The sequence below is a fragment of the Halichoeres trimaculatus genome, unplaced genomic scaffold, assembly GCF_033239565.1.
Source record: "Halichoeres trimaculatus isolate MK-OKI-2021-1 unplaced genomic scaffold, fHalTri1.1 fHalTri1_scaffold_13, whole genome shotgun sequence".
NCBI classification, from domain to species: Eukaryota; Metazoa; Chordata; class Actinopteri; order Labriformes; family Labridae; genus Halichoeres; species Halichoeres trimaculatus.
Window position 1 is genome coordinate 9432656 of NW_027437191.1, and position 63651 is coordinate 9496306.

General features: G+C 39.8%; 3 protein-coding genes and 1 long non-coding RNA gene across 5 annotated transcripts; 1 reads left to right on the forward strand and 3 right to left on the reverse strand.

Moving 5' to 3' along the window:
• Positions 1 to 5307: 5307 nt before the first annotated feature.
• LOC141801537 (protein FAM177A1-like) lies at positions 5308 to 10381 on the reverse strand. Of its 2 annotated transcripts, none has more exons than XM_074684586.1 (5): positions 10222 to 10381; positions 9754 to 9951; positions 9542 to 9608; positions 6714 to 6811; positions 5308 to 6625 (listed from the first exon to the last, which is right to left on the reverse strand). In XM_074684586.1, exons 1-5 carry the CDS (start codon positions 10288 to 10290, stop codon positions 6419 to 6421), a joined length of 639 nt encoding a protein of 212 aa, XP_074540687.1. In that variant the 5' UTR covers positions 10291 to 10381; the 3' UTR covers positions 5308 to 6418. The 2 variants fall into 2 exon arrangements, with proteins under 2 accessions (XP_074540687.1, XP_074540688.1); XM_074684587.1 differs by having other exon boundaries at positions 9748 to 9951; positions 10222 to 10305.
• Positions 10382 to 12557: 2176 nt separating this feature from the next.
• On the reverse strand, positions 12558 to 16333 carry LOC141802299 (ubiquitin carboxyl-terminal hydrolase 37-like). The gene is made up of 9 exons (XM_074685836.1): positions 16230 to 16333; positions 15997 to 16120; positions 15752 to 15903; positions 13858 to 13957; positions 13648 to 13724; positions 13397 to 13505; positions 13232 to 13289; positions 12923 to 13080; positions 12558 to 12632 (listed from the first exon to the last, which is right to left on the reverse strand). Exons 1-9 carry the CDS (start codon positions 16331 to 16333, stop codon positions 12558 to 12560), a joined length of 957 nt encoding a protein of 318 aa, XP_074541937.1.
• Positions 16334 to 17317: 984 nt separating this feature from the next.
• Positions 17318 to 18009, reverse strand: LOC141801566 (uncharacterized). Its single transcript, XR_012599408.1, has 3 exons — positions 17947 to 18009; positions 17496 to 17705; positions 17318 to 17378 (listed from the first exon to the last, which is right to left on the reverse strand). It is a non-coding gene; the product is annotated as an uncharacterized LOC141801566 (long non-coding RNA).
• Positions 18010 to 28510: 10501 nt separating this feature from the next.
• LOC141801993 (tyrosine-protein kinase FRK-like) lies at positions 28511 to 42552 on the forward strand. The gene is made up of 8 exons (XM_074685369.1): positions 28511 to 29169; positions 34467 to 34588; positions 35771 to 35934; positions 36047 to 36215; positions 37995 to 38153; positions 38842 to 39023; positions 39130 to 39295; positions 41231 to 42552. The coding sequence occupies exons 1-8, from the start codon at positions 28760 to 28762 to the stop codon at positions 41437 to 41439; spliced, it is 1581 nt and encodes a 526-aa protein (XP_074541470.1). The 5' UTR covers positions 28511 to 28759; the 3' UTR covers positions 41440 to 42552.
• The last annotated feature ends 21099 nt before the right edge of the window (positions 42553 to 63651 follow it).

Consider the following 63651-nt stretch of genomic DNA (forward strand, 5'->3'; position numbering starts at 1 on the left):
CAAATACATGGGCACATTTCGCATACATTTTAGATGCAGTGCCTATTATTCATATTTCAATGTAACTACATGGTTAATGATACTTCCTTTTCTTTTTTTCTGTGTAGTAAAGGATTTTTTTGAAAGCAGTAAAGATGGCTGAAAGTTGCTTGGATCAGTTGTTCGCAAACTTTTTTAGACCAAGGACCCCTTTCAGGTTAGACATTTTCCCAGGGACCCCCTCATTATTGTATTATCGATTAGCATAACATCAATACTATTCACTTTGCAACGATAGAATTAAGCTACATCTGTACTTTCCAAATAATTCATTTTGTAAATTTTGAGAAGATGTTGACTCCAACACATAGAAGGGCGCAGTCACCTGACGTCACCCGTCTGTTTCTGAAATGGAAAATGAAGCACATCGGCTATAGCGGCCATATTGGTAGTGGCAAGGGCTTTGCGTACAGTTATAGGGCGCCTGTTGGTCACGTGACCCTGAGCTGTGCCTCTGATTGGGCGAGCTTGCGATCTTAAAATCCTCTGAATGGCCGAGTTAGAAAAAAAATCACCCCCCGTACAGTGGGTGCTGATAGTGAAATTAACAACTCAGACAGAAGACGTTTTTTAAACCAGGCTGTAAATAGGTTAATTTCTGCTCTGAAAACAGCTTTTTTGACTTGGTGTGTATGTGACTTCCGGTGATTCTGGAGCCAGCCTCAAGTGGACACTCAAGAAACAGCAGATTGTAGCACCTCCGTATTGTCACATGTTCTTAGACCGGAGGTTGCTGCTTGCTCCAACATGGAAACTCCAACTTGAGGCAGTGCTTAAGTGCCCTCTCAGGAGCCAAAACATGTGCCAAAGCACCTCCCTGGTTGGCTAAACACGATTAACTTCCCTTTTGGGTGGTTAAAATATGATAAACTGCTCTCTTGGGCGACTAAAACAAATGCTGTGTGTGCATCTTCTTTTCTTCTTTTCACCCTTGCCCTTCAAAAAGTCTGTGCACGCCACTCGAAAGATAGCAGACTTTATGGGTGCAAGAGATCTCAGTTTGTTGATATACTTTTTCAATGATATAGCACACTTTTACAATTGTTTTGAAATTATTCTGCGGACCCCTAAGCTATGGTTCATGGGGTCCTTGGACCCAACTTTGAGAAACACTGGCTTGGATTACCTTCAATTCATGTTGCCCCAGACTGTTTTTACCTACAGCCTGAAACCTTTTTCCCTTGAATTTTGATCAAAAGAATCACAGCAAATGAAAAGAGAAGTCTTTCAAACCTGTTTTTCTTCTTTTAATTATTATCTTCCAGTGTGCATTTCATGTTTGCGTCTCCATGTAAGAAGTGACATTAAACTTAGACCTATCTGAAAGGTGTGATTTGTTCACAGGGGTCATTTATTGTACAAAATAACCTTCATAGACGGACATGTTTGAGTTAGAATCGAATCGAATAGAATAGAATGTACTTCATTCACCAGCTCTTCATTGTGTTTCTAATAAAAGACAAAGCAGTGATATAAATGATGAGATTTTGTGGTTTATTTTCATTACTATATAGGAATGACTGAGAAGCATAAGGGGAAATGCAGGATATCTTTCTGAGGACGTTTTCAACTCAAACTGAATTTCACATCCACAGGATCAGCACGTCAAGATCCACTACCTTGACTGCCTCTTTTGCACCACCGATGCTTCTCCCTGGTTGAAAGGTGGCGGGCTGACAGAATGGAGTCCCCACCTTGTGGTGCTGAGGGCTCTAAGGATTGTAAAGTTGCTTTGACTGATTCTCCTCCTCATCCAACCTCCAGAAGTAATCTCAAGGCGCATGGAAAAGGGTAAAAAAGGTTCAAGAAAGCTCTGTGCTCTGGCCTCATATTCTCAGCTGAGATAATGATTCTATACCAGCGTGATGAGGTCTCAGCAGGGTTTTCTGGGTCACGACGGTCAGAGTGTGTTGTTGTGTATCAGTCTGGATGTGATGTGAAGGCCAGGTTGTACAGACTGACTCCAGTAGAGATGAGCTGTCCCATCACCATAATGACAGTGCAACATGTCAGGAGCCACTAAATAGTGATCTAACCACTGGCAGGCTTTACCAACACATCATGTTCGTGAGTGTGTGTAGTTAAGCATCACAAAAATTCCCAAGATGTGAATTTCCCTGACCAGAGGGAAAGCAGAGTCTTAGTCATCCTGATAGAGATCCTTCACATTCCTGTCACACTCTGAGGCACATAGCACTTCATTTCTTACTTCATTTTCAAACTAAATTCTTCTATTTCTTCAAAATGAGCTCTATCTGCTGCCAGGTTTGTGAGTGGAGCCTGAATTAAAAACATTTCTATCAGCTAAACCAATCATTTTTTAGTCCTTTATATACCCCCAAATCACAACAAATTGGAACTTAGCATTCTTTCCTCAAACATGAGCAGGTTTATTCAGAGGAACCTGTAAAACAGTGGTGCTCAGAGACTCAGGAAAGACCTATGGTCAGTAACTTTAATGAGACATTAAGATATAAAGTTAGTGACATACAGATAGAGGAGGAAGAGGAGAAACGGGAGCTCACTGTTTAACCATTGCCTAAGTTATGAAAGTAACATTGTGAAAATGTGCTTCTTTCGTCTGAAAGTCAGAAAATTATACTGTTCCCATACTTGTTGGTAAGAGGCCGGTGTGACCCAGCTGTAGACATATTAAAGTGAAAAACAAGCCTTGTTTGGTCACAGTAAACACAATCTGAAAAGTTTGCAATTCTGGGTAGTCTGCCATTAAAAAAAACAGTTCCTTAAATATCAGCTGGTTTCAGCTCAAAGTTGAGTCTTGTGCAAGCATGAAATCCCCTCTGAATGACAAAAACACACAATTTATTAAACATAATCCCAATCAATTGATTTGTATGTGAAAGCAGTTCTGGTAAATGTCAGAAACGTAAATAGAATTATCTGCATATTTAAAACCTTTTTTTCTGTTCTTAAAGGGGCTGTGAGGAGTTTGTAAGTGATCTTGAAAAAGTCTCCCTTCCAGATATATGCCTGATCGTAATCCACACTTTAAAATGAGATTATAAGTGTAAATAGAATTATCTGCATATTTAAAACCTTTTTTTCTGTTCTTAAAGGGGCTGTGAGGAGTTTGTAAGTGATCTTGAAAAAGTCTCCCTTCCAGATATATGCCTGATCGTAATCCACACTTTAAAATGAGATTATAAGTGTTAATACAGGTTATTTCTAAATGCTAATTCTTAGCTTCCTGATTAGGTTGAGCAGGACTAGATCGGTTTATGGCATGTCTGTGTCTCTTTTTCCTATTTTATCTAATTTGGTGAGTCCTTAAACAAGGGTTTGATCTGTTTTGGGAACAATCTGAAATACCCTGTGAACACTGTATGCTCTTAAATTTAACAGTTTTATAAATGAATAAAAATACAGAGTCCAGATGGAGTATTTTTCATATATGTCTCTTATGGAGACATATATAACTCCAACAGAATTCTGAGACCAGATCAGCATAAACTCCGCTCTGAGGGATACCATCTGACTCTTTGTTTTGTACGTTTTTCAGTTTCAACCCTCCTTCCAGACTCTGGCATGTCTGACGGTTGTGTATGTGAGTATCGGTGAGGGCGTTCCTGCTGTGGAGGTCGTTCTGGACCACAGAAACCCACTCTGACCTGACAATGGACACATTGTACAGTGACTGGACTAGGTCTCTGACCTCAGAGCAGTCTGCTCACAGAACTACACAGGCTCTTTGTTACTCACCATAAAGACAAACCCTCACATCACTCGTACTGTAGCAACACTATGACTCAACAAGCAGACATAACAACATCACAGCCAACACTGACTGAGGAAAATAATCCATGTCTTACACGGGACCAGGGATGGACATGTTTACTCATCTGTTAAACTCAGTCACCGTCACATATAGCTAGCAGAAATACTGGACAGTTAAACAAATTCTCATTTCATTGCTGAAGGCCTGAAGATACCAACTGAATGTTGTGTGTCAGCTGCAGTGAAGCCACCTTCCACCAGCTCTGGTTAAAGATGTCCCTACTTTCATCTACAAAATTGAGGTTAAGATGTACGGACAAGACAAACATCCACCTGCAAGACCTGATGTCTAGTGGTGCAAGCTCTGCTAATGTAAGCCACACTGGGAAAACCACTTTTAAATGAATAATTAAATGTGTAATTTTTTCAGCCTCTATACAAGTCGGTCATGTGTTACATAATTCCAACACACTTTTAAAAATAAGATTCAAAACATTTTAAGCCCAAACAGAAGAAATATTATTATTTTTTATTTTTGCACTGCCTATTATATTTTTTTTCAATCATGATAAAAGAGTAAGCTAGCACTAGATAAAAGTAAGCTAGCACTAGCTTGTTAGCTAACATAATGGAACAATAAGGTGTCGTTTTGCAGTTAGTTTGAACGTGATTTATGTTGCCCAGCTCTGTGAGGCAGATAATATCATTTGTTATCCCCTTCTCTGGCGATGTGCGTTTTTTTTATTATTAGTGGTGTGGTGCACTCTGTGGTTGACAGGTGGCAGCAAGTGGGCAAACCTGACTCATAACAAACACTGGCAAATTACTGACAATCATTCTCCTGTACTTCACAGGAGCCGAAAGAAATTAAGTCACTTACAACCATGCCAAAATAATGTACAACAAATGAATGGAGTGTCAGTGTAATCACCCATCTGTTTCTGACACAGAGTTTAAGACCTATTGTCATCATAAGCGATGTAGCACGAGAGGCAGGCTTTGGACCCCTTACCTACAGCTACAAGGTGCCCACCAGTCAGTAAGGTGAGCTCTGGTGAAACCTGTGAACTTAATATCTTCTTAACTGATGAGTTCTTAAAGAATTTGCTCCTCCTACAGTGTGTACCATTAAGGGTGCATATTTCTGCTGTACATTTTGTAGTTTAAGCGTGGTGTGTATGTGGTACTTCCAGATAAAGCCTCAAGTGGACACTAGATGAAGTGCAGTTTCCTCTCTGTCAGAGGAAGCCGCTTGATGTTTGCTACCAAAAATAAAAGCTTTTGTATACACCAAAGTGGAATAAGATGACTGAACATAAAGAGAAAGGAGAGTGGAAGTAAGACTTTTAAAGACATTTGTGGGCCTTTAATTTTGTAAACCTGATCTTTTCAAGGATCTGCAGGAACCCTGTTATGCTAGAAACAGTGTTGAGTTTTTAAAATTTTGATAAAACTGCATCAAACTAACATTTTAAAAAAAGGATAAAGAAACAAAGGTGAGTCAGACATAACTATAATTTTATTAACAGGTCATTACAGTGTTAATTTACAAATCAATATAAAATGCTTAAATTAAGTGCTTTGTCAGTCCAGTTAAATAAATACATAAATATATCAAAACCGGTACTAAAAACCGTTAAAAATGTAAGTTTGCATTTCTTTATACAGACTTAGTGTAACAATGCTCCCTGCAGGTATTAAAGGTGGACACGTTACCTATCCACCATGCATGAGTCCATTGTGGTTAATCAGAGAAATATACAACAAAACCCGTTTTAATAGTTCTTGACAAAACAGTCAGTCTCGCAGTCAACAGATGATTCTATGACCAATGTTAGATCTACTCAGTGGACTTTAAGTGCAGTACAAGCATAACACACATCAAGACAAACATACATGAGACAGAACCTAAAAAGGTGAACAAGTGTTAAAGATGGCACCAGTTTGAGCAGATCTGGACACAACAGCTGTTTGTGTTTGCGTCAAACAACAAATCAAAGGCTATTTAAACTTCAACAAACATCCTTTTTCAAATATGTACATTATGCTCTGTCCAAATGTGTCAGTGGCTTTGCTGTGATGATGATTTAGGCACAGTGTCAGGTCCATCAGAGGCACAGGGAGAAACATTAACCCTTTACTTGATAAAGGTTCCTGTTTGGCAGACTGATGTAGTAACATAATGATGAAACAGCTGCTAGAAATGTTGTGACTAGGGTGGCAACTAACAAGTGTTTTGATTATCAATTAATCCCCCAAGTATTTTTGATCAGAAGGTAAATAATAAGGTAGAGAAAATAATGTTTCCTAAAGCTCATCACCATATCCCAGAGGTTGAAATAATGGAAAAGAAAATGATCAGTAAGTCAAAATATCAATATCATCCACACACTGTTGCTCCTGAAAGTGTGATTTGGCACATTAACGACTCCTTCAGACTTTTTCATTTTAATGTACCCAAAGATCCCATCCAGATCAGTTGCTACTCTGTTGCAAAATAGTCAGAGGACTAATTTTCACTACCCCAACCAAACAATACAGCTGCCCTGCCTGCCTCCAGCTGTGTCCCAAACCAAATGGTGCTCTGTGAAACAAGTACCTGCAACAAACACTGAAGCACATAACGTTGACTTCTCACAGGTGGTTAAGTTGCTGTGACGATTGCAGGGACTGTGATGGTACTTGAAGGTGCCTGATTTTCATTCTCAATCTGATAGGTCACATCAGGGTTGGCTACTTCCGACCGCTCGGTCACTGTGATTGGCTCATCTTCATCCCCCCGAGGCTGAAGATGGTCGAAGGATTGTTCTGCTTCTTCTGACAGACGTGTTTCCTCTTTCTCTTCCTCCCTCTGACACCAGAAAGAATGACATCAGCTGATCACCAAATACAGATTCACAGTATGGATTCATAACTACAGAAACATGAGTGAGACATACCTCTTTCTTCATCCTGTAGTATTCATCAATAGCGTACTGATACTTGGCTGAAGTTATCCCAAACAAGGAGGCCATCCTCTCCCCTAGGTAGTCACAGGCTGCAAAAGAAAAGAGGGCTTACAGCAGTGGATAATGAAGGCAAGAGTTCTGTATTGATGATATCCATGTATTTTACTTCAATTCTTGTGATAGCAACAACCTCCAGTTCTGTACATGTTGCTCTTTAGCAAGCAACTAGCTTTTAAAGGCACAGCGATCATGAGAGAGGGAGAAAGCAGAGCTGGTTGGGTGCTTAATGCAACGAGTGTTGCTCATGAAAAGACAGCAGCAAAACCATGAAACATGATATTTTCAGATTTTTTTTCTAAAGGGTAAAAATTAAAGGGTTATCAGCACACAAGTTGTTTGTATCGCTACTGGGTGTGCTTGTGACAGCCCTATGTCACACCTGCAGCTTTTACAGCCTCACAGAAAAACCATCTCAGGAGACAGCAAACTCTCTTGATTTCTACTTATTTTGCTAGGCTCCGGCCCTTTGTGGCTGCCTGCGACAATAGCTCTCTCTTCCTAGTCCATTTGTTGTGATTTTTTCATCTTTTTTGTCATCTCTGCTTTTGTAGTGTGTAATTACTGTTTATGGTTCATCTGCTGGTCGACGACACCAAACTGGTTGTGTCTTCGGTGATATTTTTATTATTTTTGCTCCTGTGTTTTTCTGGAGATCCTATGTGTAACCATGGCCGCACTGTTTACATGTTAAATCAGCTGTTAGCAGCCTGTAGCATGTCAATGCTAACTGGTGTAAGGCCTGGTGTTTCCCCACAAGGTGAGGAGGAGGAGGTGAGGATGATGTGGTGGTTCTCAGGTGTGAGCTAAGAAGTGAAAACATGGACCTGTCCTTCTATCCATCATGCGATCGTAAGATCTATCTCCAGTAAGATGAACGAGCTAGCTGTGCTAACACAGCAACAGAGGGAATATCAGAAGGCAGAGAAGCACCATGCCATTCACAGACATGGCTAACGGAGCTAACACTGGACACCAACGCTACATTGGAAGAGCTTCACCTGCTGTGAGCAGACAGGATACAGGAAGAAGCTAAGTCCTGGACCCTGTGGAGGTGGAGGCTTACTGGCTTTCTTACTTCTGTTTGTATTGATTGCTGCTCTGAATCCTCCTGAATTTCCCCTTAGAGATAAATAAAGTATTTTCTATTCTATTCTATTCTATTCTAATCTATTTTATTCTATTCTACTGGTCCCTCGATGGTACTAAAATAATCAGGGAGAAGTGCCTTATAGGTTAAGTAAGCTATTCATGCCTGGGGCTGTAGCCAGGATAAGTAACGACCATGGTGCTGTTACACTTCACCATCAGGATGTCAGACACCAGACATCAGATCAGCAAAGTTTAGCGGCTTGTTTTTAATTTCTAGAATCACTGTTTCAATTAATTTTATTAATTAAGCAATGGAGATAAAGGTGTATGTAGGCCATATCTTACTTGAATGAATGGGGGAACAGGTAACTATTTGTGGTGGTAGCTCTGCTTATGTCAGCAACACTTATCAAACCTTCAAACTCTCTGTGTTTCTGTTAAACTATATTACATAAATTTAGCAGAGTATTGGCTGTTTCATGTTTTTTTTCCTGACCTTTTTACAAGTCTAAAAGCACTTCAGCGCAAATTATATTGTGATCAATATAATGTGATGCATGCATGGGATCTGAGAACTGATTTGGATTAATTTGATAAAAAAAAGTATTGAAGCAAAATAGACAGCTAGATCTCAACTAATGTGAGGACTGAGCTGTAAGTTGCTTTCAAAATGAGGCAACAAGTGCAGTAGCTTCAACTGTACAATGTCTGATTGTCCACAGAAGACACAAGAGTGCTTTTGTATGACCTCACACAGGGGAATATAAACCCTGTATGAAGGGACCAGACTACCTTAAGTTGCAGGTTGTATGTATGTGATGATTTGTCAAGATAGTTAGTGTTCTACTGTGGGAATATGAAATAAAATAATAATCCACAGCTTATTCCTCGTATATTTGAGGCTGTTTAGTTTGAATTAGAGAAATGAGTGGCCATTTTGGGTTGGCCTGAAGTTCTGCATTATGAACAAACTAAATATAGTCAATATGTGGCATAAAAATTCAACTATTGTCCCTTTAAATTAGACTTTAAGTGCCTTGAAATGCAGTCTCTGTCAGGTGACCTGCTGCAAAACCATTCTGGACATATGGTTCTCTATTCAATCTCTATGTAGAAGCTACAATATATTCAGCCTGTTTTTTTTTTTTTTTCTTTTTTTACATAGATTTTACTTTATAGCCTTGACAATGTCATTTTCACTATCAGTTTAGTTTTATTACTATAATCAATTACTGAGTTCCATCCTGTATTTTTTTTCCTGTTTTGCCTTAACTGCATGTTGGGTTGTTATGGATTTTGAATTATGGGCAATAAACACTCTGAACAAATCATTGAACCCTGTTGAATATTTTGAACCTGTCACAAAAAGAAGAGCTTTACTTAGCAGCTGAACTTTTGAAAGACAGCTGCCACTCTTTGATATAAGTATCAAAAATCATAGTGTTTTGTAAGTTTCTGTTTAAGCTTCCAGGGGGACTTATTATACATTCTACCATGCAATTACTGTACGTCTTAAAATGAAAGATTATTGGTTACTGTTTAAGCTTTTCCCACATTTCAACTGACAACCTTATGTTTACCTGGTACAGCAAAGGTTAAAATAGTAATCTACCTTAGTTAAAAAAAAACCCCACCCTAAAAAAATCTGAAAACTTCAGATGTGAACAAACCTGAGATGGTGGATGTGGCTGCTCTCCACATATGGAACCAGAAGTATGGACCCCAGGTCAGCTTTGACTGTAACATAAATAAATGCACAGTGAGGTTTTCATATTTGTAGGAGACGAATGTCCCCTTTGCCATTCTTTCATCTTGCCCTCATTTGGCTCTTTGTACCCACACACACATATTTCCCATCCCTCCTCCCTGCTCTCACCCTCACCGCATCAACCGGGGAGGACAGCAGGTCTTTCCTCTCCTGCTCCCGCTCCTCTCCCTCCTCTTCATCCGTGCTGTACTCCTCCATGGTCTCTCCGCTGGAGAAATGGATGATCCTGCGAGGAACCTTCTCCTTCTGCTGCTCTCCCCCTTTCTTGTTCAAGTCCCCCAGCTCCACACTCTCAAAGTCTTTACCAGGGCTCTGAGTGATTGAAGACATAACAAGCACAAAGGCTGTGTGTGTTAGAGGCTGCTAAGTCAAGTCCTAAATGAGACCATCATCTGTCTGCAGCTTCAAGGTAGGATGAGAAATAAATGACAATAAGAATTTGTGTAGTGTCATTTCATGACTGAGTGAACCGAAATGACACTAGTGACAAGTGTCTTTTTATGAGCCGTTAGCATCATGCTCAGTAATACTGTAAAAAAATTAGCATGTCATTAGAGTAACGGTTAAAAAAACACCACTGACCTGCTCCACATCCATGGTCTGTCCTATGGACACATTAACGTTAGTGAGATACAGAGATATATCGGCCATGTCGCCGTCCTCTTTGTATCTGGGGATGCTGCTGCGCCCACGACGCCTCTCCTCCGCACGACAACACCCGGAAGTGCCGTGCGTCTTTACGTAAAGTGACGCACGTAGATACCTCGGAAAAGAGCAAGCTGGCAGTTTTTGAAGCGGGGTTTGATTAACATTTTATTTCCACTCAAGGATCAAGGATTTAGGGGAAAAAAAAGGCAAATCAGAACAAAGCAAACCGGATTCTTCTCTTGTGTTTTATAGACCTTTTTATAGTTTACAATGAATTCCTTTTGCCAAATAAAGAATGCACAAAGAATTGTTTTTTGTTTTTACCTAACGCCAATATTTTTCGATTTAGATATCCAATTCATTTTCCTTTCTTTTTGCCTTTTTGTTTAATTGACACGCAATCTGTTTAATTTCCTTTTTTTTTTTTTGATGGAGAGGCGAAGGGGGGTTGCTGATGTGTCTAAGGGTGAACAGGTCAACCTTTTTTAGGAAAACTTCCTTCAAAAATGAAACTGCTTGAACTGCTACTCTTGAAGTTCACTTATTTATTGTTATATTATATTATATTATATTATATTATATTATAATATAACTTGGTAAGGGCCTGCAAGCCTCCCATTGGAGACCTCTTGTCTATCATCCACTAGTTTTTCTTGACTTGCAAGGAATAAACATCAAATAAAAGTCATCACTTGAGGAAAAATGTTTGCTGTACCGCCTTAACATAAAAGGTACTGTGAGGACCACCTGGAAAAGCTAGAAATTTTCAGAATAAAGCCACCTTTCCCCATTAGCACTTTCACCAACTATCTTGAGGACGTCACCCTGAAACAAAGTGAGATCCTGCTTCTCACTGCTAAACTTTGCCAGCTGTTGTAATGTCATCATAGGAACTTTGGTTTAAATGCCTTAATTTTTTTGGTTGTGTTGTCTGCAGATATTTAGAGTTTGCATTTAAAAAGAACACATTTTAGGGTTTTACTCCCTTAACTTATAGCTGAAATATTACTGGCCAATAATATTAATAAATAAATATTTTTTAATGATTTGGTAGTATAATAAATATATTTCAAGTTTTTTCACTTTTCCATTATTCTCAAATATTGTTTATTAAACCTATGGAAAATAAAAAAGGACAGTGTTTCTATTTTTTTCTGCTTTATACCCCTGAAAGCTCCAAATTCGTGTTAATTCAAATTTCAAAGTTCCATTTAAAACCATGAACTGTTCTGTCCTGCTCTGCCCTCAGCTGGTAGATGACTGCTATAACATCACAATATTAGTTTAGTCACTGTGTGAAGGACGAACATTTTCAGTTTTGTTGACAATAAGGACAAAAGGGAAAGAGTTGTCCCTCCACTTAAGCAAAAAAAAACAACTATGGATGTAAAATTATTTAACACCATCACTTCATCACCATCAGTGTAAAAGTTATACTGCAATAATCTAAAAATAAATAATAAATAATCTGTGTTACATGCCTTCTTGAATAATTATATTTGGGCTCAACTTTAGAGAACCTTTAAAAGGATTATAATCTGTGCTGTCTACTGACAGGAAAATAAGAAATAAGGAAGTTGTTGACCAACACCAGATCTAAAAAGTGTGTTTGTATGCAGAGAATCATCAATTCTCAAAGACCTGCGTGCGTAAACAGTTAAACACGAAAGAGCAGCTCACATTAGGTTTAGCTGGGTAAAATATGAATGATAACTTAGATAGTTTGGAGCAGTTTTTAAGTATTTTAGAGGTGTAATTTATCAATCTAAGGGGAAAGCTCTGTGGTTGGATTGGTTCCAATGTCGGTCCAAGGTCCTCAAGCTTTGGCAAGACACTTTACCCTGAACTGTCTGTGGGGCTGTGCCATCGGTGTGTGACTGAGATGAACCATAACTGATGGGCTTTACATGGCAGCCTCTCTTATCAGAGTATGAATGTGGTGTGAATGAGTGAACGCTACATGCTAAATGGTCAGAAGACTTCATAACACAGTCTGTTTACCATTTACCATTATCATTGGGAAAACGTTTCAGATCTTGAAAGGTGTGGAAAAAGATACACATCTCCTTGTCACTCACTCATCAATTAATCTCGATCAATGGAATCATGAAAAAGGTCTGAACTTTCAAATATCTTTCTCACCTCTTTTCAAGAAAATTAATTCTACACCTGTTTTAAAATTTTTTTTTAGAAAATACATTTTTATACTCTTCATTTTTTTTCATTCTTTTAATATTCAAAAATAAAATTGTATCATGATTTATGTTTTTTCATGTTAGATGGACATCTGCCTCGACTGTTTCGGGGCTGGAGAGAGTGGTCGTCTGGTCGTCCAGCTTCACGACCTGCGGAGAAACAAACACGAGAGTGAGTAGCAGCCTGTTCTGGACATCAAGTTCAAAACAGACCAGTACTTTCATCTTTGTGTTGCTCCTGGTGTCCTCTCATTCTCATTTCCTGTTCCCTGGTCCAAAGTGTCTCTCCAGATGTTCTTGTTTTACATCTTTCTAGTCCCGTCTACTCCTGAGAACACAGACAAAACAGGGACAGTTGATATTTGGTTGTTCAGATTGATGCTGCTCCTCATCTTCTGGAGCTCAGTGCAGGATGTGAAGAGCATTCTGTGTCTACTTACGCGTCTCTTGTAGACCAGGATGTAAGCCGACTCCTGCCTTCTGCCGCACACAGACCTCCCCGTTGTTTCAGTGACTTTTGTGTCGTCAAAGGTGAGCCAGTTGTCGGTCGGCTTATCTGGATCATCATCTGGACTAATGCTGTCACAGATGTAGTGTCCTAACATGAGAAGGATCATTGTTACGGTCAGAGACTCAATGTTTAAGCTTTTATTGAAAAATACATAGCAGTCTGAATCTGGACCTTTAAAACCCTTTTATTGATTCTTAAAAAAGAACAATTTGAAATAAAGAAAGATAAAATGACTTACCTGCTCCTAGCCATCCATAGTGGCTGATCATGCTCACAAGGCTGTAACAGCTGGCCTCCTGTAAACATACACATGATGAGTCAGCTTCATTCATACAGAGTCCTCATGTTTCACATATTAAGCTTTCATCTGAATATTTTACAGATTGGACTGTGTTTTACGTACTTCCTTTGAGGGCAGCACCAGATCCCTGAGCAGCTCCACTGGATTTCGTACCTTCCTCAGCTTATTATTGGCACAACAGGAGAAGCGCTTTAAGTGCAGGATGAGCACTCTGGTGAGGCACAAAGATGAAGAGGGAGACAAGTAGGTTGTTAGCAAATTTGTCACAGAATTATTAACATTCAGTTGGAAAACTTTAGTGTGTAAGGATCTCTTCATAGAGTCTGTGTCAGAGCTGTCAACAAATGTCTTACTTTGGCAGGGTCTTAAACTCTGTCCTCACTTGGGATACGTTTCCTCCACACTCACATTTGAACTCCAACTCTGTTTCCTGAAAATCAGACAAAGGAACTTGTGTTTTATCAAATGTATCACAAAGAGTATTCACAACCTGACACAAAAAAGCCTGTGTCTGTGTGTGTGTGTTCTGATAGTGATGACGGGACTGAGCAGGTGGGTCTTACCCTCTGATAGCTCTCAATGATCTGTTCCACTGATCCTTCAGGAAGCAGGTCTACAGACAGGTTGGTGAACTCTTCTGTTCTTCTGGACTGGACTCCACAGCTGCACAATGAAAGATTCACGTTTAGTTTGTCTGCTTTTAATTATTCAAACAGTATTTATCCTCATTGTTGTTGTAAAATCATGTAATAAGATCACTGTTTTATTCTCTGTTTCAAATGAGGAAAAAAGAAATCTTCATTCCATCAACTTAGAAATATCAATTTGCTGATCTTTTTTCCCCCTATTTTTAAAATTTTTTTTAAAGATTTTTTTGGTGGTGAATTTAGGTGGTTTGGATCTGGGAAAACATTTGAATTAATCATTAATCTCACCCTAACTTTATAAACAGACTTTTAAAACAGCTTTGAATGCAGCGACCAAACTAATAGACTATGAATTTAAAAATGATAAATCAATCATTGCTGAAAAATTAAATCATGTTTAGCACACTTCACTGGCCCTCATTTATCAATCTTGCGTGGGAATTTGCGCAGATCTGGGTGTAAAAATCAGTTAACGGCAACGTTCACGCGTGATTTATGAAACGTGCGTACCAGGGCCATTCACGGCGTACGCCTGATCAGGTGTTGATAAATGTGGCCGTAATTTACATAACACGCCCCTAAATATTCAAGGTTCAGCTGGCCGAACCCACGGAATTTACGACATGGAGGGATACATTACGGGAAAAAGGAAACTTCTACACACTGGTAATCGACAACGCCATAGCAACAGAGTAAGAGAGGAAATAACGCCGCGTTATTTGGCAGCCGTAAAAGTAGAGCAAATCAGAAAAAACTCACCTGCAACGAAATCACTGCAGTGATTCAGCAGCGTGGATGTTACAAACTAAAATACAACAGAGTTTTAAACATTTTAATTTACACATCCTTCGTTTATACCTTGATTAATTAATCCGTGTTGTCTGATGGTTAAAAGCCACAATATTATCAATTGTTTCCGTTCAGGTTCAGAAACGCGGAAAGTTGGCTTTAAAAAAAAGTGTTTGAGCCTTGAAAGAAGCTGCAGACTCCAGCCTGGACCTGTCACAGACTGAGAAGAGAGTGGAGCTGAAGTGTGTCGATCGTGCGCAATTACGCACGGGTAGACCAGAGTTTTAGGATTATTGTACCCTGGGACGAGCACATAGGTTGTGATCTCGTGTAAATGAACGTCCTTAGTTATGAAACAGTCACTTTTTCGCGCACAGTTCACGTTTATATATGATAATACTTTAAGGATCAATATCATCTAATCATCTTCACAGTAAATCCTGTAATCAATACAGCGTCCTTTAAAAAATCCGTTCTGAAAGTTTTATACAGTGTCGTCTTCTCTGCGGAGACTTAGTCATAAACATGGGAGTGCATAAAAAACTGATAACAGCCTCTCTGTTTTAATTTTTTTTTTTTAAGGTAAACTGATCGAGGAAACGTATTATTTTTTGTTTAATGTAGAAATCAGCTGACAGCTCTTGCTGCTCTTTCATAGCGAAGTATTTTGTAGAATGGCGGAATAACAGTGAACAGTTAAAAGCATTCTTGGTGTCATATCTAATTCAAGGATCCAAATATTAATCTAAGAACATCAGTTTTTATTTCTGAAAATGTTTTGTGCTCATATGATCTTATAACTCTCCTCCACAGAGGGATTTCCCTCGCTGCACTCCGCTCTCCACTGACATGAAACTTGCGTACACGAACTCAGACCTGGCGTGAGATTTGAGCGTACCCGACGCACACGCTCAGATTGATAAATGCCGATCTGTGCGTGGAAAGGAGCGTACACCCATTTTTCAGGAGTACGCACGTTTGATAAATGAGGGCCAATGTGATGGGAACTCTGTGGTTTTACCTTCTGCAGGTCCTGATGGTCTCCATCTTGAACAGAAGGTGCTTCTTTACAGGGCATCTGTACTTTCTGCCCAATCCAGCTGCTTGGTTGTGCAGCAGAGGGGCCAGACTCCTGATCTGATCCAGCACAGAGGTCAGAAACTCATGAGCGTCCTAAACACACAAACACACATATTAGAGTTAACACTCAGTGTGGAAGGTACCAAAAGGATGTCAAGCAATAAAACATGACACCAGCCAACTTACTTTTTGTCCGCTGTTGCTGAACTCTGACCCCTGTACCGAGACCACCTTCTTGAAAGAGCGCAGAAGGCCTATCTTCCTTTGAGTGTCTGTGGAGGTGTGAGCATCTCTGATTGCCATGAACAATCTGCAGAGAGACAAAAAAGACTTTAATTTTCCTTTGTAGCTTAGTGAAGACTCATGAGGAGGACATAATTGTGCTAATGTTTTGTGTGAAGATGGGTTTGATAACTTACCTGATCAGCTGTGCTTGAGGGACCGGACTCCAGACCTCCTCCTGGCAGCTGACGTCTCTCACAAAGTCCTCGAGTGTTAAAAGACTCTGCAGGCTGGAGTTCATGTAACAAGTCAGCCCGATGTTTGGGAACCTGATATAGAAACAACAAATCAGAAGAAACATCAGCATCATAAGAGCAATCACAAACAAGAGCTTCTTTAAGGGACTTTGGTGTTCACATAGACTGTATATAGAGTGGACAGCGTGGCTCCGCCATTTATCATTGTACGGTTTTGAAGCCAAAATACCCCCGACACAGGCGCCGCCATTGGCAGCAATTGCAGTCAGAGTCTGAGCAGTAGAGACTGTGAGGGATTCTGGGAGAATCTGAGTGGAGCTGGGTGACCAAAATAACAATTATTTTTTCCCGACATATTTTACAATCCCCCCCAAAAATACATGAGAAAGGCAGCTGTCAATCATCATTAAACATAAGGTAAAGTCTCGTTTTTAACCTCATATAACTAATGAAAACGAAACTTTTCAGAAAAAGAGGACTTGAATACAAGACAAATGATATCTTCAAATCACCACAACAATCGGGCGTGAGAAACATTTCTACAAGGAGTATTAATTCTTTTAAAGTTTGATCACAGCTCATCTGGAATGACTGGAAAGACAGATTTTTTAACCTATACTGCAGCCAGCCACCAGGGGGAGCAGTTTTTGTGGTGACCTCACCTCAGTTTTTTTTTTTACAGTCTATGGGTGTTCATCTCACAAATGGGAAATAATCCTTTAATCTGCCTCCAAACTGGGAAAAGATACAGTGGCAGCAGACACCAATAGTGCAAAAAAACCTCCAACAAGAACATGTAAAGATGGAATAGTAAAACTAGTGTAACTAGAATTTTTTTTTACGGAACAATTTAACTGAAAGAAAAAAGTACAATGAAAATATAAGAATGAAATGTGCGCAGACTGAATACAGAACAATAACATGGTGGAAAGACACTGCACATGTTAAAATTGCACCAATAACATAAAAAAGTTCTAGTTAAACATTTAAAGACTGAGGGTTTTGTGCAGATGTACTTACCCATACTTTGTGCATTCAGTGGGGTGGCTCTCTTGAACACTTTGACTGAACTGAGCAGTTTTATGTCTCCTACAGTGAAAGAAAACAGAAACATGGTCAATACTCATGAAGACAGAAGGCTGAGAGCTCCAAGTACGCTGCATGTGTTGATAATGTTTTAAAACATGGAGGTAGTTTGTCACGTACCTCCTCAGTTCTTCCTGGATGAATGCCTGGATGATGAACTGCTGAATGAGAAGGTTATCATCAGGTACACCAGGCAACACGAACACGTCTGCTGGGTCCGAGCGCTTCTTGGCGTGTTCGCTGGTTTCCTCTCTGGCTGTTTCCAAAGGCAGAACCTTGTTCTGGTGAAACTCCTTCTGTTCGGTCTTCTCAGGAGCTTTGGAAACTTTGCTGGAAAAGGACACAAAGTAGGTTTAAATATTTTTGTAGGATATCATTGGTTCACAAAACAGGTGATAAAACAGAGCCATCAATGACATTAATGGGAGAAATGAAAAAAAAACATCTGTCTATTCTACTTTAAACTTTGCAAAAAACATCAGATGTGATTGAGTGAAGTAAACAGAGACCTGAAGAATGACATCTTGTCTCTGACAGATATTAAAAACAGTATGGAAAACAGTATTCTTACCTGCTCTGAGGTTTCTTCAGTTCCTCAATGGTGCTGGGAGCCAAAGAAATGACGTCTTTACTCTGTTGGGAAAAGAATAAGTCACAGTTCAGTGATGTGATAGATAATAATAATAAACTGTTAAAGTTTTTTTTAGTCCTCCACACAAGCAGCTATCTTATATTATTGCTGTAAATACATCATAGCAGTTATAAATGTTTATTCTTGCTCTTTCTGACAAACATACCGAGCAGCAGCTGCACAGCCATCTACCAATCTTGCTTTTTGATTTCTCTTTGGGTTTTTCTGACGTGGAGTCAGGCTTCTTCCTCTGTGGCGTGATAGAGAAAACAATGTTTAGAGTAAATTTGTTTGGTTTCAGCTTTAATTTCTGATATACAAAAATATGATAATTAAACCACAAACACATGGATTTACAGCTCAGATGCATTCAGCCAAACATACCTGAAAGCATCCAAAGAGTCTCTTCAGAAGTGGTTTTTTACCACGTTCACCAGCCTCAGGTGGCTGGACTGGTGGTTCTTGTTGGACTTTCTGTTTCAAATGTGGAAAAATGTGTTAAATTAAACCAAAAACAAGTCAAACGGCAACTTAAAAGTCTTATAAAGTACCAAAATATGATATGAGTGATGATCTCAAGAGGCAAAGCTCTTCTCATCTTACTATGTCTCAAGACTAAAAAACAGAACAGACAGGAAACAGGTGAAGTTCAGATTAAGATCTTACCGTCTTTCTAAAAAAATTAAGCCTGAACATTGTGATAGATTTCCTCCTCTCCTCTCTCTGAAATCTTCAACAATGCAGTTTGATCTCTAGTGATCAGGCTCCCTGGCTTTAGGATGGAACCCTCACACAGTGAAAACATTCTGAGCACTGTGATGTCATAAAACTGTTTAGAATTCACATGTACATTCTAAATTTGTTCAAAAACAAACACCATGCTACCAATATTGTTATTATACCCTGAAACTAGCTAGCTAATCAATTATTTTACTGAACCCTGTAAATCCTGACTGATAAAAAAACAGCCACTAAACCTTTGTTTTTTGGAATTGGGATGTTTATATCCCTTTTACCAAAATCCACAAAAAATATTGCTTAATTTTGGTTCTGACAAATATCTGTACAGAATCTTAAGAATAACAGCAATCAAACAGATAGCGAAAAACTGGTTAAAACCAAACCCACCACAAATAAGCAAATGGATTGAATCAATAAAAGAAATATATAACATGGAAAGAGTTACACATAGTATAAGAAATCTCTGTGATTTTTTCGAGTTGTGATGGAAGAAGATAAATGAACTAATGCAATTATAATAATACTTGAAAAACATGGTTTGAAATAGAGGGAAAAAAATATCTAGAAATATTAAAAAGGAGATGCATATTGCCAGTACTGCTCTGTTTGTTTTATGTTCTGTTACTTTTTGTTTCAGATTTTTTATTTATTCTTTTTTTATTTTTTATCTTTATTTAGTTTTTTTTTTGTTTGTTTTTGTTTTTTTTTCTCTTTGTCCAGTGTGTTGTGAACAATGTATTGCTGGACAGGTTCCGGAGTTGGTCCGTACGGGGCACTGCTGTGGACACTGCTGAGTGGCCCGTACGGAGAGAAGAAGTCACAGCCAGCTCAGCATTTTCCTTCATCAGTCTGCAGAGGAAAGGGGGGGGTTAGGGTTAGGGTTAGAAGGTGTCTGTTCTTGTTTCACTGCTGACTCCTCTTCACTTCAGGAGTGTGCGTCCATAGAGATGTAAGTTTGAGAACATTTATGATTGGATATTTTATGGTTCCTTTGCAATGAGTGTTGATGGCAATAATTGTGCGGCCTTGTGAGCATCGCTGAATGTCATGTTTTCTGTTGTGCAGGACATTTTGATTTGTATATTTCTTCTTTTTTTAATATATTTATTTTATTAGGGTTATCAACATAGCACATTTCCATTACAATGTACACAATACACCCCCCCCCCCCCCCCCCCCCCCGAACAACCAACATGTTAACCCCACTCCCACCAAGATGTCAAAATAACAAAAATAATACAATATAATAAGAATAAAATAAAAACATTGCAAATACTAAGTAAAAAAACAATGAAAATAACTGATAATTCTCATAATAAATCACACTTGAAAAATAATAATAATAATAATAGTAATAATAATAATAGTAATGAATAATAAATAAATAAATATATAAAAATGAAAACTAAAAAATGTACAAGACAGCGGTGCACAGAAATAAGATTTGCTCACTGTGATCGTTAAATAGTACGTTAGTCATCCAAAGACCTAAGAGAGTCAACAAAGGACAAAAAAGGACCCCATATCTTATTAAAATTGTCAGAGCAACCTCTAATACTGTATTTAATTTTTTCCAAGTAAAGAAAAGACATGAGGTCCCTCAGCCAAGAATAAGGAGATGGTGGTTTTTGGTCCTTCCAATGAAGTAAAATTCGCCTACGGGCCACAAGAGAAGCAAAAGCTATAATAGTCCCCTCTCTGGTGGAGATACTACCAAAATTGTCAGGAACACCAAAAATAGAGATTAAAGGGCTGGGATCCACCAGTCGATCAAGGACCTTTGATAAAACTTCATAGAAGGTGGACCAGAATAAATTTAGCTTAGGACAGAAGAAAAACATGTGGGAGTGATTGGCAGGAGAAATAGAGCATCTATCACATGTAACACTAGTGTTGAATAATTTGCTTCATTTGACTTTGGAAAGATGCGTCCTGTGTAAAACCTTGAACTGTATAAGTGTCAGACTAGCACAAGGGGTAGTAGTGTTGACCCTTTCCAGGGCTTTCAGCCACCACTCGCTGGAAAAGGTAATACCAAGCTTTTCTTCCCAGGTATTCCTGACCATTAAAGACAGTGAGGCTGAAGACATTAATTTCATCACAGTTGAAATAAACCTCTGACCTGAGGGGTAGGACAGAATTGAGTCAATGAGTGTGTCAGGTGGCAGATTGGGAAAATGAGGAAAATTATGTGGAACAAAATTGCGGACTTGAAAATATCTAAATAAGTGGGAATTAGGAAGGTTATATTTAGCTCTCAGACCATCAAAGGGAGCAAAAATATTACCGACATATAACTGTTTAAGATGAACCAGGCCTTTGTTTTTCCAGAAAGAAAAAGTTGAATCAGTTGTTGAAGGAAAGAATAAATTATTATCACAAATGGGCATTAATAGAGAGATAGTAGAAATTTTGAATTGTCTTCTGAACTGTTTCCAGATCTTTAGTGTGGACAAAATAATGGGATTGGACGTGAACTGAGGGGGATTAAAATGTAAAGGGGCACAGATCGAAGCTGATAATGACACTGACTGGCAAGAGCGAGCTTCCATCTGGCACCAAACAGTGTTAGGGGAATTATACCAGGTATATATTTTTTGGATATTGGCAGCCCAATAGTATTCCAAAAAATTAGGGAGTGCAAAACCCCCATCTTCCTTTGGTCTTTGTAGGATAGACTATTTTGCCCTCTGAGATTTTCCAGCCCATATGAATGATGAAATGCTTCGGTCAAGATCCTTAAAGAAAGACTTGGGAAGGAATATTGGTAGACATTGAAAAAGGAATAGAAATCTTGGAACCACATTCATTTTAACTGTGTTAATTCTCCCCAGAAGGGAAATAGGAAGAGCATTCCAACGTTTGAGGTCTAATTTAATCTCTTTCACTAACTTTAATATATTATTTTTATAAAGTGAAGGAAAATTGTGGGAAATATTGATGCCTAGGTAACGAAAACTGGAGGAGTCAAGATGAAAAGGAAACATTATAGCTGAAATCTGTTTTGCTGCATTGTTCAAAGGAAAGCATTCGCTCTTACTAATATTCAATTTGTAGCCTGAAAAGGAACCAAAAGTCTTTAAAATTTCAATTATCTTATTGATGCAAACAGTGGGATTTGAAATAAAGAGCAACAAGTCATCGGCATAAAGCGAGACCCTATGCTCAAACTCATTTCTACATATACCAGTGAAAACAGGTGAGCTTTTAAGAGCAATAGACAGTGGCTCAATGGCTACAGCAAACAACAGAGGCGACAGAGGACAGCCTTGACGGCAGCCCCGTGTCAAAGGGAAAAATTTTGACCAGGTGGAGTTGGTGACTACACTAGCTGAGGGGTTGTTATATAATAATTGAATCCATGAAATGTAATTTTCACCGAGACCAAATCTTTTTAAAACTGAAAATAAATAATCCCACTCCACCCGGTCAAATGCCTTTTCTGCATCCATCGAGACCACCATCTCAGCCTCCTGTGTGTTAGACTCAGACAATATTATATTAAGCAGCCGACGAACGTTAGAAGATAACTGTCTGCCCCTTATGAAACCAGTTTGATCACTGGAAATAATGTTCGGTAGGCATGGCTCCAGACGGCTTGCAAGAATCTTAGACAGCAACTTAACATCAGAGCTCAATAGACTAATGGGTCTCCAGCTACCACAGTCTTCAAAATTTTTGTTAGGTTTTGGTATCAGTGAAATTGTGGCCTGGGTTAAAGATTGAGGAAGTATGCCACGTTCCAAAGAGTCATTAAACATGTCCAACAGCAGGGGTGCAAGTTGGTCAGAAAATGTTTTTAGAAAGTCGGCTGGAAAGCCGTCTGGACCCGGAGCCTTACCATTTTGCATTAACTTGAGGCAGTCTGTCACTTCCTCCAACCGAAGCGGAGCATCCAGTTTGTCTTTGGTCATATTGTCAATTACAGGAAAATTCAAGTTATCCAAGAATGTTGCCATGGTAGTTTTGTTTGGTGGGGCTTCTGATTTATAAAGGTTAACATAATATTAAGTAAAAACATCATTTGTATCTGCTGGATCTATAACTACAGTAAAAGGGTTTTTTTTTTATTTGTGTGATGAATCTGGTTGCAGTTTGGCGCTTAAGTTGCAATGCCAGCAGTTTACTGACCCTATCACCATGTTCATAGTATATGCTCCTTGTGCGCCATAAGAGGTTTTCCACTTCACTGGTGGAGATAATATCAAATTCTGTTTGAAGTTTAAGTCTCTCAGTTTGAAGACTGGAATTAGATGATAACGAGTGTTGTATGTCAATTTGCCGAATGGCTTCCAGTAATTTATGTTGCCTTTGTCTTTTCTGTTGATTTAACCTTGCTCTATATGAAATAATTTCCCCCCGTATTACCACTTTAAGGGTTTCCCATAAAATTGAGGGAAAAACAGCCTCAGATTTGTTAGTTTGAATAAAGAAAGAAATTTTGTCTGATATAAATCTACAAAATTCATTTGAAGACAGCAAATTTGTGTTTGGACACCAGGTGAAGTGTTTTTCATGTTTAGGAATTATTTCTAAGTCTAGCAAAAGAGGAGCATGGTCTGAAATGACTATTGCTGAGTATTCACGGGATTTAACTAAGGGAATTAATGTTTTGTCTAAAAAGTAATAATCAATACGGGAATGTGTCTGGTGAACTTGAGAATAAAATGAGAACTCTTTTATTGTTGGGTGATAGAAGCGCCAAGCATCTGTACAACCAATTTCATTCACAAGTGAAACAAGGGCTCTAGCCATATTAGACTGGGTTATGTTTTTTGGCTTTGATTTATCAAGTAAAGGATTAACTGCTAAATTAAGGTCTCCCCCAAAAATAAGATGGTGTGAGTTCAAACATGGGATTATTGAAAATAAAGTGGTTATAAAACCAGGACAGTCCCAATTCGGGGCGTAAACACAAGTCAAAATCACAGGGGTTTGGAGCAACATGCCAACAACAATAACATAACGGCCATTTGGATCGCATATGATTTTTTCAGGTGAAAACTGAAGTCGTTTATTTATTAAAATCGCTGTGCCTCTTGACCGACTATTAAAGCTTGAATGGAAAGTGTGGCCAATCCAGGATTTTCTAAGTCTGGTCTGGTCACAAACACGCAGGTGAGTTTCCTGAAGAAAGATAATTTCTGATTTTAAATTCTTAAGGTGTGAAAATACTCTAGCTCTCTTGATAGGACCTCCAAGGCCCCTGACGTTCCAACTAACAAACCTAATGGATCCCAGCCCTGTCCTCTGATCTTTAACAGCCATTAGGTATGAACAGACATTTCAGTACTTGGAATGACAATCAAAAAAGATATAAAAAAAATTACAGATGTCACATAGAGCAAAGTCAGAATGCTGTAAATTTTGTAACAGTGGGAGTGAAAAGTCAAACAGACAAAAACCAACCCAGAAAAAAAACAACAACAACCCCAACCATGTTTGAACTAGAACTGATGTTATAATTAACATAATCAAACTAAACGAATATATACACACTAATCCTAAACTCACCTAAACAAGGATGAGCACGCAGGAGATATTACTCACCACCGGTTACCTGGTGTGCTCTTGCATCCCTTTAATAAAGTACTCGTACATCAATGAACAAAAGTCAGTTCAGCTCCTTATAAACGATAAACAAAAGTAACGTGCCCCTGAGCAAACAGTTCTGTTTATAAAGTTCAGTCAGTTATTGTTAGTAATAAAGGGCATCCTCCTACAGTTCACATAGTTCACTTACTGCTGTTCGCTCGGTAGAAACGCTCTGCCTCCTCCGCTGAGTCAAATATGCGCGTCTGTCCGTTCATGGTGACCCTCAGACGAGCTGGATAGATGACACCGAAGCGTATTCCGTCTTTGTAAAGGAGAGATTTCAGCTTGTTGAAACTGGCCCGTTTCTTGGCGACCGTGGCGCTGAAATCTTCGAAGATCCTGATGGTATGCCCGCGGTATGTGATGTCCCGGTTTTTCTTGGCCCACATCAGCACCTGCTCCTTGTGGGTGTACCTGTGGAAACGGATGATGAAAGGACGGGATCCGCTCGGTGGTTTCGGGGCTAAGCTGCGGTGCGCACGATCCAGTTCCAGGTCAAGATCTCTGAGCTCATCCCCCGCCACCTCCCTGAGCAGAGTGGTCATGAAAAGTCGGGCATCTGTCCCCTCCGCTCCTTCTGGGATGCCGATCACCCGAAGATTATTCCGTTTGGAGCGTGAAATAAGATCATCCACTGGAAGTTGTAGTTTCTCGTTGGCCTGTATAGTGTTCTCAAGTTTGGACTTCAGTGTAGCCACATCGTCCTTCAACAAAGTTATCCCATCTGAATGGGCAGTGAGAGCCGTTTCCATCGCGGAGATCGTGACAGCGTGGGAGGCCACTGTCTCGGACATTTTCTGGAGCGAGGTCTGGATTGGAGCTAAAGCCGCGTTCAAGGACGAAGTAAGTTCGCTCGTAACGTTTTTATGCAGCTTCGTGAGCTCTTCAACCAACATGCTAAGTGTTAGCGGCTCCGTGCTCGTGGCTAGTGCTGAGGGGGACGCTTTGCTAGCATCTTTCGGGCTAAAGTGCTGAGTAACTTGCGGTTGATTTTTTCCGCGAATTCCGTGACATTTACTCATTCTGGCTTTAGTGGAGGTTTGTGGAGCTGTAACTGATTTACCGACTGATATCGTCGAGAAAAATACCCGAGTTAAGTGACGAAAAGGGTCAAAGTATTAGGGAGCAAAATACACACGTCTGATCACGAAGCCGCCATAACCGGAACTCGATTTGTACATTTCTAACAACGTATCAGGTTTATTGACTATTTTAAGTTAGTGTTTTTTGTATTGTATTGTACTGACTTACTAGTAGGCTAATGTTTATTTTATAACTGTCTTGCAGAACCACACACACGCCTAATAAAAGCAGTGAACTTCCAAGAGTTTCCAGTTTATTATTGATTAGAAGTCTTGGGGGAAAGGTGTTGCATCCTGACCGATGTACACTCTGCGATTATAATTAAGAGCAGCCAGTTTTTTATCATCCGTACTCCTCAACACAGTGAGTTGTTTGTTTGCTTGTCTGTCAAGTTTTGTTTTTTTGCTGAGGATTTACCTTTATTATGAAGTTGAACTGGTGTATAACTTGTACAAAAATCTTTCTTGTTTGATGAAATCTCGTTAGTGTATGTACCTCTATACTTGTATTTTACAGGAAAGTATAATTGTACTCTTCAGCTGTAATGCCAAGGTTATTTAGATCAACATAATTTAGGTTTATCCTGTGTACACTCTTAAAAATGCAAAATAAAAAGTATTAAAAAAATCATTTGGTTTGATATATATATATATTTTGTATCATATTTGACACATTGGGCTGTTTGGTACGGTGGCCAGTGGGTGTCAGCCACAACATCAATGCAAGAGCAAAACTAGAAACTAGATTGGATTGTGTTTTATGTACTTCCTTAGAGGGTACCACTAGGTCTCTGACGAGTTTCACGGGATCTTGTACCATCATCAGCTCATCTTAGAGAAAGATAAATCATTTCTGAAAAATTCAAATTAAGTTTAGCACACTTCACTAGTTTCAGTGCGACGGGAACTCTGCAGTTTTACCTTTTGCAGGTCCTGATGTTCTACATCTTGAATAGCAGGTGCTTCCTCACAGGGCAGTCCTTGAAGGTGAGCCAGTGGTCAGTCTGCTTATCTGGATCATCATCCGGAGAAACGCTGTCACAGATGTAGTGTCCAAACATGAGAAAGAGCATTGTTTTGGTCAGAAACTCAGTGTTTCAGCTTTCATTAAAAAGCATAGTAGCCTTCAAAAACCTTTCACAGATTCTTAAAAAAGAAAAAGTTAAAACAAGTAACCCAATATAAAATACCTTCTCCCAGGTATCCGTAATGGCGGTTCATGCTTATGAGGCTGTAACAGCTGGCCTCCTGTAAACAAACACATGATGAGTCAGCTTGATTCATACAAAGTCCACATGTTTCATACACTGTTTTCTAGTTTCATACACATTTTGGCTCCCGTGAGGTCGCTTAGCTATGTTTTTCAACAACTGTGCCAAGAGGATGGGTGACAGCTGCCCTCTGTGAACACCACTGCAACAGAGGTAACATTTCCTCAAAGGTAACACAATTAATTACTTGGGAAGTGTAAATATAGCCCAATTCTTTCATTGCGAAATACATTATGCTCATTGCGACGATAACAAGGGGTCCTTGGAAAAATGTCTTACCCGAAGGGGTCCATCGTGTGAAATGTTTGACTGATCACTACATCGGAAAACCGGCTGTGTCTCTGCATCTGTCTCTTTCTCTTAGCCCCAACACAGTCAAGGCAGATGTTTAACATGAGTGATTCTGCCTGAGGTTTCTTCCTATTAAAGCAAAGTCTCTCCTTAATATTACAGCTTGCTAAATGCTGCACAGTGCTGTACTCATGTTGGGTTAAGATGAGACTTTGTGTCTTGTCTTGATGTTGGGTCTCTCTGAATAGAATATGATTTTATTTATAAAAGCAAAAAAGTAACAATTTATTAAAAATTTATGATGATATTTATTTCTTAAAAAAATACAAAATAAAATTTCATCAACATTGATCGTTCAAGACAGGTGTAGAACTGTTAATGTTTTTTTTTTAGACAATGCCGAGTGGGAAATTAATGAAATGATTTGATTCACCAATGGTTTCAGACCAAAGCAGTGCGGCCTTTTCCCTCAAATAATTAATCTTAAAATATAGATTTTATAAAATTCCAATGCCTCCACTCGATTACTATTACAGTGTAAAAAAAAAAATAAATAATAAATTGCAAAATAATGGAACTTTAACCACAAGTTTTAAAATGTCATCAGCTCAGCTAACTGCAGAAATTCAGTGATTAATCAGGGTTTAAAAATGTGAGTTCGACAGCACAATGTTACAATACAGTACAATAAACCTTTACTGGTGATGATAAATTCTGGCCTGATAATAAACATCCAGAGAAATCAGCTGTTGCCTGTTTTCAGCTCTCAGGTGCTGAAGCACGATCGGCTGGGACATGACGTCACATGGAGCAAGCCGCTCCCCATTCCTGAACAGGTGCAGGTGTTTGGCGCTGTGGGACGTGAACTGTGAACCCAGACCAGACCCTGAACCATGGGGTGGGTCCCAAAGGCACAAAGTTTCATCCTCACTTCCTTCACTCCTGTCGTTCACTTGTGTCTTAATCCCTTCAAATTTATTTCAGAAAATGTGCACTGATAACTTTGATAAAAAAGGAATATTAGCAGTACTTTGTTTCACCTTCACATGAGAAACAACCTGCACACTGTTAATTCGTTATCAGTTAACTTTACATTTTTTTACCAAGTCAGGCTGCATCTGGAAATGAACTCCAAATTGTGTTTAACCTAGATTATGATGGCAAGGGAACAATGGATATTGCCTATTAATTTGATTAAACAGTCAATTTCGAAGGAAAATAAAAAACGTGTGTTTGAATGAAACTTTACTCATGTAAAAGGAAACGAAGGCAAAGTGTTTTATTCATTTATTTACTATTCATTATTATCATAAATCCTTCCTGACACTTGTCTTTTGGACTTAAGTTTTCTTTATGAAGGAAAAATAGAATTAACAGGAAAATTAACAGAAGTGACCTTTTTTTTCATCTATCCCTGTTATAAGTTCTTTGGATAGATGAGGGTTGTCTTCCATTGGCTTCTCGCTCCTAGCCCCCCTCCCAATTGAGAGGTTTGGGACGCACAGGTAGGTGAGAACTTCCGGTTCGGTGGTGAAGCGAGGACGTAAGAGACCGCAGGTTAGAGTTGGGATTAATCCCAGGAAACTTCAGACTTTACCTTCAGTCAGAGGAGCTGGGCGTGTGCTGAGGGCAAAGAGCGCGTTTTTCCGAGTCACGTATTATTATTATGATTGTTTCCCTCACAGAGTCTGGATCATGAGCGAGGATTCATCAGACTCTTTCCGTTTTCATTCAAAGAGCAGAATGACATGCTGAGATTGACAACCGCACACCATGGAGATCCAGAAGAGGCTGTCGGCGTGTTGGCAGAGTTTTCTGACATGTTTTAGAAAATCGGACCGAACCGATGGAGTAGGGAAATGGAGCAAGGACAAACCCGACATAGTCATTGCGAATCCCGGAGCTGATACAACCGCAGAGACGAGCTTTCACGCTAACAGAAGTTTACCAAGTCTTCCAGGGGAGAATCTCCAAAAACCCGACGTGCTTTACATCGCTCAGTATGACTACGCAGCTCGTACAGAGGAGGACCTGAGCTTTCACGCGGGGGACACTTTGGAGGCTTTGGATAAAAGCGCAGGAGACTGGTGGTTTGCCAGAGCCCTGACCGGGGTCTCAGCCTCCAAACAGGGATACATCCCAGCTAATTATGTGGCTCCTGTGGAGAGTATTGATGCTGAACCGTAAGTTTGATTCCTAACACCATAACCTGTTCTGTCTCTGTCATTAACACCACAGTGCACTGAAGTGACAAAATCCTGTTGCGAATTATAAGTAGAGAATATTTGTTTTGTAATATCAATGGCCCTTTATTTCGGAGAATTTTCTTTTAAACCATATCTCCGATGGGTTTCTTATTGAAGCCCCTGTAAGGAACTAACTTTCCCATGTGGCTACATGAGAGACTGGGACTGTTGTTCAGAGCCAAATCAATAGGTTAAACTTAATTGTGCTCAATATTAATTTTATCTCTACAAATTCAAAGGGTTTGATTTTCTTTTTCTAAGAACACATATTAAGATAAGGCTATGAAAGTGTGGAGTAGGCCAAATATAGCATTTTAAAAGAATTTATGAAAATTATAATTCAGTCACTGTAATTTATTGTTTACCAAATAAACAGTCACATAATTATACTAAAGGTATGTTTTCAGTATGTTACAGACCAGCAATTAATTAACTCTATACAAAAAAGTAGTAGTGCCGTAGTTTGGGGAAAAGTTGATCATAATCACTAAAATGTTTCCTGTAAAGCCTTTGACTAAAAGGCTCACACTTCACTTCACTTGAATGGTGACAGCTAGCATGAACTTGGTCACTCTTGTAATTATATAAAGACAGCATCATCTGGCTGAAGTCATTGATAAAAAGTGATTCAGATACACAGATATGTTCTTACAGCAAGTACATCTTTCTCTGTCAGCTCACAGACTATGCATACGCGATCCAGGTAGCAATAAAATACTCTGTGAAAATAATGAAGAAGTATTGCATTCAACTCAAACTCAAATCTAATGCGGGTCCATTAATGGGGCTGGATGCGTGGCCTGTGGGCCATAAAACGCCCAAGTCTGATTTAGAAAGAAGTTTGAATTGGTACGATCGTCAAGTCCTAAGGTTGAGATAGATCAAAGGGTTTGTTTACATTCACATTAAATATCAAAAGGTTTACCTGTGATTACCTTGAATATAACTATATTATATATGGGCAGACAGATAAAATGAAAGCAAGTCATGCTCAGTGTTACATGAGTAGGGATAGGTACTGAATTAGGTACTTTCATAGGTACCAACCAAATTCTGTCAAAAGTACTCTGGGTACTGATTCACGTAAAATCAAAAGGTACCATGTTTAGGTACCTAAATGCATCCTTGTGACTGTGGGAGAATGGAAGAGTAGGAGATTTTTAATGCCGAACATAAACACAGCATTGCAAGGTTTTTGCTGAAGAATGAATTGGTCAAATAAAAAAAATGTATATTCTTATTATAAAACAAATCTATTTTTTTTACCTCATAAACACAAAAAAGTACTGAAAATTGGTACAGTTGAGTACCAAAAGCGATTGCCACGTACCCGGCATTGGTACCGTATTGTTTGAAATGTGAAAGGTACCCATCCCTATATATGAGGCTAATTTACCTTAGTGATTGCTTGTGTTGCTGTGTTGAACACAGTCTGTGTGCTGAATAATGTCAACAGACCAGCAGAGCTAGCTCAAAAATCCTTCAGTCCTTGCAGGTTAACGTCCATACACGTCCCTGTGTTGGTCATTATTGTTTGTGTCGAGTGTTAATATGTTTAACCAGACACAGCTTACACATACTTGCACACAACTTTTACTTCATTTACTAGAAAAACACACAAACAAAACACTCCAGGCTACTAAATCATATCTACCATCTGTTACTGTTTACATCCAGGTAGTAGAGCTTTAGAGAATTATGGGAGCAGACATTAACCAGAGCTACAGCTCCTCAGTTCTGGTGCTAATGAGCGAGGTTATCAAAGCAGTTTTGGGAGTGTAAAGTATTTTTATCTACTGAAGGGAGGCCTTGCTGAAAAAGTTTGGTAAACAGTGATTTTCAGGAACTTTTTCCTCCATCACCAGGCCGTGGTGATAGTGTTTACCCTGCTCTTGTCACAAAATGACAGTCTGTGAGTTTCAACAAAGACTTCATACATGATTTCAAAGGTTGTTTAACATTTCCCATCTCTGATTTGTTTCTGAAAGTTATAAATAACTATCAAAATGTAAATTTTATGAGCAGTGTTTTCAGAGTGGGGAATCACAGTAAAACTTGTTTGAATGCCCTGCAGAGTGACATGGTCAGTTAATGATTATCCACAACCAGGAAATGTGGCTCACAGGTTAATGATTCCCACAAGGAAAGGCTCAAAAACACGAGAACCTCAGGGGTGTGTGTGTGTGAAGGCTCATGGACAGCTGTAATCACTGTGTCCTAATTGAAACTTCAGTCTGGCCTCTTGCATCCACTCCAGTGTGTCACTAAAAGCCTTTACAAGCTCAAATGTCAATCTAGTGTCTTTGAAAGGAGCAAACTGCTTCATATAATGTGTTTGTGTCTGACAGGCTGTTAATGTAATTCTTGTAACTGATGCACCTTCAGCTTAGCTGGCCTGTGAAACCTGTTTCTCCTCAGCTGTTCTTTGCTTTATCTCATTTGGTCACATGACCAGAATGTTATAGATTCCTGACACCGGTCTTGGCATCATTTGTCTCATGGTTTCTATGAATCCCAAACGTTAACTGGTGATTGGAGGCTGGTTAGGAAAGAATGAGTCAGACAACCCAATGGTGTAAAACCACCAAGCTTATCACGTACTGATCTGAGGATGGTAGCACAGTTTGTGACTCTGAGCCTTCAGTGTCATAAACAGAGTCCAAGTTTTATTGGACTTGTGCTGGTAAATCCAACACTGACTTTTCCTTATTGTGAATCATTTTACTGTCAAGAATCAGGACTTGTTAAATACTCCCTGAACTGCGCTGTGGGACAAATTGTCTGTGTTCTCGTGCAGCTTACGTACATTTAAATGAACACAAACAGCAGTTTTACAAGCAAACCAATCTGGCTGTATAAAAACTGGTATAAAGTCAGCAGCAAACCATGCAAAGCCATGACCGGTTGGATTTCAACAAAATTATCTGTGAATGTGCCAAAAATTTGTACATAAAATTTGTGACATTGCTATGACTCAGACTATTGGACTTGGGTCATAGAGACTCGACCCGAGACTTGAATTTAAAGACTTGCAACTCGACTCGACTTGACTTGAAAGACAATGACTTCAGATTGACCTGACTTGAGACAAGCTGAATCAAACGACTCATAGCATGTTCACCACACTATAGGTTCACATTTTTATTGATTGATTGGAGACACGTGTCCAGGGAGATCACAAGCTCGCAAGCAGCCAATGGGCACACACAACACAGTGCAGTTATTGGCTTAAATACTGCCCGTGAGCTTGTAGCCAGTTCTGCTGCTCCAAAAGTAGAGCAGTTTGCGTTAAAAAAACTTCCACTCAAACGAAAAAGTAGGTACGCACAATGCAAGCTATATGATGCTAAAATAAAGGAAAAAGAGGGAACAATGTCCAACTTTATCCGCCATTTAAAGACTGCACACGAAGCCAAGGAAGTGAAACCAAGCTAATGCTATTAGAAGTGTGTACATGTGTGTGTGTTGGTAATATGTTTGTCAATCATGTTTTGAACATTGTTGCTAATAATAAGACAAACAATTTCACACCACTGTAGCAAACGTTGATTTGGGCTACTGTAGCCTCTGTGACTGCATAAATAATGTCCATCCATGGCAGCAAGCCTCCGTCTTCCAACACATTATCACTTTTCATAACAAACTTCCAGTCGTGACTCGTCAGCAGAGGAAATAACTCCCACGCAAAACCTTTATTCCTTCTCATTTAGCCTTTGATAAGTTTTTCCTCGAGCTATAGCTGCATTTAGTCCACTCTGTTATTCTTTTGGAAGGTGGATAAAGGACACTATGCAAAACAAATGCTCGTAGCCAGGCACTATAGGCAGCTAAATTTGTGCCTGATGATAAATTACACATTATTATAATTATACCTCTCCATTATAATATTAAAATATATGGTTCAATCCATGCAGAGTTGCAGACTAATCTTCATGGTATTTTTTGACATTTACTTTAGGAAGATAAAGTTTCTCTCTTCAAGATATAAACCTGAGATATAACCAGTGACTCGACTCGACAACCTTGTGACTTGAGTTGACTTGACTTGACCACAACAGAGTTTTGAGACTTGCTTGAGACTTAGACCAAATGACTTGGTACTTGTTTCGGACTCGGATCGGGGGGACTTGTGCAATTGTCGGCTATGAGTATAATAATAAGTATTTAAATCAGTCTGAGAGAGTCCTTTTGCTCAGCCTCAGCACACACAGGCAGTTTTCCTCAGGTTTGTAGCACTTGCTGGGTCATCACATGAGAGCTGCTCTCACTGACATGCTCCTGAGAAAAATTGTCCTTCAAAACAGCAAAACTGTTAATAAACCAGTCATAAAATCACCTGTAAGATAAAAAGAACCCTGTCTCTACTCTATAAGTCTAACTGTGAAAATGAGAGCACATAGTGCAGCAGGAGATGCTGACAGCTCGTCTCCATAATCGGAACATGAGCAAAAACTGCACAGGGCTGCAGAGCTTTACAGGTGTTTTTGCACTTGGAAATCATTAGCATGATATGCTAGCAGAAAATTGTTATGCAACTTTCGGTTGCCATTAACAGCCACAATTTGGTCTTAGTAATTTTTTCTAATGTGTTATGTTAAAGAGGGTTAATTGTGGCCTTTAGGGTGTATTCTGTTCCTCTTTTACCCTTTTGTATCACTACATGGTTTTGACATCATTCCCTATTTTTCTCACTCTGGTGTTTTGGAAACCCCTTATTTCAGTCTCTATCTAAAATGTTTAATTTTAGCTTTTGTCTCTTTCTGGCTCCTCAAACCCCCTTCCCTCTGATTGGCCAGCCTTCTGAAGGCCTTTTGGGGGCGAAGCTATAGGCAGAACTTGGAGTTTGAGGCCTGCTCTTGCAGTGTGCCATGAACCAGTTTGGAGATCCTTATGTGATGACCTCATTTCATCAAGTCCAGTGAAGATCACGTCGGTATTTCTAGAACAGATCGTTATGATCAGCTTACAGATGGATTTAGGGATTTAGGGTACAGAGAGGCTGCATTAGTAAATGTAGTACATCACCGGTTGAAACCATTTAGCACTTTACCATAACTACTTTGACTCAAAGGTGAGTTGTTGGGTTTTAGAGGTAGGCATTTAATATGTTATTTATTATCAGTTAAATTATCACTTATAGGCGGATCAAACCTTTGAAAAAATAAAATTAAATATATCAACTATGACGCTCAGAGTCTGACCTGCTCCATTTTTGTTTGGTCCATGATTTACAGATGGTTTTTCTCAGACACCAAGAGACTGGATGCAGAGAAATTGCTGACAGCAGAAGGAAACCAGCATGGGGCCTTCCTCATCAGAGACTGTGAGAGTCAGAAAGGAGACTACTCCCTGTCAGGTAAAATGAAAGTTGTAATGTTCTCACTTCAGGGTCCAGTTAAAACCTGACCCTGATGATCCTCCTTCTCAGAGCTTTGATGTTGACTTATCTTTGAACAGAAATGAGTCAGATATTGGAAATTAAAAACTGTTGCTTTCATCTCTACGTGTTGGGGCTGGAGTGACTTTGATGAGATCAGCAGCTCAGAGACGCTCTCACCAGCTCTGCTGTCAGTGTCTGGATTGCAGGGCAGGATGTTGCTCCACTTTCTCTGTTGGAGATGGTTATGGTAGCTCCTCAGTCTGCTCTCAAGACCAGTCTGAGACAACACTAGCCTTTTTACCACAGAGTCAACAGGCAGAGGAGGGAGTGGCACACCACTTCCTGTGGATTTGTTTGATATGATTCTTGATATCTGGTTGTCTCTGGTCACTTTAACTGTTGAGTGTTAATCACCACAATCAGGAGTGGCTGATGGGAAAGAATCATAAATATAAATGACCTGGTGTCCTTCTAATGACGCAGATACAGGCTGAAGACTACTTAATGAAAAACTGAGAAAAAAAAAAAAAGAAAACTTAACGGATCAAATTTTAGATGGTAGTAAAGTACATTTTAGACAGAAACACATGCTTTGAAGTTTTAAAGTCACTGTTCACACAGTGTACTGAGTATTATAGCTGTCATTATCTGGTGTTGATGCTGTTGGCCTTTGTTCTGCGGTAGTTAGCTGTATTGACTGGTTTAAAAATTAAGAGTGGCTCTTTTCCCTGTTCCAGGTTCACTCCACCAAGAACAAGATAAAAAACACCTTCACTGGGAATACTAACTTATTGACCAGCAGCTAATGCCACTGGATGTGATCAGATGTTGTACTGTGTGATATAAAGTGAAGGAAAGATGTAGGTTAATAGAAAAAAATCTAGTCCTGGCATGCTAAGGATGTGGGTATGTGATTGGAAAGATGATGTGTTTACATCCCAAACATGACAGTGTACTAACCCTCTGATCCTAACATGGTGACTCCTGGCTTCAGTAAACCTCAGCAGCCACTGCCAAAATAATTTCAAACAAATCTCACTGCTGAGCCAACCGATGCTCTTTATATGAGCTTCAACAGCAGTGCTTACAGAGTAATCATCACAGACTATCACAGTTTTTGTCTCTTGGATTAATCCCTGCGTGTTGCTTTGTCTTCAGTGCTGGACAGTGGGAGGGTGAAGCATTACAAGCTTAAAAGACTTGATAATGGGCACTACTACGTGTCCAGGACCCGGACCTTCCTCACACTGAAAGAACTGGTGGAGTATTACTCCAAACAGGCTGATGGCCTCTGTGTGCGCCTGGGTGAACCATGCATGAAGGTAAAACACACAGCTAAATGTCTTCATCTTGTTTTTGTCATTAAATTTACTGCTTTCCTCTCTGAAGTCACTCTGATATGTCTGTTTCCTACGGCTCACCCTGTGTGTGCAGATGGAGGCTCCGCAGACTCATGGTCTGTCCTACAACACTGTGGACCAATGGGAGATCGACCGCAAGTCTGTCAATCTGGGGAAGAAGCTGGGAGCTGGTCAGTTTGGCGAGGTGTTTGAAGGCATGTGGAACAACTCAACGGCTGTCGCAGTGAAGACCCTCAAGCCTGGTACGCTACTCCCCCCTTTTCCTTTTCCTTTTCTTTTGAGTTAAAGTGTGAAAAACAAAAACAAACTAGCCAGGAACCTACAGAAAGAAGTAATGAAAGATATCTGTCAGATAACTCCACATCTTATGAACATGGCTCTGTTTATTTGATGGCTCTATTTCAGATAAGAGATGGTGCTTTTTAAAAGTGTTAAAGGGAAAGCAGATGTGCTTGTGGCAGAGAGACAGTGAGGTAGTCATAGGTTAAAGCTTTCATTCGGAGAAAAATTCTTTGTGCAAGGTTGCCTTAAAGAAACAGAGACTGTTTGTGAAATAAAGCATCCAATACACTTAAACTTTGATAACTGAACCTTACAAGCTACTTGTTGTGTTAATGACAGACAAATAAAAGGTGGAAACTTTACTTAATAATGCGTTGTTGCTCTGAGCTGGCATATCTTGCTGGAAAAATGAAGTTGTAATGAAGTTGTAGAATAACAAAGAAACACCTGAGCCTCAAAAGGTCAGCCTGGACTTTTTTGCTTGCTACCTCCACCATTCTTTATCATTGTGAGATAGGACCGTTTTCACCATATGTGTTTATAACTCCACGATGAATGGTCAGATTACTTTACAAAACAATACAAGACAAGGTCACCAACATTTCTGACGGATGTAAAAGTACAATCCAGATCCTGACAATATTCTGGATACTAAGAGCCGGAATATGAAATATGTACTGGGCATCATAATTTTCAACATTGTCAGGGAACAAATTATGGTACAAACCTGCAACTAACACCAAATTGTAGCAGACAGTAGGACTGAAGTGTTGCATGACAATCATAATATGCTGGATGTCCTGTGAGTAAATGCTGTGGCCCGAATAGTTAAAACTTTTAATGTCCGGGAATAATTTATAATTTACTGCATTTTATGTGAAAGTAAAACAGTTTAAAATGAAGAAAAACACAAAACTGAAGTTTATTTTAGAGGTTTAGGGATTAAAAAAACTCTAGTTGAACATTGATAGAAACTGAAACTTTGAACAATATAAAATGTACAATAACATTATGAGTCTCCGCCGGCATTCCCAGAACCTCCAGCAGTCCCACGGTGTCTCCCTCTCCTTACACACAGGCCACTCAGGATGGCTGCTTGCTCACATTTACACATACAAAGTACAAACACAGCATGGTACTCTGTTCTGAAAAGGTTACTACATATAAACATTGAATTTCCCTAATGTTGTACAAAAAAGACTTGGTACACTATTCTAAAAAAAAGTAACCACACAATATAAGCCTCAGTCTCCATATACAGTTCTGTATACGATGTAGAAACTCAATAGCGAGAGCTTTATTCATCCTGAAGTTCACCCCATCTAATGCTACCTTATTATACATGGAGTTGCTTCCTCAAATGCTCCTTCAGTTTTGAAATTATTTGGAAACCTCAGTGGAGGGTTTTTCTTTCCTTTTATCCAACTGCTCTGTGTGTATTCATGGGCTTCCTCAAATCCCAGAGTGAAATTACTGTAATAACTACATATTGACTGAATGCGCAACATCTCAACTTTTACGAACTGTTGGAATCTTACTGATTGTGCTAAATGGGGAAAAAAAAACATTTTTAATGTGCTTCCACAAACATGTTGGCACCAACACATCCACAAATAAAGAGTTAGCATCAACTCAGGATGGCAAAGTCCAAGAAGTTACAGAGTTTAAAATTAAGAGGCTTCATCATCCTTGTTTTTGGGGTGCCCTTCTAATGTTCAGTCTCTGCACACCGTTTGCAGGCACCATGGACCCTGAAGACTTCCTGAGAGAGGCCCAGCTCATGAAGATGCTGCGGCACCCCAAGCTGATCCAGCTGTACGCTGTGTGCACCATGGAGGAGCCCATCTACATCATCACAGAGCTGATGAGTAACGGCAGCCTGCTGGACTACCTGAAGAGTAAGCTGACTCACTTTTACCACTAATGTGTGAATAATGAGAGACTTTACGAGGGGTTCAGAGTCCAGTGCTGCTGATCAGGTGACAAGAACAACAAAAAAATTTAATATCCTGCAGCTATTAATCTGAACTCTGTCCCCACATCATCAATTTTACTGTGCGCTGTTAGAGGGTAGTCTGATCTTTAAATCAGTGTTGATAGCATGCCTGTAAAGATCGTTCTAAAGAGATAAACCGTTCAATATTTCATTTCCTGCCATAAAGGAGAAAAAACTGCAGATCAAACTCTCAGTGTTAGGATGATTTCCTTTAAACCAGTACATCTACTCACCTTGTCTAAGCTAACTAACAGTGATAAGTCCGAGTTTACAAAGTTATGTAACAACAACATTGTTATGTAACAGTTAATTATCCAGCATAGCTGCAAATCAACACATAACTTTGTCGCACTGCAGGATGATTAGTTGTCGAAGTAAAGAAAGGTAAGATCATAAAGAAACGTTTTTCATTCAATTATTTCAACAACAAATGAGACACATCTTTACCACAGAGGGAGATGGTGCTCATGGGAAATGGAGTTTTCTTTCAAAAAAACTACAGAGTTCAAACACAAATCCTCTTTCTTTTAGTAGTCACAAAGAAATAACAGGAATGGGGCGATGACGCATCTTTTCAACCTTTTTCACAGAGGATAAGGGCAACACGCTAAAGCTCCCTGACCAGATCGAGATGGCTTCTCAGGTGGCTTCAGGTATGGCCTACTTGGAGTCACAGAACTACATCCACAGAGACCTGGCAGCCAGGAATGTGCTGGTGGGGGACAACAACATCTGCAAGGTGGCTGACTTTGGCCTTGCAAGAGTCTTCATGGTGGGCGAAACAACAGTTGCAGATAAAACTTACTGATTATTCTTTCTTCACACTTAAACTGAGTGACTGACGGGGAAATTGTCTTTGTGTTGTGTTGTGTTTGTAGAGGGAGAATGAAAATGTGTATGAAGCTAAAGAAGGGACTAAATTCCCTGTGAAGTGGACCGCTCCAGAGGCCATGCACGACAACAGGTTCAGCATCAAGTCTGATGTTTGGTCCTTTGGGATTCTGCTGCACGAGATCATGACATTTGGACAGATGCCATACCCATGTAAGACTTCAATCAGTGCTGTTTTATTTTAAGAGGTGTGACAGGATCTCATACTGTGTAATCAAAGCGTGACAGCATTTCCTGTCGAGGTGATTTGCTGTTTTGCAACAACAGCACATAACAGATGCAGAGCAGCTGTTCAAAGTCTGTCGAACTCAAAATTAGCAGATAGGGCTCCACTTTTTAAGTGTATGTGTGGCAGAACTTATAACATCCAGTGAAAACAATGAATGATATTTTGAAACAGATCTGCAGGGTTTTGCTCTGACATTTGTTGGAGTGAAAGATAATTCTCCCTGCCATAAATGTCATCATTTAACTTTTGAAGAAACAGCACAGATTTAGCACATTTACTCCTGGGGCAGGTGCATTGGATGAAGACAAAAGAGTCCAAATTGACAGAAGAAAACGAAACACTCTCCAACTTCTAGAAAGAAAAAAAAATTAATGCAATGTTTTGCTCATAGACCTTTGTCAAGCAAATTTTTGTGCCAGCCAATGAAGCCATCTTGCATAGGAGTGGCTGTGTGGCTCCAACCAATCGCTTCTCTGCACGTAAGAAGTTTAAAAGTTAAAATTAAGATTCAAAACATATCGTGACTGAGTATGTAGATAAAACTAGTGACTTTAGTCAGAAAGAAATACGACATGAAAAATCTCATTATAGGAAAAGAGACAGAAAGAGGAACAAATACTCATACTTGCAAGCAGGGCTTGAGATGAACTTTTTTGCTCACCAGCCACTGTGGCTAGTGGTTCCCAAAGTTACTAGCCACTCAGCATTTTCACTAGCCACAATTTTGTTGTTGGATAACTATGTTTGATATGACATGCTAAAGTTTGCTTGAACTAGATTTACAACCTTTTAAAATGTAAATGACCCCCGTGCACACTCGTCTCAAGACTACATAAACGTTTAATGCCACAATTCATTATCAGGTATTCAGCTCTGAAATGGTTTTTGCTCCTTTAATACAAAAATATGCAGACTATTGAGACAAAGTAATAAAAGGAGGAGTTTATTATTCCATGAAATGAAAGTTGTAAAGGTTGAAAATTAATTGAAAAGATAAAAACTAAACTGAAACATTTAGCTAGAAACACTGTCAGCTTAAATATTTATTTACGACAGTAATTTTTCAGTAATAAACTAAGTACCATGTTTTCTAGACTATAAGTCACTCTGTAGTATAATCATGCATTTTTTTAAAGTCACATCAGTTAAACAATATGTCATGAAGAGGTAAACAACAGATATAAGTCACACTGGACTTAATATTAATTAAGAATGATTGAGTGTGTTTACAGTTTTTCCAGAGTGAACTTTTTACATATAACTTTGATAAATGTTATTAGGAGCTTTAAATAGTTAGTGACTAGTTTGTGATTTAAACCCTGGAATCTGTTCACAATAGAGAGCAAAAAAGAAGCGAGTGAACTTTTAAATCGTGTTATCAGGCACTAAACACCAGGAGCTGATAGGCTGTCCACCGAGAGCCTGGAGATGAGGTCTGAGCGCCTGCCAGAAGTTACATCAGCAGAAGACTTCACGAATGGACCAATGAGCAAACAGTGTGTGCAGGCAGTGCTCATGGGAGTTGTAGTGTTGTAGTCTCATATTGCAATGTGTTTAGTATTTCAGATGCTGTTTCAGGAAACTACAATTAAATAATTCAACCCGCCAAAGTGGGTTGAGTAGGAGTGACGTGTTAGCCGCCACAGCCAAAATCCACTTGCCTTTGGCGGGTTGGCGGGGGTTAATGTCAAGCCCTGCCTGCAAGAATCAGAAAAAAGAATCCGAAAAAATGATCATCATTGAAGTTTTTTAAAAAGTAGTTCTTAAGTCCTCTGAGCACAATGTCGAGCATCATCACAACACAAATGTGTAGAAGAAATCACATTGATAATTTCTGCTTTTTTCTTGGTTCTTTGCAGCCATGACGAACATGCAGGTGGTCAACAGGGTGACCAGCGGATACAGGATGCCGTGCCCCCCCGGCTGTCCCAAAGTCATCCACGACATCATGATGGACTGCTGGAAGCAGAACGAGCAGGATCGACCCACGTTCGAGACCCTGCAGTGGAAGCTGGAGGACTACTTTGATATGGATGTATCCTCGTATGATGACGCTAACCGGTACTAGCAAACAGACTCATGCTTTTCAAAGCAGCTGACAGAAAGTAATTTATGATTCAATGAAGGATCTGAAATGACTGATCTGCTCATGATTGGACGCTGTAGCTGCAGTGAGGATGCTCTTTTAACTCCAACACTCCCAGTTTTCTCCGTTAGCTCCTAGTTTAACTCCCAAAGCTCGCCTGACTGGATGAAGCATCTTTCAGCATAGAGGCAAAGATACAATCTTTCTATCTGGATGAGCTGGTTCCTCCACATAACACACATTCTTTCCACCGACGACCTGCCCACCTCCTTCCTGTGAGGCGCATAACTTGTGTTCATCTGCAAGTTTCTTCTGTTTGACGACTTGTGTTGTTGACTGTGAGACCGAGTGACTGACAGCTTCTTTCATCGGAGCTCATTCATAATTATTTGGTGCTGCAGCTCCACTTCAGGCTCCTCTCTCTTTGTTTCACTTTAAAAACACCAACATAAAGTAATGTACTTTAAATTTAACAAAATTTCTTTTTAAACCATGCTTATCAGCAGGTTTAGGGAAAGCTAAATTTGTGCTCACCGACTAAAAAAATCACCAAAAATGAACAAGATTTGTGTGTCAATGTGAAGGATCCGTTTCGTTTCTCTGTGTTAGTAGAGATTGTGATACTGAAACAGTGATTTTAGACCTCAACTGAACAACATCCGTTTTTAGCTGAATGTCAAATCTGTTCCAGTGTTTTGGATTTAAACTTAGTTTTTAGTCAGTGCTTTGTTGTTAGTTATTATGACCTAAGACTTCCCCAGGTTTTAAAGAAGCAGGACAGAGAAAACAAAAACACTCCCTGATGATGAGGTAAATCTCTGAATCCCTGAATTTCAGTCTCACTGAAATCCACATTTGTGTTTAGTTTCTTAAATAACCTTAATAACTCACCAGCGTTAATCCTGTCGGCAGAGATTGTTAGCGTAGCTCATTACTTTAATATCCGTACCTATTCAACTGCCAGGTTAAGTGAAGATGAAAAGTTTTTCATATTTTCAGGTTTAACTAATCAGTAAGTGGTCAAAGATCTGTGTTTCTTCTCCGATCAATCAGAAGTTAAAGATGAGTTGGAACATAACCATCCTGAGGTTAGGCCCCCAAGTAAGGTTGATACCTGCAGCAACACTGCCGGGCTGAGGATAACAGTCTGAGCCTGTCAAAGTGACTGCTTTAAAACACAGTGATGCCACTTCTGCCAGCTTCTGTTTGCTGGATAAAACAACCTCCTGGAGCAAATTTAAGACTGAGGCACTCGTTATTTCATGGCTTTTTAATGTGAACAAAGCTTTTTTTGCAGATTTCTTCAAATGTATGTGCACAGATGAAGTCATTTGCAGGAGCTTGGATTGTTTGAGTGTCATATTTTTTCTACTTTGTATTCCTCAGGCACTTTACTGTTTTCAGACATTCCCAATGATAGTTTTTTCAAGTGCCTTCTCTCCCATGTACCATGACAGCTTCAGTGCAGCACATCCCCACCTTCTATCTATGTTGAGTAAAATGACCTTGTTTACATATTTGATTCACATTGAACTTGCTGTGTGATGACCCCAACTTTCCCTTCTCATGATTTACGTCTAAAGCTGCAAAGCTGCTCTCAGTCTTTATGGCCTCATGTTGATCAATGTTTGAGACCAGCAGGATTTGTCGATAGCTGTTTGTAAACACACGTTTGGCCGTCCCTTCCTGGTTCCCAAGGGTGAAGAGGAGGGGGAGCAGTTTCTGCAGGGAGAGCAGCAGTGAATCAGGGAATAAAACTTTATTCTTTTATTGACTTGTGGCAGTTATGTCGTAAAGGAGAATTACAGCAGTTGCATGTCACACAGTCCTGCCAGTTCATACCTTTGTTTTAACACAGCTGCAGCCAGGCCTCACCCTGCTCGCTGTGGTCTCTGTAAGCAATGTGAGACAGGGACATAGGTGTTCACCCTGGACCGGCTGTTATTTGTCACAATCTCGTTCGCCTCCACATGGAGGATCTAATCATACTGTGATTTATTTTATTCACGTTTAATTGTTATTAACAAATTTTGTTCATTGTAAATTAAGACTATGAAAGTGTTTTTATGATTGATTTGTATTTATACATAATTTCTCTTTCATGCATAATTTAATTAAATGGTTAGTTACTCTATTAACCCATTTGGTTGAGTTAGTTTGTTCTAAATTCTGCACCACATCAGAATCAGATTAATCGCCAAGTAGTTTTTACACAACAAGGAATTAGTCTTGGTCTTTAGGTGCAATAGCTGAAAAAAAGAAGAATATATCTTTATATATATCTCTTTAATATATCTTTATATATATATATATATATATATATATATATATATATATATATATATATATATATATATATATATATATATATATATATATATATAGATAGATAGATAGATAGATAGATAGATAGATAGATAGATAGATAGATATTAGTGCTGTTAGGCTATTAAAAAAAATCCAATTAATTACAGGATTTGTAATTAATTAAATCTGCTTAAGGTATCTAAATAAGCAATTTTTGGATCAAAAACAGAAAGAGAGACATAAATGAAAAGAGTCCACTCTTCTTCAGTAGTTTTGGTGTTTACAGAGTCATGGAAAACATTAGTATTTGGGTCTTAGAGATCGTTGGAGATGCTCTGAAAATGGTTGGGAGCCAATGAGTTAATCCTCCATTGATTTTTTTTTAACGCATTAATTTGTGGTGTAATTAATAAATCTAAATTACACGTTAAAGTGACAGCCCTGATAAATATAAACACACACACACACACACACACACACACACACACACACACACACACACACACACACACACATATATATATATATATATATATATATATATATATATATATATATATATATATATACACACACACACACACACACACATGAATGCATGCATAGATTAACTCTTTTTTAAACTGGTTGATGTGCATGACAGTGCACACGAGCAATTATGCATAAAAAATGACCAACAAGTGTCCCTGGGGGGTCAGTGGGTGTCATGCGCCTTGGGAGTTGCTGTAGATGGGAAGAAACTATTTTGTTGGTGTGAGTATTTGGTTGTGATGGACCGCACCTTTCTGCCAGAGGGGAGTCGAAATTGAGGAGACAAAGGAAAAATGATGATGTAAAATGATGATGATGTACACTTGTTTTTAAGACAGAAGAAGAGAGTGAGATTCACACCTTCATCGCTGGGATGTTTTGGTGTTATCACATCAACAGTAATGTGGCTTTAATGAAAAACTTTATCAACAATATCAACATCCTGGCCAGGATCCAATTAAAAGCAATGAAAAAGTAAAAACTTCTGTGGCTGACAAATGTATCACATGCAGTGTGGGGGTGAAACAGTTTTACCCTGATGTTTTATCATAAAAACCTGTATTTTAGGTGGAAAGGATGAAAAATGTTCATGTTAATTTTCAAGTGTTTGTTGATGTGATCCATATTTTAGTCACAAGGGGCACTAGTGCAGCACTCTCTACCAAACACTGTAAATAACACCTTGTTACTTTACTGTGATGAGTTTAATGTTCACTTAATTCATCTTAAAGCTCCTGGTCAAATACTCTGTCATACAAAGACAGAGGTCATCATGTTTTCACATCCTGTCACCTGTCAAGCAGTAGTCTAATTCCTGCTGGGTGCTTTGAGAGACCACATCCACTTGGTGTCACGCTGTGTCTTACAGGGTTCCCATGTCACTGGGCAGAGGGAGAGTCTTTGATTCAGATTTGTCGGTTATAATCCTGAGTTAGGACCTGATCCCTCGCTGTGACGGCCGCTCTAAAATGTTTGTGATGTATATTCAAATCAAACATGAAGTAAACTAGAATTTTACTGTACAAAAAACTAAAACACTTTCATTTTGTGAAATATAATGGCGATATTCATAATCACTGACCTGACAGACAGCCTGAATGTGTTTACCTCATTTGGCCACATGGTGGTGCTGGCGCTCTCCTGTTTACACTCATGCTGGCCTGATCCTCCACTGCTGAGGGAGCGGACAGTGCATGTGGCATCAAGTGATCATTGAGTCAAAGACAAGCAGACTTTGTTTAACTGGTAACTTCCTGAACTTACACAGTCAAAATATATTTATGAGGTTAAAAATTCTAATGAAGCATTTGAACCTCATAAATATATTTGTTACTAGTAAACAGCGGTTGTATCTGTGTCTCTGATTTACAACTCCTAAATCATGCTTCGTATGTCATCTTTGTGTTTTTACATGGAAATAAATTAGCAAATTCTTTTGAGACTGTATAACATGATTTGTGTCAGTAAATCTAGATTTGTATCTGTGAATTGTGAATTATTTCTTATAACAAAGATTTTGTGTCTGTAAATGTGGATCATGTCTTGTTTTTGTGTATTGTGTGAAGCCCAGTGAAGCAGACTTAAAAACATTTGTACAAAGCGGTGAGGATTGAAAAGATTTTCCCCATTTTAAAATGCTAAAAATGCAAATAAAAATTCTGTTTTACAAAAGCACATTGAACAGTCTCAAAATAATAAGCAAATATATTTCCTTTACTGAATTTACAAAGTTTGAGTTATGAGTTGTACATTAGAGGCACAAATCACAGATAGTTTACAAAAAAAAGTCTAAAATGATGACGTCTTGAACTGCTAACTCCTTTTTTTGACATATTTTTTTGTTCCTATTTGAGATATCTATCATTCTTAGTGTTTGTGTAGCCCCAATGTTGAGTTTTCTGATGTGAAGAATTTTGTCTGTTACATTCCAAGCAAAGTCCAGAATAAGTTCATCTATCTTTATTTGATAGTCCAAAGATAACTGCTCTTCATCCTCTGATGTTTAAAATGACAGAAAAACAGTCTTTGCTTGTCGTGAAGTGGTCCTGTGAGCCTCCTACAGTCAGTCTTTTTTTTCCCTGCAGGCTGCAGATCGATATGAACCAAAGGAAAAAGTTGTTTGATTGTAAGAAAAGCTGAATGAAAGCTCTACCACTGTGTGATTCCCAAGCTGTTGTTCTTTTCTGTGAATGGAGCTGGGGGAATAAATAAAGAGAGCTCAGGTGATGTAGTAGAGGCTTGGGGATAAAGAGGAACCAGGCTACTCTTGTTTTGAAAACAAACCTCGAAGTCAGATTTTTCTTGTAGTTTCACTGTTTATGTCCTCAAGAAACAAAACCCATTTTCTTGTCCTTGATGTGTGAGAATTTTTACCCTGTTAAAATCTTATTTTATAGATATTATGTAAACGCTTAACAGACAGTGAGGAGGATCTGTTTTACTCTCACGCACTCTGTCGTGAAGATGTGACTTTTAACCAGGCGTGTTTGTAAATTTTTTTTAGCGCTATTCTTTTTTTTTGTTCAAGGCAACGTTTTAGTGGATACAATGCAACAAAGTAAGGTATTTATCAACAGTTATGTAGTTCTGTTGTTTGCAATTTGACAAGCAAATGTAAGTTTACACAGTAGTTTTGTTGCCATCTATATTTAGCTCTACTAACAACCCAGTTAATATTACTTTGAAGTACTAAACTTTCAAACAGCAAACAAGCTATCATAAGAAAGCTCCACCTAGAGGCATACTGTCCTCATATTTTGCCTGCTTCACTAATAGTCATTAACATTAAACTATAACATCCCTTTTTTTTTACTTGACACTGAAATACTTGCAAGAGTTTCTGGAAAGTGGAAATCTTTGCCAAGTGGTCACATAAGGCGTTGACAAAAGCAGCTGATGCATAAGTTCCTCTGCAGTTCCTCAAATGTCCACTAGAGACCATCTCAAAAAGCAAAGAGAGCCACATTGACACCCATATTAAAATCTTCTCTTGAAACGTGACAACAAGCAGACTCTGTACCGTAGTTTAGAGCCAGCTATATTTAGTGCTATGTGCAGTCTGGTGCTCTAAGACATGTCCATAATGTGTAACATTCGTAAATCCTGGTCATGTCCTGCCAGTCATCCACCAAGCAGAGTTAACGTAACCTCACTCTTCTTTTTATTAATAGACTCTCAAGTTTGAACGGACCACTGCAGAATAACTGCTGCACATGGGTTGGAATAAACATTATCACAGTTTAGCCCCTTGTGTTTTAGCCTTAGCTCATGGGCTAACACTCTCCCATCTAGCTTTCTTCTGCTTTTCTGGCCCTTTGCTTTCAGACAATTAGGGTCCAGCGTCCACCAGCACTGCAAAATGAATCACAGAAATCGTTTTCAGCAGAGAAAAACACAGAGCTCTCTTCTCACTTCTAAACTTTGTCAGCCGGCATGGTGTTGTCATAGAAACCTAGACGTGCCGTAGATCAATCCGGTCCTGCCCAACCCAAAGAAGTAGTATCTAGGTATGACGTGTTGACATAGACTGTACAAAAATGGACCTCATCTTGCTCAGCTCGGGGTGAGGTCGCCACGAAAACTGCTCCCCCTGGTGGTTGGCTGCATTATAGGTAAAAAAATCATTCTCCCTAGTCATTCCAGATGGGCTGTGGTCAAACTTTAAAAAATTAATACACCTCATAGAAATGTTTCTCACATTCGATTGTTGTGGTGATTTGAAGATATTATTTGGTTGCGTTTTTTTCAAGTCCTCTTTTTTCTGAAAAGTTTTGTTTTCATTAGTTATAAGAGGTTAAAAATGAGGCTTTATGTAAGGTTTAACGATGATTGACAGCTGATGTTCTTGTGTATTATTATATTTTATCTTTTTGGTACTGTAAAATATGTTGGGAGGTAGAGTCAAGAAGTGATTAGAACAAAAAAAAAAATTATCAGTTTTGTCACCCGGCTCCACTCAGATTCTCCCAGAATCCCTCACTGTCTCTACTGCGCAGACTCTAGCTGCACAACTGCTACAATGGCTGCACCTGTGACGGAGGAATTTTGGCTTCAAAACCATACAATGGTAAATGGCGGAGCCACACTGTCCACTCTATATAGTTTGTGCCTGTAACCTATAATATTGGCACAGATAATCTCATTTTGGATTGTGGATTACAATCTGGCATATATCTTGAAGGGAGACTTTTTCAAGTTTACTTTGAAAATCCTCACAGCCCCTTAAAAAAGGATAGAGAGCAATTCTTTTCTTCTTTTAATTTAGAAAAAGAAAAAAAACATTTTTGTTTTTGTTTCTAACCTTTTATCAATTTATTCTTTTTATTCATAGAGGACAGGTGAGTGGTTATAGCAGGGAACAGTTACAGTGGTAGTGGGGATAGTTTTTTTTTTCTTTTTTTTGAGAGAGAGGGAGAGAATTATTGTGTAAAGCAAACACCAACTTTTAGTGACCATATTTGTGGTATTTGCTCAGCATGAATTCCCGACAGGCACTCAAACCTCTTTAAACTAATCATTGCAGTCTGCCTCATCACGCCACAAGGCTAACCACTGACTCTCTGTGAGCTCACTAACTCAACAATCAAGATGTTTACAGAGCCACAGAACCACAAACATGAAGTCCTGATGCATCTTAATTCAGCACAGAGGCTGAGTGTTGGAAAGCTTCTTTGAAACATCTCACCCTGATAAACTATTTGCATAATTTTTATAATGAATAAGTAGGAGTGCAAAGCAATCTATCTTCCTTTTAGCGTGAGAAACACATGAGGGTGAACATCCACCTCAGACAGCACCTGTCTTTTTCCATTACAGAGTCTATTTTTCCCCCATTTACCTTAATGCTTCACAATAACAAGAGTGTGTTCTAATGCAACCCCGCAAATCCTCTGCAGATTCACCCGCGGTCATAAATTACAAGCAGACAACGTGTGATTGCCTCTCAAAGGGAAAACAAGTGGATGAGACAGGTTTAGGGAGAATTATTCAAATGAATTGCTCTTGTTTGCATAGAGAAAAGGGGATTTTGGAAAGATTGGCTGCCTGAAATGGGATGGGTAATTCCTTCTGCAGCCAACATATTTATGAGCACAGAGTTAATTCCTGTATTCACAGAGACATGTCACAACTCTGGATGAGCTCCTCTTCCTCCTCATGTCTGCAGGCGCCTGTCTGTGACCAGTCGAGACAAGCGTTAACTATTGGTCAGTGACACATTGTAAGCGCTGTGAGAGACAATAAAGAGTGTTTTTATGATTTCTTTGTTTGCAGATCTCACTCATGAGCTTCTATCTGCTCCATGTATCCCCCTCTCCCGCCTGATCCTCCATCTGAGGCCTGAACTGCAGTTTTTACAGGTAATATGACTTGTTTTAACATGAGCTGTACTTATTCTACATGTTTTTTGGATCTACATGACTCACAGGTTCAAAGAGTTTTGAAATGCTGGAGTGATCTGTCTCAGCTGTCAGCTTTGTAATCAGCTGTAAGAGTTGCAACTTAATCCTGACGATCAAAGAGTTTCCGCTGAAAGTGCTCAGACTGTTGCTAACGTCTCACAACATTAAGGAGTGTGTTCTGCACTTTTTATGGTTTCACTGTGCTGAAATGAAGTCTGAAGTTTTTACTTTATTACCTTGGATTTTTTTTACAGGGGATGCACTGAATATATTTGACCAAATATTGCAAAAAAGGCCACATTCAGCCTTCGGTGAAGTGAGTTTAAATAAAGCCCGAATAGCAGTGTGTGACGCAATGACGCAATTAAATAACCTGCAGAGACACAGTGGCGTTTTCTCCCAGAGGCCAAGGGAAGCCATGCTTCCTCTCTTTTTTTAGACTGTAGCTGTGATTTAATGAAAATATTCCTTTTTAACAGTTTCGATACTTCTTCTGTGTTTTGTCACCGTCATCTCCTCCTTATTCCTCTCCTCTAGTTATTGAGCATTTTACAATGTGTAAAACAGCGCCCTCGTAAATGTTCTGTGGCGAATGTGTGGTGAAAATACGATACTGCACGCTGTTGTCCGCAAGGAAGCCAAGCAGAGTTGGCATCCCTTGGTGAAAAAAAACAAGAATGATTGACCAATCAGATGAGGCCGTGGTCATGACACTGCTCATCTGTGATTGACCAAGACTGTGCCAAGGGAAGGCACCCCGTCTTTGGCCTCAAACCAATCAAATCACAGTATCGTCATCCTCGAGCCACTGAATGAAATCAGGGAGGTTAGCACATTAGCAGTGTGCATGAAGCGGTCGGTTGTGTGTCTAAGTGGGCGGTTGAATTAATTAATACGATGTTTAAGCCAAGTCAAGAGGACAATGTAAGTGTGTGAATGAGTGAGTGAGGGTGGGAGAGCTAAAGGGCGTGTGTCGGTGTTCAAAGTAAGTAAAATGAGCGCTCTCTGGGCGCTCTAACAGGTCCGTTACATGAAATAGCGATACAAACTGCAACATAGCCTTTTATGTACCCCACTCCCTAAAAAAAAAATACAGATAAGAGGCTTTGTCTCACTTGGCTTCCTCAAAAAAAATCTCCACGCCACGCCACTGCAGAGACATGGTGACCTCTCACCTTTGGAAAAATGTCGGCGTTGTGGAGATATTTTAAAGCAGGGATCTCAAATTTGTGCCATGGAGGGCCAAGAGGCTGCAGGTTTTCTTTACAACCAAAAACTCCACCAGCTGATTTTACTGATTAGTCCCTGCTCTCTGCTTGAAGGTGAGGTAATTAGTGAAATCAGCTGGTGGAGTTTCTGGTTAGAAAAAAAACCTGCAGCCTTTTGGCCCTCCATGCCACGAGTTTGAGATCCCTGCTTTAAAGTGTTGGGAAGCAAGAAAAGAACTGCCGTTTGCAAAGACTGTTCAACAAAGCTATCTAGACGGAGTTCCTCTGCAAATACTTTTAACACTACTGCTCAGATTTACCATTTAAGAGCCAAGTATTATCAACAGCATGCTGAGCACAAGAGAGAGACGGCTGGAAAAGTGTCTTGTCTCAGCATGCCCACACCGTTTGTGGTCGACGTCTTTAAGGACAAAAAAGTTTGCTCAGGTCAAGAAAGTCATGGAGTTCATGGCTTTGGATGATCAACCGTTTAGTGTTATCGAGGCTTGTGGAGCACATTAACCCCTGTTAAATTTAGCATCCGCACTTGATATTTGGTATTTGGTATTCGGCCAAACATTTGTATTTTACTCGGCTTCAGCTTCTGCCACAAATTTTCATTTCAGTGCATTCCTAGTTTTTATTTATTGCCCTGGTGTATTTATCACCAGATGACGGTTGTCCAGATTCTGTGACATACAGCATCAGGGCTTGGCGCAGGAGAGATAACCTTTTTCTCCAGATGATGTGGTCCTATTGGCCTCATTGAACACTGACCTCCAGCTCACACTGGGGCAGTTTGCAGCCCATTGTGAAACAGATGAAGATCAGTGCCTCTAACTCTGAGGCAATGGTCCTCAGTTAGTAAAGAGTGGATTGCCCACTCCAGGTTGGGAGAGAGTCTTTGCCCCAGGTGGAGCAGTTCAAGTAAAATGGAGCAAAATATTGATAGATGGATTAAGGCGGCGTCGGCAGTGATCTGGACGCTTTACCAGTCCGTTGTGGTGAACAACAGCCAGAAGGCAAGACTCTAAATTTACCGCTCAATCTACGTTCCAACCCTCACCTAGGGCAACGAGCTGTTGGTAGTGACCGAAAGAACAAGATCACGGGTACAAGCGGCTGAAATGAGTTTTCTCTGCAGGGTGTCTGGGCTCAGCCTTAGAGATAGGGATTTGAGCTCGGACATTCAGGAGAGGCTCAGAGTAGAGCCACTGCTCCTCTATGTCAAGAAGAGCCAGATGAGGTGCTTTGGGCATGTTGGCAAGAATGCCTCCTGGACACCTCCCTGGGGAGGTGTTTCAGACATGTCGAACTGGGAGGAGACCCCGGGGTAGACCCAGGACAGGAATGCCTTGGTATCCCCTCAGAGGAGCTGGTGGAAGTGGCCATGAACAGGGGCCATTGGTCTTCGCTGATGGCACTGCTGCCCAAGCAACCCAGACCTGGACAAGTGGTGGAAAATGACATGACATGCCATTTGATTCATACTCTACACATACCAAGGATTGTATCAAATGCACCATGAGCCTTATTTATTAAGCACATGCTACCGACTGTCACCATGGAGAGTTTGGGGGAGCAGAGGAGCCCTAAACAAAAAATGAAGTTTGAAGCCGTGGAGTTGGAGGTCTTGGTGGAGGAGGCAAATAAACACACTGGTGAACTCCAGCAGAGACATCTCAGCATTGCCAGAAGAAACGCGATTTGGGAAGCCATCTGTGAAAAGGAGAATGCTGTGAGCAAAACCTGAAGGACTACCGAATATATCACTTCTGTCAATTAAAATGTGTTGGCACGGGTACGTAAGATTCCCTTTCTTGGTCGTTTGTCATTGCACCATTGCATGACTAGCTGAGATGACATCTGCATCTCCTCCCAGAATTTTCTGCATTCTGATAATCTGCATATATTCTGCATATTTATAAAGGCAAACACGCTAAATGGATTGTGCTTGCTATTATGCTCATTTGACAGACGCAATCTTTGGAGCACCTGGTTAGTATATCAGCTTTGTGTGCTACCAGGTTTGCAATTTGTATTATCAAGTATTATAACTTATTTATATCTATTGTATGTCCTATATTTAAATTTACAATTTCTGCTTATTTTAGCAGCTGTATAAATACAAAAATACATTTTTTCTTTTTTTTTATTAATTGTAAACTTATTCAGACAAGTCAGCCCTGTGATTGACTGGCGACCAGTCCAGTGTGTACCCCGCCCTAAGACAGCTGGGATAGGCTCCAGCCACCTGCAACCCTGCACAGGATAAGCAGTATGGAAAATGGATGAATGAATATTTTTTACAGTAAGGGGTTAAATACTTGATTCTGATAGGTCAACACCCACAGACAACCCAATGACCTGTTTTATATCAAACTGGAAAAGCACTCAGAGAGCTCAGACCTCCACCAAGCATATTGTGATTGTCACCAACACTTTAGTCCTACTTTAATGTTATACTCTCTTTCAGCAGACTGTCTGCTACAATTTGGTGTTAGTTGCAGGTTTGTATGATAATTTGTTACCTGACAGTGTGGAAAAGGATGATGACCCAGTACATATTTCATATTCTGGATCTTAGTATCTAGAATATTGCCAGGATCTGGATCGTACTTTTACATCTGTCAGAAATTATGGTGACCTTGTCTTGTTTTGTTTTGCAAAGCAATCTGACCATTTATCATGCAGTTATATACACCTATACAGAAAACGGCCCTATCTCACAATGATAAAGAATCCTTTAAAAAAAAATACTGGATCCAGACAGTGATCCAGATCACCTCCAAAATGTAATCACTTCTTCCTTATCCCATTTTGAACATTTTCTGAAAATTTCATCAAGATCTGTTGGTTACTTTTTGAGTCATGTTGTTCACAAACAAACTCACCCAAAAACATTACTTCCTTAGCGGAAGTAATTAATAGTGGGAAGCTGTCCATTTATAAAGTTTAGAACTTCCCTTTATCCTCAAACAGACTGTGGCAAAATCAGTAATTTCCAAGCACCAGTTATAAATTGAGGATATTCAAACATTTATTTAAAATTATTTTTTAGAGCTCCAAACTTAAAATCAGATGTAAATACGTGATGAGTCAGCAACAGAAAAAAAGAACAGGGATGGTGAGAAACAGCGGGGGATGTTAAAACAATCGTGAAGCTGAGTGAAAAAGACGTGTGATCATTCTCCTTGCCTTTTTTTCTTCATTGATTTTAAAATTACTGAAATCATCTTGAGATCAATACTTATCAGTACTGGCAGCTTGTATTAGGGGATGTCAAGTCCATCCTTGTCTCACCCAGTTTGGATTCACTTATCCTCATCCACCCTTTCACTTTACATCGCCACAGACGGGTCAGACAAACTCACATAATCTCAAAGTTTTTTAGGCTCAGCATCCTCCTGAGGACACCTGTGAACCTGCACAGAGACCTGCCGGTGTTCAGATGAGGACGTCCTCAGGCAGGCTGACACACAGTGTAATTATATTTGTGGTGCAGGGTTAGGTGAGGTTCAGAGAGCTGGCTTCGCTGGGGTTGGAGCGTGCCGCTGTGTGGGTGACATGATGGATGGACTTCCTTCCTGCTCCCTCACATTGATTCCTCAAACTGTAATGGCCCACAGAGAGGGAGCTTCTTCTTCTTCAGGATGAATGACCTGTTTCTGTCCAGAGCTTCCGTTCTCCAGGCCTGGACCCTCACGTCTTCATCACACATCGATTGGCAGAGAGGATAAATGTCTGGCTGTGGCTGCTGTTAGAGGAGTATGAGATGAAAACAGAACGAGGTCTTTCCTGAGCAGGAACCTGTTATTCATTAGAAGAGCCACACACACTCTGACCTGACATTCGGACCTCTGTATGTAATTATCTCCTCTCTGCAGGGACGCAGGATTAGTCACATCATGTGCTGCTTTTTATTACAGTAAGACAAGAAACAAGGACAGGACAGTGCCTGGGATGATCAAACGGTGCAAATGAAGACAGCTGAGTGTCCTGGATCTGAGGGAGGAGGCTGTACGAAGTCTTTATTTCAGCTCAGGCAGGTGTATGAAAAACTAAACTAAAGCCTATTTATTCAAACTTAAACCTCTCAGCCCTATTTTTTGTAACATGCCGTACCTGTCACTCTCCTACAATTATGCTTCTATTTCTTTTTTTTCCTTCTAAACCTAGGGCTCTCAAAGTGGGTTTGTCATGCCCAGGAGTTACAGAAGAAGTCTATAGCACGAAGCGCGGTCAACTTATCCGCGGTAACTCATATCTATCCAGGACTGAGTAACCGTAAAAATGGCAATCAGGATAATTGATAGCACTACGCAAGTTATCAACACGGTAACTCAACCCAGGATTGTCTCATCAAGAGCCGTGAACGCGCACGTATAAGAGGAGGGCACAGAGGCAGCTGACCAATCACAATCATGAGCAACTAAGAAAGCTCCGTACTTCACCGCTGAAGAGCAGCGGCTGATAATGCAGCAAAACAAGGAGGAGAGAAGCAATAACTCGGTAAGGGGGAACACGGTAGCAGTGGCCAACCGCAGGCAAAATGCATGGCAACACATAGTGGACTGTGTAAATGCCTAAGTTACTCATCAGTGGCTCAGTATGATAGTGATCACACTTCTAAAACTCATAAAATAATAAATGCTACTGTGCAAATGACTTGCGTGTATTCTAATTATCATGTCATTCTCCCAGATGTAATCCTTCTGGAGTCAGAAGAACATGGGAGCAGATAAAAAACAAGAACATCATCACATCTGATAAGTCTGTTTCAAGCAGTGGTAATTGCTCTAAGACTGCAAGGGAAGCTCAGCTTAAAATGCTCCCAAAAAAGTGGTGATATGTTCTGCTGTGTGTACATTTCATTGCCAAAATATGCGCTAGAATTCCTTCATCTTTTGTTCAGAATCATCTACCTATCACAGGTAACTGGCGCAACTTCCTTCTCATTCATCCTGGGAACGCTATGAATTCGTCCCTAAGTTGCGTGAGGACAGCAGGCACATGATGCACAACGCGGGATGCCGTAAACTTGCTCAGCCGCTCCGCATCCCCGACAGAGTACATGTAGCTGCCCGTGGCAAAGAACCGCAGGGTGATGCACAATGTCTGTGGGACAGTCAGTGCACCGCTCCTGCGGGTTGCACGGGCAATGCACGGCTCTAGTATTTCACAGAAGTAGAGTAGTCCGGGCCGTCAGAACCTATACCTCTCATACAGCGAATCGTCGCTTTGATCAAGTGGATCTGATCGATCTTTAAACACCCTTTCTCTTCGTAAAGCTCTTTTTACAACTTGCGCGCCTCTGTCCACCGGGTTTGGGAGAAAAGGGCAGGCCATTGTTTCTGAGACGCCGATTGGCCAGTGGGAGGAGCTTTTTATAGGATCAGATTCAACCTCCAACTTATTCTTCAGAGTAGGTCACCATGGTAATCTCCCTTGATAAAAAAAAGGAACCGGCTTCGTGCTATCGGTAATTAAGAGTTAACCCTGAAGTTATATCGCTAAGACACTAATCCTGCTTCGTGATATAGGCCTCAGGTCCCCTAAGCTTCCCTGAACCAGCAACAACAAGAAATCCTACATCAAAATCACAATTAATCCAAATAAATCAATAAATCATTGTCAAATCAAATAACCTTTTCCCAAGAACAAAACACAAAGCCTGCTCGTGGAAAATGTCTGAAGTGATTTCAAAGAGGCAGCTCCGCCCTCACTTTTTATTTCTTTTGAGGTTGAGTCTGCAGGATTTCTTGAAAAATAAAATGTCAACTATAACAGGAATAACGCATCATGGAAACCCTTCCAGCTGACGGGCTTTCATACCATGTCACATTGACTTATTTAGGGACTAATCAAATCTGAACACATAGCCCTTTTTTTTAGATTAGCGTTTTTTTTTGTTTTTTTTTTAGATCCATAGTGTTGCACACACTGAGTGGTAATTTGTTAAGAACATGTTGCACAATCAGATCCACCAATGCCTGCACTGATCTACAGCTATGAATCCCTGACTAACAGTACAGCACCTTCCCCATTGTTTCTGAAGTCCATCCATGCTCTGTAGTTAAAGCACCGCTCTAAACTTTCAGGCTCTTATTAAAGGAAGTAGATACAGAGGTAATAAAAAATCTAATTTCACTCTTTTCTTCAGTCCTCCCCTCAAACAATCCGTCTCTATTTAAACATTTAAAGCATCCGCTCCTTCCCCTCATGTCCTCTATTAAAGATCAGAATCTTTGCATTTTAATTGGTTTTATATTCGCCCATTCAAAGCCTGGGTCATTAAAGTTTTATCAGGAATTTAAAAAATAGGATTCATCTCTTTGAAATGCTGCAGATGACACTGAGGTTAAACGGGGCCGAAGACACGGAGGATGAGCAGCCGAGTGTAATTTGTTCAGACCTGGTGACACTTGTCCAAGTCCTGAGAGCAGAGTCAAGCTGTTCGCTCCGAGTGTGACAGACACCACCTGCTCCATGCACGATCCACTGTGCTCCTGCAGACCCACTGAGCTCCTGCAGGTCCACCGAGCTCCTGCAGACCCACCGAGCTCCTGCAGACCCACCGAGCTCCTACAGACCCACTGAGCTCTTGCAGACCCACCGAGCTCCTACAGACCCACTGAGGTCCAACAGGCCTAGGGTTTAATCTACTCTAACCTCAGCCTCCGGGTGCTTAACTTGTTAACACACTGAGAAAAATACTTAAAAATAAAGATTAAGACGTTGTTCCTTTTGCTAACCTTCACATTAATTATGCAAAACAGGGCATTTAGAATGAGATTATTACTGAAAGAGAAAGCACCATCTCATGGAAGTCATACCAAAATAGCATTTTGAAAAGGGTTTAAACTCAAAATTTCTAAACTAAACTATTGGATAGGGGAGACCTGGATAGGTCCAATTTTCTGGTAACAGATGTTTTCCTAGAGGCTAACCTTCCAACACTGATTTTTTTTTTTTTTTAAGCAGGTTCATCTTCAATTTGAGTGACACCAAGACCCAAAAGCAACTTTTGATACTCCACTAGTGTCTCAACTACTTAAGCAGGCTCAATGGTTATTTCAGCTTGTTGCGCTACTTTGGTATTGTGTCTATTTTCCCCGTCCTTATTGACAATTTAAGTTACGGTAAATAAAGGAATGTTTATGTTTTGTGTTGTTTGTTCTGTTGTTGGGATATATCAAATGCTTTTGAAATGACAGTGATTTAAATACACATTGGCCTTTCCACCTGTTGTTTAGTGGCCTGCATAAAGTAACAGCAGAAGCTGTTGAGTCAGTGCTGGTTCAACAGATAGGACTGGCATAAGTCATGAAGGGCAGCCAAGAGGCAACGTCTGGTTTAGAAAAATGGGGCTTATTCGGAAGTGATAAAAGTTTCTGTTCATCTATGCTAAATAAAGATAGATAGATAGATAGATAGATAGATAGATAGATAGATAGATAGATAGATAGATAGATAGATAGATAGATAGATAGATAGAGAAAGTTAAGAACTATAGTAACCTTTTGGGAAGGTTCCCTCAGGAAATTCAGAGTCCGCTTGAGGCTGGCCAGAGAAAGACTGGAGACCTAATAAGCACCAAGCCAGATGCCTGTTTAATGGCATCAAAAAACATATTACAGCATGGTTCAAAAAGTGGCTTGGTTCTGAAACACAACTCCTGCTTCACACATCGTACGGGGGTGTTTTTTTTCCAACTCTGCAGTTTAGAAGATATAAGAATTGTCTGATTGTCCAGTCAGAGAAACAGCTCAGCTCACGTGACTGTCCAGTGCTCTACAGCTGTTAGAGAGAAAGCTCAAAGCATGCTTCATATCCAATATGGCTGGATTGGCTTCATTTTACTGTTTCGGGAACAGACGGGTGATGATGTGAAGACTAGGTTCATATTTTATGCAGTCTATGGGAGCAGCGAAAGCCACTGAGCATCGGTTAATTGAGAGAAAAACCATCAAATTATTTTGATTGAACACTTTAAAAATGTGTTTGTTTGTGCTTCTAAGTTCTTTTGCCTTTAATCAGAGTGGATAGAGCAGGAAACAAGGCAAGACTAGGAAGTGACATGGGGGAAAGAGGTCACAAGCTGGGTTCAAACCCAGGCCACCTCCTTAAGGATGAACCTCATAGAGCTGGACCTCTAGGCAATCTGCGCTACTTGAAAATAGACAAAAGACACTTCAGACTGATTTGTTACATGACAATCCCCTAAAACGCCAAACAACACACTTTGCATTTATGGTAACAACTCCACAGATGTAGGACGTATGTAAGCTGACTTCAGATGAAGAACAAACAAGGAGGGAAATCAATGTCGTCTTGGCTCTGGGTGCAGTTCGGTTTACTTTCCATGATGCTTGTGAGCTGGTACAGTTAATGTGTAGTATGTTTAATATTTGTTGTTCTGTGAGGGAAAGGCTCTAACACAGCATTAAATACACACATTTGAGGATAATTTAAACAGTTATGACTTGCCCCTTTCAGGCCACGCCCCCCGATCAGCTCGACAGGGACAATATATAAGAATGATACATTTTTGTGTCTTAGCCAAAGTTAGTAAATGATTAAGTATTAAGAAAACATTTATCTCTTGTTTGTGTGATATATTCTTTACATAACACTGAGCGGTCAGGTGCGTTTACAGGACTTCTCAGTGTTGTAGGACTCATCAATGACAAACACACCGAGTCGCACAAGTTTGACTTAAGCTCAGTCCCCTCACCTCTTCTGACACGACCTGTTTCTCACGCAGAGACGTGGTTGTGAATCGGGCTAAATTACCCAGAATCCCACTGTGTTACCATATGCCTCAGCTGTTTTGTAGAGACTCATGTCGAGGAGAAGTCTGCTGCCAACTTTCTGAGATCAAAGGCAGAAACCCTGCAGATAAAAGTCGATGAGTGCTGCATTAGACGGATGATACCTCAGCTTTGTTTTGTTTCTTTTCCACTTTTTGTGTAAGAATCAGATTTTTCCTCTTTTCTCATTTTTAGGTAAATATTTACATCACTCCACACAAATCTTCAGAGCCTCCCTGCAGTAACATGGAGCTGAGTGCTTGCTCTCTATAAAGTGCTAATGAGCTTCTACCAATTTGAAAAATGAACTTGACAACAGATGCCTGTGTTTCTCCTACAAATTAAATGGCTGAACAACAGCCAGAAATGTCCCTTTTCACCTCTGGACAATAAAGTATCTGCCTCGCCAAGTACTCCTTGACATTGGTCCAGATGTCCAAGTCTATCAAATGGTATTCTAGGCCCGCCACGATCATGGACGACACTCGCCAAGAAAGCACTCGGCTTCTCTAATCTGCAGCGAGTCTTTGTGACTTTAAATTAAAAAGCCCTTCAACCTTGATGCTCTCTTCTTTTTTTATTCTCCTCCAACGAGCAGGACTGGCTGGTTTGAGCAGACCTGCTGCTCTGTCTCATCATCCTTTTGTGCTTTAGTGTTAAACTGATGAACTGGGACAGCCTGTTATGATCAGCTGCGAGTTTTACATGTAGACTGTATGTGGAATAGACAGTGTGGCGCCGCCTTTTACCATTGTACAGTTTTTAAGCCAACAGAATCTGAGTGAAGCTGACAAAAATATTTCGTATTTTTTCTTTTCAAGAGTCCAATCCCTTCTTGGCCTCCCCTCCCAACATATTTCATGATCGCTGAAAAAAATACACAAGAATGGCAGCTGTCAATCATTGTTAAACGTGACGTAAAGCCTTGTATTTGATGTCTGATAACCAATGTAAACAAAACTTTTCAGAAAAAGAGAACTTGAATATAAGGCAGCCAAATGATATCTTCAAATCATCACAAGAATAAGATGTGAGAAACTTTTCTACGAGGTGTATTAGTTTTTTAAAGTTTGCTCATCTGGAATGGCTGGGGGGATGGATTTTTTTGACTTATACTGCAGCCAGCCACCAGGGGGAGAAGTTCCTGTTATGACCTTAGAGCTTTGCGAGTTGATGTCCATTTTTTTTTTTTAACAGTCTATGGTTTTACACCATGTATAAGCTGCAGAGACAAATACATCGAGTCCAGAATATCAGCAAACATACATCTGAAAAAAAAAAAATAATAATAATAATACAGTGGACCAATATATAAATGAATAAGAAGTTACAAAAGTAAAGTTTGAGAAGTTTCTCTTACTTTCAGATCAATCTCTATCCATCAAAATGCTGTATCATACAAAGATTTATAAGGCTTGGTTATTAATGATTATGAACATGTCTCCTAAGAACATAAAATGCATAAGAGTTGGAATGCAGTGCAAACAGACTTTTTGGTTTTCAAATCATTTACAGCCCTTCAGAAAAAGTTCAAAGACAGGATATTAATTGTGAGAGGAAAAAAATCAAAATGACAAATAAAAGTTTTTTAGGACAACAAAACAGGTGAAAAAAAATTAAAACACTAAAAAACACTGGACATCTCACAAATATGGAAAATATTCATCAGGTTTGTCTTGTGACTGTCTGAGAGAAGCTGAGTCCCTCAGAAGGAAAGATGAGAAGAGGTTCATTATTCTGTGAGAGACTGTGCAAACTCAACAGTTTGAGAATAATGTTCATCAGATTAAAATTAAAATTTAAAAAGAATTAGTGGATTTTTTTGATCTAGAGGATCTAATATTATTAAAATATTCAGAGAATTTGGAGAAATATCTGAACAAAGCCAAAGACCAAGACCAGATTGAGCCTGATTTTCAGGCCTTCAGGCCGCACTGCATTAAAAACAGACATGACTCTGTAGTGGAAATCACGGCATGGGCTCGAAATCACTTCAAAAACAATAACGTGTGACTGCATCCACAAACACAAGATCATACTGTACAAGAGGAAACCAGATATAAATATGACTCAAAACACTGGCAGCTTCCTTGAACTTAAGCCTGTTTGAGATGGACTGAGAGGAAATGGAAAAATGTCCTGTGGTCTGATGAATCCAAATCTGACACTCTTTTTAGAAACCATAGATGCCGTGTCCTCAGCTCACAGTTCAAAGCCAGCATCCCTCATGGTCTGGGGATGATAAGAGTCAATGGCATAGGCACAGGTTTAGGAGCAACATATGCTGCCATCCAGACAATGAATTTTTCAGGAAAACCTTAAAGGGGAGTTATCATGCTGATCCCTGATTTAATACTTACATATAATATAATTAATTTGAAAACAAGACCTTACACCTCCTGAATTTTCAAAAAATGAGATATTGTATTTTTTCTGATATCCTAGAACGAGATTTGATGCCTCTGAAAATAGGTTGTTAACAGTTGGCCGCAAGATTTCATGACGACACGGGATCCTTTCTTTTTATTGGAGTAATCTGATAAAGCAGCTCCTCCTCTGTGATGTCAGTTAGTCACACAACCGCTACCGAGGGATACACCCACCAAGAGCCGAGTATAAACGTATAAACTATACATGTTACAGTACTGGTTTGACTCACCACACTGAAGCGTCCTGAGATGATCTGTGTCAAGGTGGATTTTCTTCCTCCTGAGCTGCAGAACCGTCCGGGTCTGACTCGGGGTCCAGTACAAAAGGACGTATCCTACACTCTGCCATTTTATTAGTGCTATCAATGCCTTACGGTGAAGTTTTGGCAAACAGCAAACTCGCTCGGTCTGCTCCATTCAATGTGGCAATTTTGTAAATACTGCCATGCTGCAAAAACCGCCCCCTGGCTCTACCCCCTCCGCCCCTCTGATAGAACTGACCAATCAGAGCACAAAGGGCTGTGATGTTGCGAGGTTACTGGAGGTCATTCTCGAAACAGAGCGTTTCAACGAGATCTTCAGAATGGCCTAAACTGAGGATATTGAGAACACTATTGTGGGGCAATGAAGGAACTAAATGACTTGTACTGAGGGCAGAAATGCTTTACAGGCATCCTAGTCTGGCAGAGTCAAAAGGAGAAACAAGCATGATATGTCCTCTTTAAATACAGCAGAGCTCTGTGGTAGCTGAAATCCTCTGTCAGGCAAGAATGGGACATTTCACTTTCAGACTCCACAAACGTTTACAGAGCTGATGAAAAGCCATTAAAAATTAGCAGATATTAAACATAAATTTTCAGTTTTAACATTTAATATTGTCGAATTTGTCGGGGTTGTATAATCACATAATCTTCACTTTGTGTGTGATTACTAAAAGAAACATTTAATAATCTGTATTCAGAGTGAGTCAGAGCTCCGCCTCGTCCTGAAGGCTGGGTGAAAAATGATTGATGACGCTCTGCAGCGGACCTTTGTCTTTCTCACTCCCTGAAATGAAGATCGGCAGTCGTCCATCAGACCCACGCCAGCTCCTGCTTCCCAGGGCCTGAAAATATGATTACATTGCTTTGACTCCATTTATCTGCATACCTCCTCTTCAGCAGTGTGGACTGGAGTGTGCCACTCCGCCCCAAAAAAACAGCGGCCCAGAAAATTCCTCACAAGCTGTCCCAAATCCTCTTAATGCCATCAATCCTGCTTTTGCTCATTCCACTTCATTGTCATTTTATTTCAGCACTTTCCTGCATGGCGAAGCTTGATTGATTTGGCTTTCAGGGGCGGGAGACAGGAAAGTTGGGGGGCTAGGCAAAGTGTTTGGGAGCATCACATAAACTCTGACACAGACAAATGGCCTGGGCCGGATGGGATGAATTATTTGACTTTCGGGATATTGCAGCAGCTTCCTTTCAGATGAACGGTCTCGTCACGCCTTTTCTCTGGCTTGATA

What these genes read in the sequence shown, in the direction of transcription:
- LOC141801993 (XM_074685369.1), top strand. Translation starts at nt 28,760, where the DNA reads ATGGAGATCCAGAAGAGGCTGTCGGCGTGTTGGCAGAGTTTTCTGACA. An exon ending in CCTGCTGGACTACCTGAAGA is followed by an intron (nt 38,154 to 38,841) that starts GTAAGCTGACTC and finishes CCTTTTTCACAG; the next exon opens with AGGATAAGGGCAACACGCTA. An exon ending in TGGACAGATGCCATACCCAT is followed by an intron (nt 39,296 to 41,230) that starts GTAAGACTTCAA and finishes GGTTCTTTGCAG; the next exon opens with CCATGACGAACATGCAGGTG.
- LOC141801537 (XM_074684587.1), bottom strand. Translation starts at nt 10,290, where the DNA reads ATGGCCGATATATCTCTGTATCTCACTAACGTTAATGTGTCCATAGGA. An exon ending in AGCCACATCCACCATCTCAG is followed by an intron (nt 6,812 to 9,541) that starts GTTTGTTCACAT and finishes TTTCTTTTGCAG; the next exon opens with CCTGTGACTACCTAGGGGAG. An exon ending in ACTACAGGATGAAGAAAGAG is followed by an intron (nt 6,626 to 6,713) that starts GTATGTCTCACT and finishes TTCTGGTGTCAG; the next exon opens with AGGGAGGAAGAGAAAGAGGA.
- LOC141802299 (XM_074685836.1), bottom strand. Translation starts at nt 16,333, where the DNA reads ATGAACTCCAGCCTGCAGAGTCTTTTAACACTCGAGGACTTTGTGAGA. An exon ending in ACCATCAGGACCTGCAGAAG is followed by an intron (nt 13,958 to 15,751) that starts GTAAAACCACAG and finishes TTCATTGTGCAG; the next exon opens with CTGTGGAGTCCAGTCCAGAA. An exon ending in TCCTGGTCTACAAGAGACGC is followed by an intron (nt 12,633 to 12,922) that starts GTAAGTAGACAC and finishes GTTTCTCCGCAG; the next exon opens with GTCGTGAAGCTGGACGACCA.